The 69,399-nt window shown below is 50.5% G+C and overlaps 3 protein-coding genes and 1 non-coding gene across 13 annotated transcripts in view; 2 read left to right on the plus strand and 2 right to left on the minus strand.

Moving 5' to 3' along the window:
• Lsm12 (LSM12 homolog) overlaps positions 1-4,845 on the minus strand; it is a 22,039-nt gene extending 17,194 nt beyond the window's left edge. The window contains 2 exon segments of the mRNA NM_001105843.1: positions 2,286-2,419; positions 4,670-4,845. Coding sequence (NP_001099313.1) covers positions 2,286-2,419; positions 4,670-4,793 — 258 coding nt within the window. The 5' untranslated portion in view covers positions 4,794-4,845.
• A 6,592-nt stretch (positions 4,846-11,437) lies between these two features.
• On the plus strand, positions 11,438-15,674 carry G6pc3 (glucose 6 phosphatase catalytic subunit 3). 2 transcript variants are annotated; one of them, NM_176077.3, is made up of 6 exons: positions 11,438-11,827; positions 13,609-13,715; positions 14,101-14,191; positions 14,378-14,496; positions 14,706-14,847; positions 15,049-15,670. In NM_176077.3, the coding sequence occupies exons 1-6, from the start codon at positions 11,610-11,612 to the stop codon at positions 15,410-15,412; spliced, it is 1,041 nt and encodes a 346-aa protein (NP_788266.2). In that variant the 5' UTR covers positions 11,438-11,609; the 3' UTR covers positions 15,413-15,670. The 2 variants fall into 2 exon arrangements, with proteins under 2 accessions (NP_788266.2, XP_038942035.1); XM_039086107.2 differs by lacking the exon at positions 11,438-11,827 and adding an exon at positions 11,871-11,891 and having other exon boundaries at positions 15,049-15,674.
• A 1,753-nt stretch (positions 15,675-17,427) lies between these two features.
• Hdac5 (histone deacetylase 5) lies at positions 17,428-52,367 on the minus strand. Of its 9 annotated transcripts, XM_039086988.2 has the most exons (28): positions 52,208-52,367; positions 46,528-46,738; positions 40,171-40,242; positions 35,654-35,769; positions 28,605-28,864; positions 28,371-28,515; positions 28,172-28,286; positions 27,450-27,580; positions 27,139-27,285; positions 26,938-27,050; positions 26,478-26,609; positions 26,073-26,295; positions 24,400-24,611; positions 23,902-24,180; positions 23,090-23,261; positions 22,256-22,389; positions 21,817-21,937; positions 21,455-21,504; positions 21,179-21,286; positions 20,690-20,745; positions 20,479-20,566; positions 19,368-19,487; positions 19,021-19,118; positions 18,741-18,859; positions 18,198-18,331; positions 17,918-18,002; positions 17,643-17,808; positions 17,433-17,554 (listed from the first exon to the last, which is right to left on the minus strand). In XM_039086988.2, the coding sequence occupies exons 5-28, from the start codon at positions 28,833-28,835 to the stop codon at positions 17,515-17,517; spliced, it is 3,219 nt and encodes a 1,072-aa protein (XP_038942916.1). In that variant the 5' UTR covers positions 28,836-28,864; positions 35,654-35,769; positions 40,171-40,242; positions 46,528-46,738; positions 52,208-52,367; the 3' UTR covers positions 17,433-17,514.
• A 911-nt stretch (positions 52,368-53,278) lies between these two features.
• Snora33 (small nucleolar RNA, H/ACA box 33) lies at positions 53,279-53,410 on the plus strand. Its single transcript, XR_005490903.1, has one exon. It is a non-coding gene; the product is annotated as a small nucleolar RNA SNORA33 (small nucleolar RNA).
• The last annotated feature ends 15,989 nt before the right edge of the window (positions 53,411-69,399 follow it).

A 69,399-nucleotide genomic window follows, 5' to 3' on the forward strand; every position in this document is an offset into this window, starting at 1 on the left:
ACTTATATATAATAAATAAATCTTAAAACAAAACAAAGGTAATCCACAAACTAACCTAAGCAAGAGCTGCTCTGATTTGAGAATTCAAAAGAATTCTACTGCAATGGCACGTGTGTTTACGTGCTGCAACACTTGCTTCTTGGCACCCACATAGCAGCACACACACACACCATCCAACCATTCTACAAAGTGGTGCTTGGACACAGGACATGAATCTCTCTGGGTTTCTCAGTATCCTTTGAGAAAATCATCCTCCTTCTGATAATCATTGCTACTGAGTAAGGTCCAGGGGAGAGACTTTTCGTACAGAGGATAACGACCTACAGTTCTACACCCTGGGAATAAATCACTTCATTCGAATCTCTTAAAATTTCATGAACTGTAACAGAGGCCACCCAAAGAGCTCCAATATCTTAGTAGGAGACACCTGATTAAGCCAGGGCTTTAAACATCTATAAGCTTCAAAATCTGGGACAGACAGACTATAAGTACCCTTGAGATGAAACCTAAGACCCTTCCATCTATCCTTAGCTGTAACTTAAAAAAAAAAAAAAAGAAAGAAAGGAAGGAAGGAAGGAAGGGAGGAAGGGAGGGAGGGAGGGAAGTAAAGAACACCATGTGGCACTTCCCTGGAATCTAACAAGGGAACTCAAGATCTCTTGTAACTCCATTCCCTGGCCTCTATCTGCTGCTGCAGCTCCCTAAGTGTTTCCTTGCTTTGCTCAACTATAGCAAACACCACACTCCCTAGAGAGGCAAGAGAACATACATTATTACAAGACTCCTCTACAGGGTAAAACTTCATGCCAAGCTAATCCCAGACAGCTGCTACTAAACTCCAGGCCTAACACACATCCAACAAGTTGCCCATTAAACACCTACTCTGCAATATACTCAAAAGTGAACCAAAAAGTGCTTTTAATGCTAGAGTGCTTGCCTAACATACACAAGGCACCACTACTAAAATAAAAAACCAGCAGTATTGTATAAAACAAAATATGTGAACCTAACAAGTATGCTATGGATTAAGTTTGACAAGACATACAGGACAAACTCAGGCAAGGCTGGATAAGGGGATATCACTACTGATCAACATTTTGTTTGACTATTGAACTGAAGAGTCAAAGATGTGACTTGGAGTTCCCATAAATCAACTTGGACATGCAAGATTAAAAAGATTAAAATATCCCAAATATTTGATACAAAATTTCTCCATGCAGCCTTGGCTGCCCTGAATCTTACTGTATAAACCAAACTGACCTTGAACTCAAAAAGAGATCTACCTGACTGCCTCCTGAATGCTGGGACTAAAGGTATGAGCCACCACATCTAGGCTATGGCTTTCAAAGGATTTATGTCATGAATCTCCTAACCTATGAAACACTCTGAATTTTCACCCATTATATATAAATATCAACATCAAACAACTCTAGGTCAACAGGCAACACCCCTTACTAACCCCACCACCACCAAAAATTAATACTGAGTCTAGGTTTTAAAAGGGGTTGAAGGGGAAAGACACCTGGGAGGTGAATCAGTTGAAGTGCTTGCCACACAAACAGGAGGCCAAGATTTCGACTCCTAGGACCCATGTTAAAAAAGGCTGGGTGTAGGGGTTGGGGATTTAGCTCAGCGGTAGAGCGTTCGCCTAGCAAACGCAAGGCCCTGGGTTCGGTCCCCAGCTCCGAAAAAAAGAAAAAAGGAAAAAAAAAAAAAAGGTGTATACCACCACGACAGGTTCAAAGGTATTTAAGGTGCAACAAATATATTCAGAAACAAAGGGAGGGAAAGCTACACAAATATACTTGAGAATAGATACTAAACCAGTTATAACGACCCTCAGGTGTAGTCAGGGAGATCTGAGTTCAAAGTAATTATTATAAAGTTTACATAACAAAGTTCAAGGCCAGCCTAGGCTACTTAAGACCCTGTATCATGAAAACCGAAGGCTGGGAATAAGTTGGCAAAGTGCTTCCCTGGCACGCAGGATAAGGACCTGTGTTCGATCCTATCATCACAGAAACTGCATACATGCCTGTAATCCCAGCACTTGGATGGCAGAGTCAGGAAAATCTGAAGTTCAAGGTTACATAAAATACACAAGAATCTGTCTCAAAAAGGAAGAAGAGAGAGTAGTCCCCACCCCAAGAAATGAAACAGAACACCAGGGTCGTAAGTAGGTTTAAAAAAAAAAAAAGCACAGAACAATGCATACATCCTCAAAAGCTGGAGAGCATCCCTCCTTCCCAACATTTCAGACATCGAGAATGTCCTTGAGTTCTTACCTTACTAACATTGAGTGAAGCTAGGGGAGGAGGGGTTTCTGTTCGATCGTTAATTATTTCCACTTCTGAAACATACTGTAAGTTTATAAGCAAGATGTCTGCATGGTTGGGCTTTCCACTGGAAGAGGGACATTCTGGTGAGAAAATAAAGTTAAGGAAAATAGGACAAAGGCACACTGCACAAGTAGTATACACAACGATCCAGGCAGGAGGCCGGTGGTGTCCTGCACCTTTAATCCCAGCACTTGGGGGAGGCACAGGCAATCAGATGTCTGTGAGTTTGAGGCCAGCTGAACCACTGAGGGAGTTAAAGGACAACCAGGGCTACACAGAGAAACTCTATCTCCAAAAACTACATACATACACACACACACACACACACACACACACACACACACACACACACACACACATACACACACACACACATACACACACACACACCAACATACACACAAAGAAGAAAACTATACCAGTGTATAGGAAAGGCATCCCCGAGCGAGCCTCATAGGAATCTTAGCTCTCAATAAACCCCCATCAACTTGCTCCTGCTCAAAGCAAAGGATCTCAAAATTTTTAAAGCCATATACAGCCAGAAATTGAAACCTTCAAAAGGGTTCCTGTCACTTTCTAAATGGGTTTTAGGGGAAGAAATACAGTCTTGATGTCAGATGCACTGCTTGTCTTAAACTTAGGAACTATAAAGAGGCACCAGTGTTTTGAAGTTTGGGGTCATACTAGAATCTCCCTAAATCTAGACAGTGCTTCTCACTTATTCAGATTTCATGCTTTTCCTTTCTTTCTTTCCAATTTCTTTTTCACACTTGAAATTTCCCATTTTTCAGAGGCAAAAAGTACACCATTGGGAAGGAAACTACCTAAAATGAGACCTTATTCATTCATCCACCCATTCATTCATTTTCCAACCATTTACTAAGACCCTGCTGTATGTCAAATAAAAAGAGTGAGTCTTCCTTTTAAGATTCTTCCAGGGCTGGAGAGTTGGCTCAGCGGTTAAGAGAACTGACTGCTCTTCCAGAAGTCATGAGTTCAAATCCCAGCAACCACATGGTGGCTCACAACCATCTGTAACGAGATCCGATGCCCTCTTCTGGTGTGTCTGAAGACAGTGACAATGTACTCGTCATATATAAGATGAATAAATAAAATGTTTCAAAAAGGGGTTGGGGATTTAGCTCAGCGGTAGAGCGCTTGCCTAGCGAGCGCAAGGCCCTGGGTTCGGTCCCCAGCTCTAAAAAAAAAAAAAAAAAAAAGTTTCAAAAAAAAAAAAAAAAGACTCTTCCAACTAAGTCACCAAAGGAAGAGCCTTTAGGCCAAGTATGATCTCTTGTTTTTAAAATAACACATACAAAAAGAAATTGTTCTTATTGTATGGCATTCACCAAGAGATCTTTCTGAGCTGGAAACCAACAACTCACAATAAGAAACTCCGACAGAGGCTACCTTCTAAAAATAATTCGAGTAAACCCACCTGTAGCTCAAATAAAGGGGGAGGCAGAGGTTCATTTATTCCAACCAGGAAGTGTTTTGTTTTCCAACAGTGAGTTGGTGGAGTAATTCAGCAATCATTCCCACCCCAAAGGAACAGGGCCACCTCTTCCATGCAGTTTAACACTGGTACTTTCAAGGAGAAGGACGTTATTACGGAATGTGTTGAACTGAACAGAAGCCCACACACTATCATATATAAGCCCCTGCAAAACGTGGCAAGTCCTCTTTAGACCAGGCTTCCAACACCCCCTAAGCAGCGATTTTCAAATGACTGAGAACCTTAAAGTCAGCACAGTGACACCAAGCATACATGACTCCAGCAAAATTAGCCACCAGTTCAAATACAAACTCTGTCCTGCACTTCCCATCCCCAAACTGGCAAGGCCCATTAGACCACCATCCCACCACCGCCCTTTCTTGAATCAAATCTCATCAGCAATCTATACCCTTACCCTACTAGCAGTTCCTGACCCTACACACCCCTCCCCATAGCATGTTACCGCTCCCCACTCCATCCGGGCTCCAATCTCCAGCCCTCTCCTTACCACTATCCCCCTCCCTTAATCACGGAGTCCCCTTAACACATCGTCCCCTCCCGAAAAGCCAGGCGCGTGTCAAGCCCTGCTCCACCTACCAACCCTCAGTCGGGGCCTAGCTCCCACAAGGGGTGGGAGACAAGGGTCCCCAAAATGGACCGAAAGGCCCGCGGGAGGGGGAGGGGAGTTCAGAGCCGTGCGCATGCGCCCGGGGCACCGCGGTAGCCGGTCGCCCCTAGGCCGGGAGAGGGCCCTAGCTGCCGCCGCCGTCCCCCGCCCCCCCACCACCGCACCTACACGCCGGCCCGGCCTCGGGGTCCACGCAGAGAAGGATACTTAGAGCCAGCATTTTGGACTGGTAGTCGAAGGCTACCACCTCGCCCTGCAGCCGCTGCTCCTGGCACGTCCGGCACGACACCTGGCTCCCAACGCTGAAGTACTCGCCCGGAGGAGCCGCCATCTTGGGAGAGCAGCCGCGGCCGGCGGCGGCGGCGGCAGCAGCGGGCGAAAGCCGGGCCCCCAGCAAGCGCCGCGACGCGACGCACGAGGCGTACTGACGTCACGCGCAGGGGCGTGGTCTGGCGCTGGGTGGGGCGGGAGCCTAGGTGAAGAGGAAATAAAGGGGAATCTAGAGTACAGTAAAAATGTGCGGCCGCTGGTCTGCTTGGCTAAGTACTTGCACGGCTCTTTTGGAAGCTAAGGAAATAAATGCATGTAAAGAAGAAATGGACGAAATGGAGAAAGAGAAAGCACCTGGAGTCTCGCTTAAGCCCACACCTTACGCAAAAACGTTTAATGAATGAACTCTATAAAATATTATCCTCATTTGCATACGAACAACCAGAAGCTCACAGGACTTAGCAGGACTCACTCAAAATGATTATAACCAATTATAAAGTACTCGTACAAAAAGCTTTAGCTGTAAGGTTAGGCAAACTAGAACCTGAGGCTGTTTACCAAATAATATAACCTTAAGCAAATTATCAAACTTATGTTTCTTCAGTGGGATGTAAATACCACTTATTCAACATCTGGCAGCCCCTCAAGGAAGGAATCAATATCCTCATTTTACAGCTAAAGAAAACTCTTAAAATTGTCAGGATCTGGGGCTGGGGATTTAGCTCAGTGGTAGAGCACTTGCCTAGGAAGCACAAGGCCCTGGGTTCGGTCCCCAGCTCCGAAAAAAAGACCAAAAAAAAAAAAAAAATTGTCAGGATCTCACAACTGGCAAAGCCACGGTTTTGAGTCTAACAAAGGTGCTATTTACTGACCTATATCAGATAATAACATTTGCCTCCTAAGGCAGTAAGGAGGCTTAAATGAGATAATGCCTACATGCATGACCTAGAGTATCTAAATAAATAATAGTAACCCTGTGATCAGAAAGCCAAGTAAAAGTAAGAACAGCTCTGGGATGTAGCTCAGCTATAGAGTTCATATCCTCAAGGCCTGGGTTCAAGTCTCAGCACCAGGAGAAACATACATACATACATACATACATACAAACATACGAGAGAAGGGATGTCAAGAGCAGGGAATACTAATGATGACTAAGTCCCCCTCCCAATAATATCCATTTGATATTACAATATTTACTAACCTCATGGGGGGAACTGTGCAGATGCACTTTTAAACCCAGCACCAGCTGCCACCCTTTACCTGCCCCCTCCCACAATATAAAAATCAGAGAAACAGATTGACCTTTCTCTAGTTTAGAGAGAGGCAAAGGGCCAGCTCTGGCACTAAGTGAGCCTGAACAAAGTTCAAAAGTGTTTCCTTGTGCTCCAGCAGGCAAAAGCTTCCTTGTGTTGGAAGCGTTGGTACAACCATTATAATAGGAATAAACATTCTTCTCCATGCTTTTGTCTTTCTCGACGAATGCTGTGTCCTTCTGGACCCCATAACAAATCATATATATCTAATTGCACTCCTCCAGGGGAGAAGGAGGAAGTGCTGGGATTGAACCTGGGAACTTGGACCACTACTAACCTATATATTCTCATCCCTGAATCCACTTTTTTTTTTAGATTTATCCATTTATTATATATAAGTACACTGTAGCTGTCTTCAGATACACCAGATCTCATTACAGATGGTTGTGAGCCACCATGTGGGTGCTGGGATTTGAACTCAGGACCTCTGGAAGAGCGGTCAGTGCTCTTAACCACTAAGCCATCTCTCCACCCCCCTGACTCCACTTTTTATATGTAATTGTAATTTGTTTCCCCTTTTCCTCAAGTGCATGTCTGAAACTCTGAAAATATGAATCTCTACACAGAATGTTTTCTTCTATACATAGGCAGAGTTTGTGACGATAGGTCCAGTAAGAACTTAACACCTTTTTTTTTTTTTTAAATTTTATTTAATGTATGAGTGCTCTGTTGCATATACCTCCGCTTTCCTGAAGAGGGCATCAGATCTCATTGCAGATGGTTGTGAGCCACCATGTGGTTGCTGGGAATTGAACTCAGGACCTCTGGAAGAGCAGCCAGTGCTCTTAACCTCTGAGCCATCTCACCAGCCCAGAACTTAATACCTTCTAATTAAAATAGAATGATTTTGTTTTGCTTTGTTTTGTTTTTTGGAGACAGAGTTTCTCTGCGTGATCTCAGCTGTCCTGGAACTCACTCTGTAGACCATGCTGGCTTTAAACTCACAGAGATCCACCTGCCTTGGCTTCCCGAGCACTGGTACCAAAGTCCTGTGCCACCACAACCTAGCTAACATAGAATGATCTTAATGATATATCATAATAAAAGTTTCGTGAGAATGGTCTCCATTTCAAAGTGTCTTTCAGAACCTTTCACTCAAAGGAAGCTCCCTGATGACATCTCTGATTTACCACATCGCTCGTTGGGTTACATAAAATAAGAAATACTTGAACATAAGTACTACAATACTAAAGGAGCTGATCTCATCAAAGAATGTCTACTTGGGGGCTGGAGAGAAGGTTCAGCAGTTAAGAGCACTGACTGCATTTCCAGTGAGCCTGAGTTCAATTCCCAGCAACCACATGGTGGCTCAACCATCTGTAATGGGATCCAATGCCCTCTTCTGGTGCCGCAGAAGACAGCCACAGTGTGCTCACATAAATAATAAATAAATCTTAAAAAAAAATGTTTAATCAAGTTGGCAGCATTGTCGCACACTTTTAATCCCACCACTTGGAGGCAGAGGCAGGGGGATCTCCGTGAGTTCCAGGCTAGTCCGGTCAACAAAGTGAGTTCCCAACCAGGACTGGAACTCAGAGAAACTTAAAAAAAAAAATTAAATAAATAATAAGTAAATAAAAGTGTAAACAACTAATGGATTAAATAGCAAATGCAGCACAGATTTTAGACAAAGGGATGATCCTTAGTTCGGATATCATGACATTACTCAGAACTATACACATTTAAACTTTTTAAAAACGTTTATGAGTTTTATTTAATTTTTACAAGTTATCTTGCTTGCATAGATGTATGCGGGTCACATGTGAGCTCGGTGACTATGGAGGTCAAAAGATGGACTCAAACAATTGTAAATCAGGATGCTGATTATAGACTGGTGAAGTTGTGAAGGTAGAGACTGGAGCCAGAGCAGACCTGAGTTCTTAAGAAGTAGGCATTGTTTTGATTTGCATTTCCCTTATGACTAAAGATGTTGAACATTTCTTTAGGTGTTTCTCAGCCATTCGGCATTCCTCAGCTGTGAATTCTTTGTTTAGTTCTGAACCCCATTTTTAAATAGGGTTATTTGTCTCCCTGCGGTCTAACTTCTTGAGTTCTTTGTATATTTTGGATATAAGTCCTCTATCAGTTGTAGGATTGGTAAAGATCTTTTCCCAAGGTGTTGGTTGCTGTGTCCTTTGCCTTACAGAAGCTTTGCAGTTTTATGAGATCCCATTTGTCGATTCTTGATCTTAGAGCATAAGCCGTTGGTGTTTTGTTCAGGAATTTTTTTCCAGTGCCCATGTGTTCGAGATGCTGCCCTAATTTTTCTTCTATTAGTTTGAGTGTATCTGGTTTGATGTGGAGGTCCTTGATCCACTTGGACTTAAGCTTTGTACAGGGTGATAAGCATGGTGAGAATGGCTAAGATCAAAAACTCAGGTGACAACAAATGCTGGCGAGGATGTGGAGAAAGAGGAACACTCCTCCATTGTTGGTGGGATTGTAGACTGGTAAAACCATTCTGGAAATCAGTCTGGAGGTTCCTCAGAAAATTGGACATTGAACTGCCTGAGGATCCAGCTATACCTCTCTTGGGCATATACCCACAAGATGCCCCAACATATAAAAAAGACACGTGCTCCACTATGTTCATAGCAGCCTTATTTATAATAGCCAGAAGCTGGAAAGAACCAGATGCCCTTCAACAGAGGAATGGATACAGAAAATGTGGTACATCTACACAATGGAATATTACTCAGCTATCAAAAACAATGCCTTTATGAAATTCATAGACAAATGGTTGGAACTGGAAAATATCATCCTGAGTGAGGTAACCCAATCACAGAAAAACACACATGGTATGCACTCATTGATAAGTGGCTATTAGCCCAAATGCTTGAATTACCCTAGATGCCTAGAACACATGAAACTCAAGACGGATGATCAAAATGTGAATGCTTCACTCCTTCTTTAAAAGGGGGAACAAGAATACCCTTGGCAGGGAATAGAGAGGCAAAGATTAAAACAGAGACAGAAGGAACACCCATTCAGAGCCTGCCCCACATGTGGCCCATACATATACAGCCACCCAATTAGACAAGATGGATGAAGCAAAGAAGTGCAGGCGGACAGGAGCCGGATGTAGATCTCTCCTGAGAGACACAGCCAGAATACAGCAAACACAGAGGCGAATGCCAGCAGCAAACCACTGAACTGAGAATAGGACCCCCGTTGAAGGAATCAGAGAAAGGACTGGAAGAGCTTGAAGGGGCTCGAGACCCCTTATGAACAACAATGCCAAGCAACTAGAGCTTCCAGGGACTAAGCCACTACCTAAAGACTATACATGGACTGACCCTGGACTCTGACCTCATAGGTAGCAATGAATATCCTAGTAAGATCACCAGTGGAAAGGGAAGCCCTTGGTCCTGCTAAGACTGAACCCCCAGTGAACGTGATTGTTGGGGGGAGGGCGGCAATGGGGGGAGGGTTGGGAGAGGAACACCCATGAAGAAGGGGAGGGGGAGGGATTGGGGGATGTTTGCCCGGAAACCGGGAAAGGGAATAACATTCGAAATGTAAATAAGAAATACTCAAGTTAATAAAATAAAAATAAAAAAATAAAAAAAAAGAAGTAGGCATTGTGGCAGGGTGTGGTGTTACATACCTTTAATTCCAGCATGGAGGAGGGAGAGGCTGGCAGATCTTTTGAGCTCCAGGCCAGCCTGATCTACGAAGTTAAGTCCAAGACAGCCAGAGCTCTGTCTTACAGAAAAACCCTGTCTCAAAAAACAAGTAAAGGGGTTGGGGATTTAGCTCAGTGGTAGAGCGCTTGCCTAGGAAGCGCAAGGCCCTGGGTTCGGTCCCCAGCTCCGGAAAAAAAGAACAAAAAAAAAACAAAAAAAAAAAACCACAAAAAAAACAAACAAGTAAAACTAAACAACAATGACATATAAGTGGGTAGTGGTTGCCCATACTTCTCTGCACTCCTAAGGAATTGGGAGTTCAAGGCTAGCCTGGGCCAGATCTACTTCAAAAATAAACTCAAGCTTAATCCCAGCAGAGAGAGCAGGGCAGGTGGATCTCTGTGAACTTAAGGTCAGCCTGGTCTACATACACAGTGAGTTACAGGACAGCCAGGGATATGTCTCAAAAAAACAAACAAAAAATATTCGTATAAAATTTCAATTGAAAAACACTTTCTTAATTTTATATCTTCATTTTCATCCGCTCTTCAGATTTCAAGAACAAAGTTACTTGAGGTGCTAAGAAATCCAAGGGTGTGGTCTCATGCCCTTAGTCTCAGCCCGTGGGAGACAGAGGCAGGCTGATCTCTGGATATGAGAGTTGTCGTTCAGCCTGGTCTATAAAGCGAGTTCCGGGGCTGGGGATTTAGCTCAGTGGTAGAGCGCTTACCTAGGAAGCACAAGGCCCTGGGTTCGGTCCCCAGCTCCGGAAAAAAAAGAACCAAAAAAAAAAAAAAAAAAAAAAAAGCGAGTTCCAAGACCACCAGAGCCACACATAGAAACCCTGTCTTGAAAAACAAAACCAACCAACCAACCAACCAAACAAACAAACAAAAAGTCGGGACATGGTAGTACATGCTTTTTTAGCCTTAAATTCAGGAGGCAAAGGCTCTCTTGAGTTTGAGAGCAAATCCTGTCTGGAACACTCCTCCCCACTCCGACCCAGCAACGCGCACGCTAAATAAATAAATAAATAAATAAATAAATAAATAAATAATAAATAAATAAATAAATATCAAAGTGCTGTATCAACAAGCTCCTTCCTTTACTCTAAGCAGATCTCCCCTAGGACTGTGTCCCTCTGAATTATTTTGAAAACTGTAGGTGTGGTGTGTCATTCCTCTTCATGGAAACACTGTCTCTTGATTTATCTGCCCAGCAATGGTTTTGAATGGCAGGAGGTTGGCAGGGGTGAGAGCAGGGCAAGTTTCTCGCACATAACACACACATGTTAACCATTGGATTCTTGAAGGAAGAGGTAGATGAAGTAGGATGGGAGAATCCTGAACAAAACATAGGTAGATGTCGACTAAGAGTGTGTGCAACTCGAGGCTGGCTTTGACTCCCTTCTCTCCAAATGGTCTAGATTTGAGAGAAATTAGGTAGTGATGTTAGAAAACAGCGATCAGATCCAGAAAATACCCTGGCCCTGGAAATTAGATATGTCTTCGCAGCAGCAGAACAAGGAACCGGGCCACACAGTTCCTAGATTCATCGGTTCCCTGACCCGGAACAGCAGCAGGTTTCTGCACTACGCCGGCAGCCCACGTGCTAGCAACAGCGGCCACGTGGGGGCCCTGAGGAAACGCCTTCGCAAAGGTTTGTCCCCTCCGCTGTCCAGTAGAGAGGAAGGCCAAGAAAGCCGGAGGAAACAGTAAAAGCTACGGTCCCAGCTCGCGCGTGTCAAGGACTGCGGGGGCGGGGTGGGGCGGGGCAGGGCGGGGGTGGGACTTGGCTTAGACCCTTGGCGGGGAGGGCAGGGCTGGGGATTAGAAAGGGTGGGCTTTAGAAGACTAGCAGGTAGCCGCTTCATTTCTCCTAAGGTTCCTCGACTTGCTCCCTATAACCAGCTCCAGCCTGGAGGATTCCTGACTCGCCATGGAGTCCACTCTGAGCGCCGGCATCATGATGGCTGAAGCACTACAAAACCAGCTTCCCGGGCTAGAGAATATGTGGCTCTGGGTCACCTTTCTGGCCGATCCCAAGAACCTCTTTCAGTTCTACTTCCCCGCGGTCTACTACGCCTCCCGCCGCCTGGGCATCTCCCTGTTCTGGATCGCCTTCATTACTGAGTGGCTCAACCTCGTCTTCAAGTGGTGAGACAGAGAACCCTTCGGGCATCCTGGTCCCCTATCCCTTTGGGGCCCTAATCTCCCTCAAGTAGGTACCTCAAAGGCAATGCTACCTACTCTTAAACCTTTAGGCCTGAATCTTCACCTTGAGTTTCTTTGTATCTTGGCCACAGACCTCACACTTCAACTGTCCCAATCAGAGAAATGACTTAAGGGGCGTGTTCAACTGCAAATACAGTTTCCTACTTATTTCCTCAGACCTACTTATTTCATAACTCCAAATTTAGTTGTAGTTGGAAATCTGTATTTAAGCAATTATTGAGAAATTTAGATAGCCAAAAATCTTTCTTAGCTGAACATTTCATCCATCCACCCATCCATCCATCCATTTGTTTGACATTAAGCTAGGCACCAGTTTAATTAAGATGTGGTCCCTGGTTTGGACTCAGAAGCCTAGGCAATGCTTGAAGACTTACTAGAATACAGAATCTCAGGCTCCAGATCGGATATGCCTTTGAGCAAAGCCCCCTGGTTACAATGTGCCTAGTGAAGTCTAAAAGACACTAAAGGGAATCCTTGCCCTCCCTGCAAGGAACATTTCCCTTCTCTTCCCAGTAGTTAGTATAGCTTTCTCATTCTAAGAAGCCAGGGATCCCACATTACTGGGCCTCCTGCAGCCCTTGGTGTTTATCTGTGTCACAGTGTTTGTTTGTTTTTCTGTATGGAGGGGAGTTACTCCACATTGCCGTTGCCCAGACCCCAGCCTTGAAGTAGGAAGCAAGGTTCATAAAGTGACACAGAGTAGGCTAGAAGTCCCTCTCCCTCCCGCCCTTCTCAAGGGCTTGTAAACCTAAAGGCAGTTGTCTAATCATTTCCTCCAGGCCTAACGGCCCCTATCCTATGTGCTGTCTCCTCCCTCGGAGTCTGGATAAGCCCGTGCTTAATATCCAAGTAACAAAGCCTCAAATTGTTCTCTTCCTCCTTCACTAAGAGAAAGTCTCACACTCCAACCCAGAATGGTGGTCCTCCTGCCTGTCTTCCCAGCGCTGGGATGACAGGTGTACACTAGCATGCCTGAGCCCGTATTCACTTTATAGCTTTGTGGTCAGCACTTTGCTTCCTGCTCTCCCATCTTGACTCTTTCTGGTCACAGCAGCCTCTTTGTGGAGTTTTTCCAGAGGCTAGACAAGCACCTGCTAGGCCAGGGGAGTTGGATTTTTCCCCCCCTTATTCTTTCTCAGGCTCCTCTGTGCATGCCCTCCTCTCAGTTTCACACTCGAAACTCACCCTGTAGAATTCAGGAGTGGCTAATTCAGGCTGGGACCGGGAAACAGAACTGGGACAGGGATAGGTAGAGAAGTCAGGGAACCGGGGCCTGAAAACAGCCAGCTGGGTAATGGGAGGGATAAGAGTGGGACCCATGTCTCAAAGCACTTGTATACCTCTACCCAGTCAGTGTCGGTGACTGTCTGTCTGTCTAGGTCTCCCTCTCCAATCTTTGGCCTCCACATCACTTTAAAAGGAAAAACATGTGCTTCTTTGCATTCCAAAGTTTTAAAAAAAAATCACAGTAAAGTAATAGCTAGAATCAGAGTGCCCTTCTGAGGGCACCAAGCAGACCCCCCAGACTCGGTCCATCCCCTCTATATCCCCATATGTTTTTTTTTTCTTTTCTTTTCTTTTTTTTTTTTTCTTCTTTTTCAGAGCTGGGAACCAAACCCAGGGCCTTGTGCTTGCTAGGCAAGCGCTCTACCACTGAGCTAAATCCCTAAATGTTATATGGTCTTGTATCTTGTCTCTTCCAGGTTTCTGTTTGGAGACAGGCCCTTCTGGTGGGTGCATGAATCCGGGTACTCCGCCCAGACTCCAGTCCAGATTCACCAGTTCCCTTCTTCTTGTGAGACTGGTCCAGGTGGGAAAAGTTCCAACTTCCTCCCATCCCTGGTGTGGTTAAGGTCCAGGTAAACATTTCCATATACTCCCCCTAGGGTGGTCCAGACGGGCCCAGCCTCTCAGTGACTGGTCCACGAACAGACTCTGGGGAGGTCGGGTTGAGTGACATGCCTCTTGCCAGCTGTCCATCTCATAAAGCCAGAGACATGACAAGGCAGAAGCTCCAGAGCTGTGGCCTTTAGAGAAAGGTGTCGGGCAAGAGGGAATGAGTGATCAGCTAGCACTGAGGAAAGCTGCCTTTACATCTCAGATGTCTTGAGGGGATCACCACGGGCTCCTGGCTTTCCGCTCGCTCTCTCTCTCTTTTTTTTTTTCTCACCATGAACTTCTGGATCTCCCGGCAGGCAGCCCCTCTGGTCACTGCATGATCACAGGCGCAGCTTTGTGGCCCGTAATGATAGCCATTTCATCTCAGGTGGCCTCTCAGACCCGCAGGTAGGACCCGAATATTGCCCACTTGTAGGAGCATTCTGGATTCCAAGGTCTCCACAGCATGTTAATTTGGGAACTGGAGTTGTGACCCGGGGGTGTTGGCTCAGACTCTTAAGCGTTTGTGTGGATGCTGAAGAAAGCGAAGGCGTGTTGGACATCCCTTGAGCTGTTTGTCTCTCTTCTTTCTAGCCCCTGGGTGAGGGTGATTCCTGGCCTGGCCTACTGCACCTTCCTATTGGCAGTCGGCCTGTCTCGGGTCTTCCTCTTAGCACATTTCCCTCACCAAGTGTTGGCTGGCCTTCTAGCTGGTGAGCAACTGGGGCAAAAGGGTGACCCAAGAGGGTGTCTTTGGCAATGGGAGGATCAGTCTAGGAACCTCCCAGCATTCCAAGTTCCTGTAGAGCCAACCCCAGGTCCCCACCTCTGTCTTAGTATGTTCCCCCATGAGATGAATTGCAGCTGAGGGGGGGGTCATTTCCCCAAACATCTTGAAATTGTTTTTGCCCTGTTCCCTCAGGTGTTATCCTTGGCTGGCTGTTGAGTCCCCGGGTGCCCATGGAGCGGGAACTTAGCTTTTATGGGTTGACTGCTCTGACCCTCATGCTGGGTGCCAGCCTCATGTATTGGACGCTCTTTACACTGGGCCTAGATCTTTCCTGGTAAGTCCTGCTTTGGAATCTGGGCAGCCAGGCCCTGTCCTGTGTCACCTGTATCTAGATGGTGGATCTCTGTTTGACTATAAAAGGACACATTAACTGTTTCTAGACAGAGATTCGGGGTCGTGGTGCATAGGAGCAGGCCTCCTTGTGAGATGGCGACGAGCCAGGGCCTCTCCTGGCACAGACTTTTCTTCCCCACAGGTCCATCAACCTGGCTTCCAAGTGGTGTGATCGGCCCGAGTGGGTGCTCGTTGACAGTCGGCCCTTTGCCTCACTGAGCCGTGACTCAGGATCTGCCCTAGGTCTGGGCATCGCCCTCCACACTCCCTGTTATGCCCAGATTCGGCGAGTACACCTAGGAAATGGCCAGAAAATAGCTTGCTTTGTGCTAGCCATGGGGCTGCTGGTCTTCCTGGAATGGCTGGGCCATCCACCTCAGATAAGCCTCTTCTACATCTTCAACTTCCTCAAATTTACACTCTGGCCATGCCTGGTCGTGGCCCTCGTGCCCTGGATGGTGCATACATTGAGTGCCCAGGAAGCCCCACCCATTCGCTCTTCTTGATGAGTTTTGCCTCCCTCTCCCCAAAGACAACACTCCTTGACCACCACAGGAGCAGGCCCGCTCACCTTGAACTCCATTTCTGCCTCATGCTTTGCAGTCTTACCCCCCTTTTAAAAAAGGACCTCTGTTTCCAGGAGGCTAAGCCTTTCCCCAGGTCCCCACAAAGCAAGAACAACGGGAGGCCTGGTGGGATGGGGAGCTGGGTTCCTGACACTGACAAGCTGCTCAGGAAGGCCCCAATAAAGCCCTTGAAACCTCTGAATTCCTGTCTTGCCTGTGCTCACATCTCCACTGACCTTGTTCTCATAAGTACCAATGGAGCCTCCACCCCATTCCTGTCTCCACAAAGACAAAAATAAAAGGGGGCTGGAAACTCAGCTGGGACCTCCCCACTCCCTGCCAAGGCCATAGCAGACATCTCTTGAGATATGGTAGTGACAGTTCAGTAGAACCCAACTTCCCCAGTAGGATAGAGATCTGCCCTGGCCTCCAGCTTCTCTAGTCCAAGGCTGAAGAAAAGGCAGCATTTTGACTAGGAAAGGAGAACTTTTCCTCCCATTTGGAACCCCACAGAACAGACACTATTCCCAGAAGGCACTGCCACAAACAAGTTTATTTACACAAGGACAAAACAGTGTATTGGGATACAAAATACTTAACTGAAATCCAGGTCCAAGGAGACAAAGCAGGAGTGGGTTTACATACGATAAGACCAGCCCACAGGGAGAGTAGGAGGCCTGCAGCGGCTGGCTCAATGCAAGGATCTAGACAGCACACAAACACAGAGCAAACTAATAGTGATGGGAATCCCCAGCTCCCTCAACCCTGCTCAGGCCTCCATCCGGACAGTTTGTAAACAGATAGCTGAGCCCAGGGGATGTGGTACAGGGGAGGAAGAATTGGCCCCCTAGGAGCCATCTCCCATCTTTGGTTTCCTACAGGCTAGACCACATTCACTGGAAGTCTGTGTGCTCCAGCCTCTGGACACAAGGCTTCTGGAAAAGGTGGACAGCTCCTAACGACCTCCTGCTGAGAGCTGACAACCTCCACCTCTGGGGGACAGGGACAAGGGTGGCTTTTAGACAGGGTTCTGGCCCTGCCCACTCTAGAACTATGTCTACCCTGTCCATTCTCTTTCATGATCACCAGGTTTCAAAGCAAAAAGGCTCCAGAAGGGAACTGAATCTTGATCCTTCTGTTTGCAGCAGGCTGATGAACGGAGAAAATCTGGTCCAGAACATCAAAGGAGCTTACAGGAACCTGAAGCCCCTACGCAGGGTCCACATTCTCCCCTCCTTATGCTGGTCCAGCACAAGGCGGGGAGTTTAACACAATAAAATGGAGAACCTGCCTGCATATGCAGGTCCTCTTGGCCCCTCCTCACCCAGCTGTATACCACTCTGTACCCTCTGAGCTCCTGGGTACCCAGGAGTAAGAGACAAGAAACCAGGCCACAGGTCTAAGACCCACATCCTGGGCACAAGTCTTTAGTGCTTAGGCCAGAGAGGAGAGGGGCCTGCAGGATGGCAAGGGGGACAGAGAGGAAGGGGAAGTATGGGGTGGACACCTACCTTCCCTCTACTCTGCATCTTAAATAGTAGCAGATCATCCTGAGGGCGGAGAGGGGCAGAGTTCAAATTAAGGCATTCCCCCAAAAGCCAGCCGAAGCCCAGGCACCAACTTACTGTTCCCATCTCAGGCAGCTCCAGAGTTGGAAGCTCTACCTGGAGCGCTGTCCACAGCAGGAAGTAAAGAGTAAGGGAGGGTTGGGGATTTAGCTCAGTGGTAGAGCGCTTGCCTAGCAAGTGCAAGGCCCTGGGTTCGGTCCCCAGCTCCGAAAAAAAGAAAAAAAAAAAAGAGTACGGGGAACTGGGTATGGGATACGACGTGGGCAAAGTGGGAGCTGCACCCAACGCCCCGTAGAACTGGATTTCCAAAGCTGACCCTCAGCCCACGGAGTGGGAGGAGGCTGAAGCAGTTTGGAGACGGCAAGGCTGAGAGACCCACGCAGCACACGCTGTTGAATGTGTGACTTTTCGTTTTTAATAGAAAAAATAAACAAAATCACAATGATGAAGCCCAGAGGGAGGGGGGCCTGGGTGTCACAGGGCAGGCTCCTGCTCCATGGGCTCCTCGGCTGGCCTGTGGGGACAGGGAGAGCACAGGGAGAGCACTGAGTAGAGAGCATTCCCTTCAGCCAGGGGAGAGGGGTGGGAGGGGAGATGCTTACCGGGGGCTGTGCTCTTGAGTGGCAGCAGCCTGGGCCTGCTCAGCCCCCATGGAAAGCAGGGCCATGGCGCTCACAGTCTCGGCCTCCTCTTTCTCACCCGTCTGAGCCTCCCGCAGCGAGCAGCCCAGACCAGTGGCAAACCTCTGTACACAGCTCCAGTGTTTGCCTACGCAAGAGGGACAGGCGGGTTCAGGGAGAGCAGACATAGCCTGCTCCCATAAGCTCTGCCCCCTGGGCAGGTTGAGGTATGAGCCCCTCTGCCCCTCCCCACGCACTCTGGATCTCGATGACTTTCTCTAGTGTGGCAACTGCATTGATGCTGGGCTTTTGCTGCAAGACTGCTTCATCCAAGGGCTGCAGCTGGCAGAGAAAGAAGAGCAGGCTTAGAGTGGATGAGGAGCGATGCTTAGCTCTCCGACCAGCCCCACTCAGCCCAACATTCCTGTGTTGGCCAACTACTCTCAGACCTACGCAAACCCTTGATCCAGGGAAGTGGATGTCCCTGCTGACCCATCAGTCTCCACCCGTTGTCCCACCTCTCTGTCTCCCACTCACCTCCACGCTGAGCAGAGCCGAGACACAGGCCTCAGAAGCATCACAGATGGCGGTCAAGTCATGACCTCCCTCCAGGGCCAGCACCACCCGGCCCCCTGCCAGTGTCATGAGCTGCCTGGTCAAGTGGCCAAAACCTTTGCACAGGAGTAAAGAAAGAAGGATGAATAGTAAATTGTATCAAAGAGAAAGAAAGACGAAACAAGCAAACATCAAGAAATGAGACAAACAGCACAAAAGCTGACAGTATTGTTGAGCAACACGCCTACAATGGAGGTGATATGTCAGTGAGCTTAATGGAGAACAGGCTAATGTGGAATGTGTCTGGATCCTTTAAGAGTGTCTCAGGAAGGTCAAGGCCAGAGAGCTCCAGTGGAAGACACTTTGTTGCTGCTCCACTTCTGCCTGGGGCCCACACGCAGGGCTGGCAGAGGGGTGGGCAGACCTTGCAAGATGGCTCCAAGTCTTGCTCCCAGTAGTGCCAACTTTTTCCCTGTCCTGTGTACCTCAGTGTTCCACACCCTCCCAGATCCCCAGTAGGCTCACATCTGGCGGTGACAGAATAGCCACCCAGTGGAGACAGATGTCCTTCAACAGCATCAAACCCAGCGGAGACTAGAACGACGTCGGGTGAGAACTCGTGGGCAATGGGCATCACTACTGTCCTGTAAAAGGATGGCCCAAGCTGATGCCAGCAGAGGCTAGGCTGAGCCTCGCCACGCTCTGTTCTCCATGGAGGCCATACCCCTCCACCACCCCAACTGAGTGTCTGCTGCCCCTGCCAGCTCAGGGCCCCACCCGTCCTTTGGCCCTTCTCAGTCCCCACCTGAAGGCTGTCAGGTATTCCACATCTCCAATGGGGGGATCCACACCTCCTGTCCACGCCACATTTACGTTGTACCCCACACCTGGCCCTCCACCAACCTGGCGATAAGGTAGGAGAGGTTGCTATCACTGCCTGGCGACCCCAAACACTGCCCCCACCCTTGCCTCCAAGGTTTCACTCCCTTGACCTCTGCTTTGCCCAGTTGGCAGTCAAACCTGTGTGGCCCTCCCACTGGGAGCCCTCCGAGGCCACGGGGACCAGCACCACGAACAGATTTCTGTGGTTTCTTGCCAGGTCCTAGCCTGTTATGTCCCAGAAGGACTCGAAAGGAGGCCTAGGAACCGTACCTCTTCAGGAGCCCCGGAGCCTGGAAAGAAGTTCCCATTGTCGTAGCGATGCAAAGAGATGTAGAGCACGGAGGGGTCATCGTAAAATGCTTGCTGGGTGCCATTGCCGTGGTGAATGTCCTGTTGAGGGGAAAGAGGACGGTGCTTTGGGCAACAGTCTAAGCTCGAATCCAAAGCTTAGCATGCCAGCTGTTCCCCACCCACCCTACCATTAGGTCTGAAGACGAGCCCACCAGTGGCTCCGGGGCTGTGACACTGAGTCCAGGCCCTACAGCCATGGGATGGATATGGTTTATCTCCCTGGAGAACCCATTCCACTGAAGTGCAAGGGAAACTCAGGCTGGTAAGAAATTTAACACAGGCAAATAAATTCTAAAGCAGGATCCAACATTGACATGAATTTGCTTTATTCTGGAGACAGGCTCTCACTAGACAGTGCAGGCTAGCCTTGGACTCCTGAGTGACTCGGTTATAATGGTGCGTCACATCCGAATACATCGGTTTCTAATCCAAAAATTGAGTCTCAAAACTTCTACCCTCGCCGATCAACTGCGTAGTGATCCTTGGAGCCCACTAACCGGTGTGTGCACTTTCCCCACCATGATGGCAGAAGGTGGGGGAGCACCCACAGCCTCAGGGTGGAGGAAGTGTGATATCCCAGTCAAGTAACCCAGTGTCTTCACTAAGAGAAATGGATGACTACTTTGCAGTACTAGAGGTGGCTAGAAGCAGCTCAGTGTCAGGTTCCTGGCATACAGTGACCCCTACGGGAAGGGCAGGGAGGAAAATGGATTCTGGTAATACTGGCAGCATCTCCGTCCCCACAGCTCATGGTAAGAAATCGCCTGGCTGTTGGAGGCTGCTAGTGGGAATACAGGGTAAATAAGGCTAGAAACTGGGGTCTCACAGAGAGGAGCCACCCTACTGAAATAAAGGACCCTCCTGATGATAAAGCAGGAAGGATATAAGGTTATCAATCTATGAGGCCAAGGACTAGGTCCTAGTGCCACCCAGAAGTGCAGTGGGCTGCCCGGAGGCAAGGCACTTCTGAAGGCCATCACTGCCACAGCTCTGCCCTTCCCTGCCCAGGCATCCCAGCCCACTTTCCTACCCAGTCCACGATGAGGACCTTGCCCACGCTCAGCTTCTGCTGCAGGAGTTTAGCTGTGATGGCTACGGAGTTGAAGAAGCAGAATCCCCTGAGGGGTGTGGGGAGGAAAAGAGAGCAGGGAGTTCAACTTGAGTGATGTGAGGTTTGCTTCAAGTAATAGTCGGGAAGGGCCGATGGCAGAGGGCCAGGGTCAGGGCAGAGTGGTACTCACATGGCTGTGGACTCCTCAGCATGATGTCCTGGGGGTCGGATGATGGCAAATCCATTCTGAAGTACAAGCGGAAGGACAACAGTCAGGAAAGCCATGTGGCCAGGGACAGGATAGACAGACTCAGGGGAGAAGCACAAGCCAGTGATGGGAAAAGAAATACACTTCTATGAACACCAGCTGCGTACACACACGTACACACACACACACACACACACACACACACACACACACACACACACACACACCCGGTAAACAGCTGTCTCTTCCTGCAGATAAACACAGGAGTCTCTGGCATTAGTGCCTACTTGGTCTCCCGTGACCCTCACAACCATGGCTGACCCTGCAGTTTCTCCCCATCTTAGCACTCAAGACATAAAAGTTGCAAGGGACAGTGTCTCGCTGAAAGGAAGTCAATGCTGCCCCCAAACATCTGCTCCTGAAAACATCCGGACCCAGCCAAGGAGTCTGGAGGCCGTGGTGTATCCTTACCTTGAGCTCTCCTGCAGCCACCTTGAAGGCCAGCTCCACCAGGCAGCCCACTGCCATTCGCACGGCACTAGAGGAGTGCATCTCATTCCACACAGTGTCACTGTCCACCTGCAGGGGCAGGAGATCGGGCTTCAGTGTGCCCTCTGCGGGGGGGGGGGGGAGGGGAGGAATGGGAGTGGGCACCAGAGAGCAAGCCAGCAGCCACGGGGATGGGGGAGGAAGGGGCCAAGCCGGGAAAGCCACTTGCCCACTCCCATTCCCACATATCCAACTCACCCCAATGCCCCCACAAGGCAGCATGGCGTACATCTTCTGGCTGATGGGGCCTGCGAGGAAGAGAGAAAGAAATGCTCTGAAAGGTATCCCACTTGCCAGTTGGCATGGACTGCACGGTCTATGCCAGCTTAGAGCCTCTAGCTCCTGTTCTGGGGAGATGACCTACCTCTAGAAGCAAATTACAAACCAGCTACCACCGTCAGGTCCACCCTTATGCCTGATGCCCTACCGCATGGTGGTCAATCAGTATCTATGCTAACGGCACCCAGTAGGACCACTGCCTACTCTGGCTTGGTGGTCTTCAGGACAGCGCTATCACGCTGGGACTGAGGGCACATGTGGGACCATGTCCTGTAGCTTACCAAGCAGCTTCTTACTGTCCAGCTTCTGCCGGTTAAGGGGACTGGTCCCATAGAGCAGGGTGTGGTACTCAGAGTGCACGGTCTGGATTTCATCCAGTGTGGCTTTACGACCCCGGATCCGCTGCCAGAGGAGGTCAAGAGAGGCCAGAGAATGTTGACAAGGCTCAACTCTCTTGACAACTACAGTCCAATGCTCACAGAACCAACTTGCAGGAGAACTAAGGGATTTGGAGTAACTATGCCCTGGCCCTGGCAAGACCCTCTTCTCCTACTCCAGGACTCTTCCCCAGGTTAGCTGGGGACCAAGAGAAGCAGAAAACAAGGGATGGAACTGAGGAAGTCTCAGAAGTGATGGGAGGGCTGGGGTGTGGGAGGGGCTTTGCTGGGAGGGGACTGCTCAGATAGATGGAGGTAAGGCTGAAGGTAGGGGGTCCCTCACCTCACACTTGCTGAGCAGACCAGTTTCCTGCAGCCGGGACCAGATGCTCTGGATGCGGCCGGCGTGCTCTGGGTGCACATGTGTGTTTCCGCACATACACTGATGCTTCAGCATGAACGTGTCATAGACCACACCTGAGCCACAGACGCTTGTGTCAGCCAGGACTGTTCTGAACCCTAACCCACACCCTGGCTCTCCTAGCTACATACCCACCCTCTTTCCTCTCCTCAATTCCTCTCTTTAAACACAGCCTGGCTGCCACTGGTCCCAATCTCTGTCCTCTGCATCCCCTCTACCGTCCCTAGGGTATGTTCCCTCTTTCCCCAACATGCTGGCACGTGGACTGTTCCCTACTGGCGAGATAAAGTCATCCTTAGCAAGTCTGCCCGGTCAGAACCCAGCATGTGCAACTTTTTGGGCAAAAGCCTTCCACATTCTACTGAAACCTACTGTCAACCTTATGCGGGGAAAGGCGGGTAGGAGGCTGGAAGAGCAAAAACTGAAACAATGGATTCTACCCAAGGCTCCAGGACTTGTGGGAAGACGTGCAAAAGCAAATGTCCTAGGTGGGGAGTGGGGAGTACAGAGAAGGCAGTGCTGCCCCAGGGAGCAGGAACAGGCTGCCCACCCTCCGGCTGGGAGAGAATCTGCTGCTGCTCCCTCCCATGAATAGCTGAGGTACACAGGGAGAGATGAAGACCCCTCTTCCCTCCGTGCAGTGTTGGTAAGGATCTGGGAGAAGAAAGCACGCCGTCTGGGCGTGGGGGTGGCTGTGGTAACCGTTAGCCCAAGTAGGTGCACGGGGAACGATTGGATGAGCAGTGTTAGGCTTGCCTGTGGTGAAGAGGTGCTTCACCACAGTGGGGTGGTCTGTGGGGCTCTTCATGCTCCCAGGAGCAGCAGGTGAGGACTGGGTGCGGCCCAGGGCCTGATGAGGCACAGTGGCCAGGCTGAGGGGTGCCTGGTATACCTGGAGGGGCTGTAACTGCTGGGCATCTGCGAACAACTGCAAAGGAGTAGGAAGAGGCCTGTGTAAGGCTCAGTCTGAGTGGGGCTGAGTACAGGGCCCTTTCAGCCTCCAGAGGGCCCCCAAGTTTCCTCCTTCCACCACTTCCTCCCACCTGCTCCCTCCAGGGACAGGAGACGCTCCAGGCTTGCTATCTCCTACAGGGAAGATGGGGGATGTGATGAGTCACCCCAAATAGTAGCATTGAGGTAAGAGGCTTCGAGGGGCGGGGGTGGGTGGGGGCGGGATGAGTCAGGCCTGAGGGCTTGGGGCTGTGTCCGCAATGAATGGAGCGCACTAGGCTCAAGGCACACTGTAGTAACAGTGGGGGCGTGTGTGTACACATGCACGCAGAGACCAACGCACAACCAGCCACGCAGGCACAAACGCAGATACACACAGACCAAGTGCACCCAGGCACGCACAAGCACAGTCACTCGGTTAAAAGACCAGGGCAGTCACAAAGGGAGACTGACAGACAGGCCCAGCTCAGAGACCACACAGGAGCCCCTCCCTCTCCCTACTGGTCTCTCCGTCCCTCTTCTTTAGAAAGCTGCTCAAGGCCTGGCAACTACACCACTGGGAACCAACAATCAAGAGTGGAAATCAGAGAATGAGGAAGACGGTAGGTGGGAGGTACCTTTTTGTAACCAGCACTGGACTCCTCCAAGTCTGCGCCCTCATCAGGACCACTCTCGCCATCCTCATCCTTGACCTGAATGCAGTCCTCCTCGTCCTCCTCCTCATCCTCTTCCTCTTCTAGATCTTCCTGGGTGCTCTCGCTCTCTGTAGAACCTTCCCGGGGCATGGTCAGGGCCCCCTCCCCCAGCAAGGCCTCCTGCTGTTCCGTCAGCTCCTCCTCTGTCTCTTCAGGGTGGGTGGTGGGCTGCCTTGACAGCTCCCCAGTTTTGGTAAGGATCTGAGAGAAGAAAGCAGGCCGTCTGGGGATGGCATCTGGGGATGGCGTCGGCTGTGGCAACCTTTAGCCCAAGTAGGTCTACTCCCTTCTCCCCCTCTCCCAGCCAGGATTCTAGGTGAAGTGGGAACCGCGAAGCTCCCTGCTTCCCAGGCGCCCGCATGTGTCTTGCCAGCCTGGGTCACTCCTGGGTAGGCCAGGACGCAGCCTCTCTGGATGTACCTTGCCCAGCTGCATCTGCTGCTGCTTCTGTTTCTCTAGGAACTGCTGGTGCTGCTGCTGCATAACCAGCTGCTGCAGGGCCTGGGGACTCTGCGGCAGGGGCGAGGACTGAGTACGGCTCAGAGGTCGGTGCCTTGGGAGCTTGCCCACTGTCCTCATGCTGGTGGCCACACGTTCACCCGTCACCAGTGGGGACTGCCCATGGAGTGGCACTTTGGAAGCAGAGAAGGGGAGTAAGTACTATTTGGGGGGCGCCCTGTCCCCGAGGCTGAACCCCATTCTCTCTCCTCCTTATAACCTTAACAGTGAGCTCAGACCCACTGGCACCAGCAAGCCTCACCTTTCTATCTCTTTGGTTTACCAGACACAGGTGGTCCTGGGTCACCCACCGGGGACAATGACTAGTTCTCTCCCATTGCAACAAAATATCCCTGCCCATAGACTTTGCAGATCCTACCAGGCTGAGGAGTTCAAGGCCAAGGAAACCCTAAGCACGTTGGTCCTTAGCACGTTAGCCGGTACTAAGGGCCGACTGCCTCATGCTGTCCACCATCATTGACATGGACCGTATGTGGTGGAGCCCTGGAAGCACAACTTAAATTGGCATGTGCTACCAGCATGAAGCATACATGGAATTCCAAAGCGCAGACACAGAAATGACAATATTTTAGATAGACGTTAAATATTTATTATTAGATTAATTCCACCCATTTCTTTAAGAAAAAAAAATGTTGTGGGCTTGGTGGCATCTAGATTTAATCCCAGCGAACTACAGGTAGATCTCTGAGTTAGAGTCTAGCCTGGTCTATGCGCTGAGTTTGAGGTCTGCCAGGGCTATATAATGAGACTGTGTCTCAAAAGAAAAAAGAGAAAGAAAGTGTGTGTGACGTCTATGTGTGTACATATGTGTTCATGTATGTGGGTGCAGCAGGGCATGTGAAAGTCAGAGGACAGCCTAGGATGACAGTCCGTGCTTTCTACCTCGTTTAACCCAGCATTTCTTACTGTTTTCTGTCATGTGTACCAGGCCAGCGGGCCTGGGAGCTTCCAAGGATTCTCCTGTCTCTGCCTCCGCCTCACTGTGGGAGTCCTAGGAATACCAACTGGTGCAGCTGTGCCTGGCTTTATGTGAACACAGGGGATCTGAACTCAAGTCCCCACAACTGGTGTGGCAATCACTTGACCCAGTGAGCTGCCTTCTAAGCCCTCTATAAAAAATTTTAAATGTGGCTACTAGAAAGTTCTAGGTCACATGTATGGTTTGTAGCTGGGGTCTATTTTGTGTCTGTAATCCCAGCACTCTGGAGGCTGAGGAAAGGGAACAGACATGAGTCTGAGGCCAACCTGGGCTACACAGTGACACAATGAGTCAAAACAAAGCAAATCAAAAACCTTAGCTAAATAAACAAAATATGGCCTGCACGACTCTTTCTGGCCAGCTCTGCTCTGGGATGTGTATGAACTCGGTAATAGCGACAAGTTCTGTCAACTGCCTGGCACACCAAACATTGGTACCTGATGCTTTCAGAATGTGGAAGAAATCACTGATATGGCTGATGGTTGTGGCAGGGCTGGAGAGTATCCCTGGCTCCTTTTCCCTAAGAGATAGGCCTGACTTGAGACCCCCATGAGAGCCAAGCACCCCTTCCCAGGCGCACCATTCGCCTACTCACCCGCTATGAGCGTGCTCTGTTGCCGGGCCTGCTCCAGCAGCAAAACGTGCTGCAGCAGGGAAGCGTGCCCATGGGGGCTCGTGTCGCCCTCCAGGGCCACTCCCAGCAGGCAGCCAGGGATGGAGGATGTGCTCATGAACTTGCCGGTCAGTGTGCTGCCCTGCCGCAGGGACTGAAGGGCCTGCCTCTCAGCCTCCTGCTGTGTCGACAGCTTCGGGGAGGCCTGGTGAAGTTGGAGGGTGATTACAGATAAGGCACAGACTGATACTGCCCCTGTGCTGCCAACTCTGACCAGCATCCCTCAGGTGCTCTCTGCCCTCCCACCAGATCGGGTCACACAGTCTCAGCTCCCTTAGGGCCTTGGGAAAGTCAATGTCCTAGCTAGGATACATGGCCTGAACTTACGGTGAGGTGCGAGTTGGTAACAGTGACAGTGGCCTGCAGCCCTAGGGAGATGTTAGGCAGAGAAGGAGACGTGTAGAGGCTGAACTGGTTTGGGGAACTGTCCAGAGGGAGGGCCCGGTGCTGGGGGAGCATCTAGAGGAGCATTTGGGAGAGAATATGAAAATGGGCAAAGGAGAGTCAGTCAAGAAGGGCAACGTAGACCAAGGCCAAGGACTCTGATTGGTCTCTCACTCCCTGGACCTGAGCTCCAAGTGGGAGTGACAGAGATCAGAGCCCTTCAGAAGCTGTGGGACAAATCTCTTTTCAAGGCAACACATCCAGGCAAGAACCCTCCAAATGTACACAGAGGCATCTTGGCTGAGCACTTGGCTAGACCAGAAAGAGCCAAACTCCTCCTTACAAAAGAAAGCAAGCACTTCTGTGCCCCTACCCGACCCCCGGGCCTCAGTGAGTTCTGTACCTCAGTGGGGATGTTGGGGACTGAGCCAGTAAAGCCGTTCTCAGCGATGGTGCTGTGGGAACTGTTGGGAGAGCTGGGGCCAGAGCCAGGCGCACTGTTACACACGGACGACACTACAGGAGAAGTGGCTGTCACCTGGGCCTGCTTTGAGCCACCCCTCCTCCCAGACCTTCACCATTAGGACAGGACAGGAGATCTTACCCCCAGGCCCTGTGCCTGTGATCTCGACTGCTCTCTTCTTAAAAGTACTAATAACAGTGCCATCCTTTCGACGCAGGAGGGGACTGCTTCTTCTCTCAGCTACCTTCTGTTTTAGCCTTGAACGTACTTTTAAGTTGGGTTCCGAGGCTGGAGAGAGAGTAGCTGGGTTCAAGATTCATCTACAGAGAGACCTGAAGTCCAGCCCAGTCCGGTCCAGGGGAGCTTTGAGCAGCAGCAGCAGCAGCACTGTCTTCTGCATATGCCCACCTCTACCCTAGAAGCCACATTCCTGGGAGCCAGGACTCACGTACCCGTTTTACGGAGGGGAAAGTCATCACGGCTGTCATAGGGCCCAAGCAAAGGCAATTTGTAGGAGGGAGGCGTCCCAGGAGGGCCGCTCTGGGGAGGGGAACTCTGGTCCAAAGAAGCATGATGGGCTCCCCTGGGGGTGGGGTGGAAGCAGATCTAGGTTACTACCAACCCTCTGACCACTTACCCCCCTGACCTGCCCCCTGAAAACTAGTCGTTTGGCTTGGGAGATTTTTTTTTCTTTTTTCTTTTTTTCGGAGCTGGGGACCGAACCCAGGGCAAGCGCTCTACCACTGAGCTAAATCTCCAACCCCGGCTTGGGAGATTTTGTTTAATATATATTGAAACAGGGTCTCGTATAGCCCAGGCTGGCCTCAGACTTTCTATGTAACCCAGGCTAGCACTTGAACCCCTATCTATTCTGCCTCTATCCCCTGAGTCCTATAACTATAAATATATGCTACCACAGCCAGCATAGCAAAGTAGAGTTACGGAAAGGAGGGAACTACCTTCACCCCTACCCCTCATGGAGCTAAGGCTATACATTACAGAGAGAAAAAAAATGGACCCTGAGAAGGGGAGGAAGAGACATGGGATGGGGAGCTCCCCTTCTAGAATAGATACAGAACTGTGGTCGCAAGGCAGGGTTCCCCGAGCTGTTCCTATAACCAGGCAGCTCCTGAGCAGGACCCTTCTGTCCGCCCCTGTCCCCCAGAGCCATTACCAGCATTTGGGGTGCTGTGGGAGGGAATGGTTGAGGCCGCCTGGTGTGGGCTCCTTTGACTTGGACAACAGGAATTCCTGGAGCCTCAGCTTTACCTCGGTGCTGGCGATGGCACCTACGGGACAGGGCACAGCTGAGCTGGGTGCCTGGAGCTGGGGCCACGGTGTGGTGGGGTCGAGGAACCGCCCACTGGCCTTACTCTCTTTGCTCTTCTCCTTGTTTCGTAGAATAAGCAGCTGCTGCTCCAGCCGCTGTTTCTCTAGCTCCTCTTGCCGCTGCTGCTCGCGCTGCCGCTGCTGCTCCAGCTCCTGCTGCCTCTTAGCCGCCAGCATCTCCTGCTGCTGCTGCGGTGGTGCAGGAGGGCAGAGGCGGTGGTGAGCCAGGCCCAGGCAGGGTTGTGCCTCTGTGTGGGTCCTGAGCCCCCTTTGCTCACCTTGAGGTGCTTCTGCAGCTGGACTTCATGCTGCCGCGTCAGGTGGTCGTGCTGCTTCTGAAACTCGGCAAACAGGAGCTGCTTTTGCAGCTGCTGCTGCTGCTTGAGCACCAGGAGCTCTTGCTGCAGTTGCTGCTCCCGAAGCGCGGGGTCCATGGGGCCTGCCAGAGCCCCCCGAAGCTCCACAGGGCTGGGGCTACCTCCACCTCCACCTCCCATGGAGCTGGGCATGGCTGCTGGCAGCACCGGCTTCACCTCCACTGTGGGCGCAAAACACACAAGGGTCAGCAGGTCTAGCCCCAGACTGCTCTAGGCCATGACAGCCTCGCCCCAGGACCCAAGAGACTACCAGAGAGGTCAACTGGACCCTGAATGACATCAGCCTCTCCACTTATGGATTCTACCTTCTACTTTCTTTAGGCGAAGCTGAGGAAACTATGCAATGGGGCTGCAGGTAGGGCCAGCCTGGCATATCTATGCAAGAGTGTGAAGAGTGGTTGCTGACGAGTGTCAGGACTCAACACCGGATACTGTCCCTGACAGTTAACACTAGACATTTTTTTTTTTTTTGGTTCTTTTTTTCGGAGCTGGGGACCGAACCCAGGGCCTTGCGCTTCCTAGGTAAGCGCTCTACCACTGAGCTAAATCCCCAGCCCCCATTTTTTTTTTTAAGATTTATTTATTATATGTAAGTACACTGTAGCTGTCTTCAAGACACACCAGAAGAGGGCATCAGATCTCATTACAGATGGTTGTGAGCCACCATGTGGTTCCTGGGAATTGAACTCAGGACCTCAGGAAGAACAGTCAGTTCTCTTAACCTCTGAGCCATCTCTCCAGCCCAACACTAGACATTTTATATGTATGGCTCACTCATTAAACTGCACAGTGGCACACGAGTTCGAGTCAATTATTATTATTATTACCCATTTCACAGATAAGGAAATTGAGGCAGAGTTTTGAGTAACTTGACCAGACACAGCCAAGTGACTGGAGAATCGCGATATGAATCTAATACACTTTCACTCACTGACCCCTGCCTTGTCCCCACCTAAGAGAGAAACAGAGATTGGACCTGTGGGGACCTTCTGACAGCTTGTCCTCTGTGGCTCTCTCAATCTCATCCCAGCATGCTGGGAAGGGGGGGGGGGAGCGGGACAGGCATGAGGGGCTGAGGGGCGGGATGGGAACAGGAGGTTCGGGGAAAGGGGGTGCAGGGCTGCACCAAGCCAGAAACAAGATGGGACTGGGAGTCAGCCTCGCTTCCTCTGGTGGATTATCTCCTTTCAATAGTTTTATTGTAATTACCCTGAAAATGCCGCTATATATAGAGGAAGCCAAACAGCAGCTGTGCTGGGGGGAGGGGGAGAGAATGGGCGTACAGGGAGGAGGTGGGAGGAGGAGACAGGAAAGGAAAGGGAATCAGACAGGAAGAAGAGTAATGGGGGGTGGGGAGGACATAGGGAGGCCTGGAGCTGTGGCAAGGACCTCAGTCTCCAACCCCTGAAAAGAGAAACGTGGTAGAGGGTGGTTCTGAGGTCCGCATGGACACTGGGCCGCAGAATGGGAAAGGTTCCTACTGGCTTATGGGAAGGTTGGGTCTTGACCTGTTGATCTCTGTGCACTGTCCTCTGGCCACTGAATGTCATTCCACATCACTGCCCAATAGTTGCCAGGGCAACCAGGCAAACACTATACCAGGAGGGAGCCCCAAGCCCAACCCACACCCCACAAAGGCACCCGCAGCTAACAGGAAGGGAAAGCAGGATACCACTGCCTGGGAAGAGGGAAGTGAGAAAGGCAGTACCAACTCATCTTTCTTCTCCACTTCTCCAAAGAAAATCCTACGGTCCCTAACTCTAGCCGGGGGAAGCTACACAGGGATAGGAAGATGGTCCCCCAGCAAAGGGGCCCACTGCATCCCTGGCCAAGTGAGAAGACAGAACCCTAATATCCTGATGGTTGCCAGTGCTCAGGGTTCTTCCCACCCCAATCCCCTACACCTGACCCTACATCGAGAGTGGGAGGGGAAGGGAATGGTAGGGACAAGAAGAGACACAGATGGCCCCCTCCCCTTAAATGAGTTCTCAGAGAACACAGCACTGAAGGGTGTCACCAGGCCAGGGGCAAGTCATCCCACCTTTATGCCTGATGTGCCTGGGAGACCCCCTTGAGGCGTGTGTGGAGAGAGCCCGGAGCAAGATGTCTCTCGGTACCCACTCCTCCCCCAGCACAAGCTGAGCACATTCCTCTGTGGTTTCTCTGTCAGCCACACTGACGACTCTGTGGCCACCAGGCCACAGCCACATCTGCAGGAGTGGCCAGATGTGACCCAAAGGGTGGAGTCAAACACACAGACATACACAATGCCCCCACCCCCATTCCCAGGAGCACAGTCTCACTTTCCCTCTAGTCCACGCCCAGCCCCAGCACCACATGAAGGGTGCTCTACACCACGGGGAAAAGCAGGGTAGTAGTCCGGAGATGGTGGCCTGCCTCTAGCCTCCCCAGCCCCTCGAGCATTCAGCAAAGCCCAAAGCTGTCTGGAGGGCGAACGGTTCCCAGCCAGAGCTGGCTTCGTCCTGAAACTGATCACTCCAGCAAAAAGTGGGCTGGCTCCTACCTAGGGCTCTCCGCAGTACTATGGCTGCTGGAGCTACAGGCTAGCCCATTGCTCCCGGAAAGAGTCTCAAAGATCCTGGATCCCAGCAGACAACTCTGCCCCAAACTGGAAGGGTGATGGGCAAGGCTATCTTCTGAAAGGAGCCCTACAGAAAAACGAGGGGCTCTTGTGTGAGGAAGACCCTCCCACTGCTAGCACTGCTGTGATGCTGGCTATGGGTGCTGCTGTGGGCACCGCAGCCCTGTTGGCATGCAGGTGGCAGGAGAGCCTTGTTGCCATGCAGGCAGGAATCCGGAGAGTGTTAATTTGGGCCAGCATTCATCTTGCCAGGCTCTGCCAGGTAGCAACCTGGCTCCTTTCAGGATGGAAGCCAGGGGAGAAAGGAAATGGGGTCCCCAAAATGCAGTCTGCCTGGCACGAAACCTAGAGCCTGACTGGCCTGGCATCCCCTCTAGAATCTGTGCCCTCTGCCAGCTTGGCAGGAACAGAGCAGGTAACAGCAGCTGCCATCCAAAGGAAGCATTTGGAAAGGGAAATGGGTGTGTCAGGGCAGGAAGAGGCTCTTGGCTGCCTCCTGGTGGAGCTTGGGAAAGCGGAAAGGGTGGGCAGAAGGGCATATTCCATTCAATGAGATGACTGAGTCCCCGAAGGGACAAGACCACATAGGACAGCAAGGCCCTGGGTCCTTATTTCACCTGTTCCATCCCCACACAGGCCTCCTGCTGACCTGCATAGAACAGACAGAGCCAATGCCAGGGACTCTCTCCTCTGTGGAGAGAGTACCAAGGTTTAGGGTCAGGCACTGGCCACCTTCCCTCAGGACTCAGACCCTTGCTCCCTCCAGGGAGTGGCAGGCTTTGGAGCAAACTGACCCATGCTGCCTCCATGCAGAAGCCTCAGCCCAAGCATCCAGGTGGGCTGTGCTATATACCCAGCCATCAGCCTGGCCCTGCCCATACAAAGCTCTGACTCAGAAGGAACAGATCTGCCTATCTCGTGGGTATAACTGGGCAGAGCTGACACCTTCCTGGCACTCTCACCCAGTGGGCCTCTTTCTCCAGGAACCCATCAGCCCAGGAGATTCTATAACACAAGAGATACCCAGGCCCCTCAGAAGGAGGGACTAATGGAGAAACCATGCCCACTGCCAGTTTGGACTTAGCCTAAGAATAAGGGGGTGAACTGGAGGTTGTACACTATAATCCTAGATACTCAGGAGGCCGAGGCCAGAGGACTGTAAGTTAAAAAATCAGAATGAGTAGCTCAGTGAGATCCTGCCTCAAAAACAAAATGATACTTTAATCTCAGCACTCGGGAGGCAGAGGCAGGCAGATCTCTGTGAGATTAAGGCCAGCCTGGTCTACAGAGTGAGTTCTAGGATAGCCAGGGCTACATAGAGATGTCTCAAAAAGAAAGAAAGAAAGAAAGAAAGAAAGAAAGAAAGAAAGAAAGAAAGAAAGAAAGAAAGGAAGGAAGAAGAAAGAAAGAAAGAAAGAAAGAAAGAAAGAAAGAAAGAAAGAAAGAAAGAAAGAAAGAAAGAGAAAAGCAAGCAAGCTAGCTGAGGCAGGAAGACTACAGTAGGTTCTAGGCCAGCCTGGAGTACAGAGCAAAACCCCAGTAAGCTCCAGCCTAGCCTGGGCTACAGAATAAAAGCCTTTCAACAAACAACAAAAATCATAAAATTCAGTTAAAACAGCAGATTCCAGACAAAGGGATGTGGTCTCTAGGCAGATAAGGAGCTATGGGTGCACAAGGAACAGGTTTTGACAGTACCTTTGGGAACCAGTGTTCAAAGTAAACAGATCTAACTCTAGCTACCCTAGAACAGGGAGGGACAAGCCTTGCTCCTGTTCTGAATAGTCTGCAAGCCACACGCCTCCCTCTCTTGGAGACAATACAAGTCAGAAGTCAGGGAAAACCAACCCTGACCAGCAGCGAATGCCTTTTACTCTACCAGGGAACCCTGGAGCGGTTCAGGGTTTAAACCCACCTGGAAGACCCGAGTGCTTAGTGTCTATCTGTGAAAGATGCTTCTCCAGGAGCCACTAAGGTGGGAAGGAATCTAAGACAAGGGAGCATTAAATCACATAACACTCAGGACTAAAACAAGGCCTATGCTGACAATATGAGACTGTGTGGAGCTGTTTTGCCTGGAGGGACCACATGGTGAAAGGGTCCTTTGAGAATATCTGTTACAGCCCTCAGTGACCGGCTTTGGAAACCATGCTCACAGAGAGAGGGCTACACAGAGGACCCCACAGGCTAGGGAGCAGCAGAGCAGGGAGCTGAACCCAGGTGGCCTGGCTCCCGGCACGGGCAAAAGCATCTCAGCCTGGCTCCACTGTGGGATGGCATTCCAGACAGCACAGGTGGAGGAAAGCCCACCCAAGAAGACGGCGCACCGCACCAGTACCCCAGGTAGCCTAGACCTGCCTGGCCAGCAATCAGCAGCTTCTTTAAATGTCTAATTACCTTGTCTGTCCCTTAGGAGGATGGAAAAAAGGCTCTTGTCCCTGTCTTGGCTTTGAGAGAATTTGGAAGGAGGCGGGGAACACGCTTACTCCTCTACCCGTGACGCCGATGACCCCTCCCCACCGAGGACGGTTTCCCATGATCTATTTCTGTGCTCTTACGTGACTAGAGAGGCCGATTGAGGCTCAACAGGTTCTACTGCAATTCAGACGGCATTTCCACATGTGCAGGCTCGGCATGACTCTCACCTAGCAATTTGCACGACTCGTCGAGCAAGCGGACACAATCAGGTAATGGTTATGAGTGAGGGCTTTGGGAGGGATGGCACAGGCTCAAGGCAGCACCACTTGTTAGTCAAGGCTCCAGGCACCTCCCCATGCTTCATGCAAGCATCTGCAAAATGGAAGCAGAGCACCTACCTCCCAGGTTGCCAAGCCTGAGAGAATTCATGCTGGGAGCTTGGCACGGGGCCTGGGGAGACAGCAGAGGAGCTTGTCAGGGCTCCTATTAATGACTCCTGGAGAGTGAGTGTGTGTGTGTGTGTGTGTGTGTGTGTGTGTGTGTGTTCTGGTTTTGGCAACCTAACAAAATCTATAGACTACTACTCAGAATGTTTCCAAGGGCTCAGAATATACCACAGTGGCAAAATGCTTGCCTAATGGGTGAGGCTCTGTGTATGATCACCAGCACCATAACAACAACAACAATAGTAATAATAGTAACAATAACCATGTTTCTAAAGTTCACAAAATAGCCAGGTGTGGTGGTACATGCCTATAATCCTAGTTCTCAGAGTAGGACTGAGGTCAATCTGAGCTTACAGCCAGATCCTGTCTCAAAAGATCAAAAACACCTCTGCTGAGTTCAAAGCCAGCCTTGTCCACATAGCAAGTCCCAGGCTAGACAGAACTACATAGTCAGACCCTGTCTAGGAAATAAAGTGGTAAAACAAAACAGACAAACAAACAAACAAAAAACCAGCCAAATAGGATGGCATATGCTAACATCGGGAAAGCTGAGGCAAGATAATTCCCAAGTTTAAGTTTGGTAAATTCAAGGTCAGCTTGGACTACATACCTCTCTCTCTCTCTCTCTCTCTCTCTCTCTCTCTCTCTCACACACACACACACACACACACACACACACACACACACACACACACACACACCTGGGAGATCCAATGCTCTCCCCTGGCCTCCTGGGGCACCCAGGCACTACGCACATGGTACATGGTACACAGACATATAAAACAGGCAAACCGATCACAAAGATAAAGGAGTTAAAATAAATAAATAAAAATGTGCTTGTTGGGGCTGGGGATTTAGCTCAGTGGTAGAGTGCTTGCCTAGGAAGCGCAAGGCCCTGGGTTCGGTCCCCAGCTCCGAAAAAAAGAAAAAAGAAGCAAAAAAAAAAAAATGTGCTTGTTTGTTTAACCAAAAGTAAAAGCACACAAACTAAAATGTTTAGAATTATGTAAGGCCAACTTCACAGATCACTTAAGCTCTGTGGATGCTAGGCTCAGACTCCTGCCACAGTGAGGCCTTAACTGTCATTCATGTTGTCTGAAGGTCACTCTGTGAACCTGAACCATCAGAGCCTTTCCTACACACTGTACCATGACCAGCAGCTAGGTGCCACTGAAAGAGAAAAAGTTCTGGGAGCGGCGTCCTCTCGACTCTAGAGCTTGAAGGCCATCTCCCTGGCTTCACGGCCTGTGCTCAAATCTCAGCAGTGGGGTCCCTTCCATCCCCCCCAAATCACCTGAAACAAATAAGCACAAGCTTTGGTCCCTGCTTTCCAGGCCCCCAGCTCTAAGTAGTCTAATACTTTCCCATCCCTGACCTTACTGTCCCCCACTCTAGGTGACACCTCTGCCCTCTCTATCCTCCTGGGGCAAGGTGCTGGGCGACCCTCAGCCCTTCCTCCAGCAAGACAGAAGCAACATGAGACTGACCTCAGAGACCCTCAGAATGTCAGTAAGGAAAAGGCCCAGGAGCTCGGCAACTCAACGCCCCCAGCTGCAGGAGGAGAAAGTGAGGCCACAGAGGGAGTAGGCTTGTCCAAGGTCACCTGAAAAGGAGGCAGAGGAGCCAGTGCTTAATCTAGACTCTCCTGGCTCTCTCTGCCCCGCTCCCTACAAAGCAAAAGGGGAAAGCCTAGAGGCTGGCACCGAATAGAGAGAGAGATGCAACAAGGAGCCCTGAGGGTCAAACAACCTAAATAAGGCACCTGAGTGGTACCAGCATACCAGAGCCCAAAGGTAGAAGGGAGAGGGGGGCAAGTGGGGCAGGGGGGAAGAGCTGGAGGCAGGCTGAGACTCTGAAAGACCTTACAGGGATGCAGAATCCATGTAGGGGCCACAAGATGTCCCTGGAGTCAGCGCTGACCTTAGGTTGCTATCTAGAAGAGAAAATTCCCATCTCCCCACCATCCTGAGAATATCTGGGCTTGAAAGCTGCTGCAGACAATTAAAAGGCACAGTAACCATGCAAAACCTGCGGTGACTGCTCCTACCTGGGGGTGGGGGTTGGGTTGGGGGTGGGGGTGGGGGTTGGAGTGGGGGTGGCAAGGGCCCCAGGACAGATCTTGCTTGCATTCTCCATGCACAGCCCCGGCTTCTGTGTCCAGCAAGGCACCCTGTCCGCCTGGCTGCATGCCATTATCCCCCAGTGAGTTTAGACACCTGCTCCTGGCATCTCAAAACATCCTCTCTCCAGACTGCCAGGCTGCTGGGAATTGTATTTGCCTGTCTAGGATAACAGCCGCCCGCCTGCCCTCTGCATAGACCCTTCTCCCACCAGGGCCTTCCACGAAACCTGAGAGGCAGCCCAGACGCTAACACACTGTACATCTAACAGGCTGTACATCAGAACTGCCAGAGGAGGCGTTTAGACATTGCTTCCCGAGGTGTCCTGCACACTCAGAACCTGCCTCTGACCACATCTCCTTGGCAATTCTCTTGCAATTCAAAGCTGGAGAACCGCTGTCTCGCAAAGTCCCCGGACTGCCTGCACTCATTCCTGTTGACAGTCTGACAGCTGGTACAGCTGTGTGTGGACACGGTTAATCTGACTTCCTGTCTGGCAGCTGTACAGAGGGGAAGGGACAGCTGAGGGTCTCAAAAACAAGATGAGGTAGGAGGCCATGGGGGCAGAAGACGCTGTCTGCATGGGAGAGCAGTTTTACTCCGTTCTTGGGCGCTCGTCTTCCTTTGAGTCAAAGCAACGCAGGGAGAGTTAATTGGTCAAGAGGTTCCAAGTATTTGTAAGGGGGAGGGGCTACTCCTGGACACCCCAGGAGTGGAGCCAGAATGAGCCCTATTCTCTAGGAGCTCAGACTTTAGAAGGACATAAGGTTGTACATGTTGGATACTGCAGATGGGTCCCCAACTGAAGGGACAAACAGTTAAAATCTAGCCCATGCTCTGGTTACTAAGCCATAGACACTAGGTCCGAGGACACACCCACCCAGACAAAGGACTATTTTTTTTTTTAATCTAAGAGAAAGGTTTTGTATGGGTTAACAACGGCCCCACCCAGACAAACCTGAGTTCAAAGCTTAGCTGCTACTTAATCTGTGCTCTGGGTAAAGTCTTTCATGTCTCTAACCCTTCTCCACTATGGGATGTGGGTAACATCCTTCCTAAAAGGGACCAGTAAGGAAAGTCCCGAGTATCCTTGTCGCCTCGTGGATTACAATATTAGTTCCACTCAAGTCCTGCCCTTCCTACCTTCCTGGCATCCCCACACCTACACATTCCTGACACACAGCCATGCTTGGAATGGCCTCACGAACCTAAATAGGAACAGCCAGGGAAAGCCCCGGTTGCAAACCTGAACCTCATGGGACTTCCCAACATCCAGAGCATTCCTTCCTGGCACAAACCAGATCCGTACCTCCCTCAGCTGGTAGGGAAGCCTCTTCTGCCATTCCTTTTCACAGTTCACAGTATCCAAGGGCTCAGCTCAAGCAGAAATGGACAAGGGGAAGTCGGAGCCCCGCTCAGGGTCATCGGGAATCTCACAGTGGAATCAAAGGTCCCAGGAGCCTTAAGCTAGGACCGAGCCTAGTATACGAAGGTGCTCACTGCACACTGGGCAGTGACGGGGTAGCCAGACAGAGACACAGCCAGTCACACGCAATGGGAGGAAAATTGGTCCCTTTCCCCTTCCTTAATCAAGAAGAGCTAAGTGAGTGTTTCTGCCCCTCTTGAGCTCTCTTACCCTTAGGTGCCCACTGTAGCTGTCTCTATCCAGCCACCAGGTCAAGCCCCAAAATAGCACCCAGGCATCCTGCCAGAGGGCTGGGCCTCCACCCCCTCATCCAACACTCATTCATCTAAGTACCACCCACTGCGCTAGGTGTGTGTGTATGGGGGGGGGTAATGAGCACCCAACAACACAGCAGAGGAAACAAAAGCTGCCCCCAAATAAGAGTTCCCAGCACTTGCTGCTTTAAGGGACAGAGAGCTAGCATCTCAGAAGGCCCCTTCTCCAATCCCTTGGGTGGGGGACACCAGCAACGTCATCCGAGAACACACCCCTGGAAACGGGCTTTTTTGGCTGTAGGCTTCTGTGCCTTGTCCCGAGACTGCTCAAGAAATTGGAAGGAGAGGGTGCATGAGGGGAAAAGGGACTGAAGGGAAACACCAGGCTTCTGGGCCCTCACGGCCATGTTTATCTAGGGAGGATTTTTTTTTTAACCCAAAGGTTAAAGTGTTTCTATTTGAAACGACTATTTACATTCCAGAGTCCAAAAAAAAAAAAAAAAAAAAAAGCAGCCAAGCTCCAGGCCTATATCTGTCCCCAGCCGCGTCACAGACACAGCATCAGAACTGCTCAGGGGAACATTCTTAGCCCTCTCCCCGAGCTGCTGGGGTGACTCACACCTCCCTCCTGCCAGCAGGGACTGCACCACACTCTGAAGGCCAGGTTGGAGGGGGGGCTGGGGGGTGGAGATCTAGAGAGAGGGATTGGCTGGGGTATATATATCCAGGGATAGAAGAATGTGGTCCCAAACTTTCAGGGATTCTGGTGTCCAAAGCAAAGAAGACGAAATCAGCAGGAACTTGGGGCCAACTGGTAGCTCACTGCAGAATGGGTGACCAGCTAGAAGCCACCCTAGGTGATGCTCTACATCCCTTAACCTCCCAGGAGTTCCCATGAACATGCAGAGGCCCAGGTTTGGGGGTTGAGGACAGAGCTGTAGTTCCATTAGTCCTGAACAAGCACCAGCCTCTTGGGCTCCATCCCGGGGACTTGGTAGGCACACTGCAGAGCTGGTCTCCATGACTATGCCCTATACTAGGACACTGAATGGACGGGCATCCCTATCTATGTCCAAGCTGACAGCAAATCACATTCCAAGGATTTTCCAAACCTTCCCAAAACATCCTTCCGACACAGCCCAGTCTACTGAAGTCTTATCCCTGGACAGCTGAGAGCCAAATCACAGGTACCCACCAGAGAGAAACAGAGCTCCCACCTTCTAATTGAAACCTTCAGATCCACACATACACATATATATTCATTCTCATTCTCTCTCTCTCTCTCTCTCTCTCTCTCTCTCTCTCTCTCTCTCTCTCTCACCAAGCCAGCCACTGCCAGGAGGGGCCAAGCAGGCATGGGTCCAGCAAGTCCCTCCCTGGAGGAAGCATCTTGCCCGCCTGGTGGCAACAGGTTTCTGGGAGTGAGCGAAGGAGTGGCCAGCTTTGGGGGGACCCCACCCCCTACCAAGGATCAAAAAAGTTTCCCCAGAGAAGGTGGCAGGGCAAGGAATCCTCATGCTTAGGTTACAAGGGAGGTCCTCAAGCCCACCTGTGGTCAAAGAAACACTTCCTTATCCTCAGAAAGTGGGAAGAAGCCACAGCCCCGGGAAGGAAGAGATAGGAGGGAACTAGACTAGGAACTAAGCCAAAACCCTCAAACACCCCAGCTGCTAGCCTCTGCTCAACCCTATCCCAACAAGCCTCTTCCTAAGTGTCCATTCTTAAGAAGCCTCCAGACCAGAAACTTGCCAAAGTCACTACACTCTGACCAGGTCAAACCAAGCCACAGAAGCTTGGCTTCTGATTCCTGTAGGTACTCCAGGTACAACTTCTTCCTCTGCTCAATGGTGGGGAGAGCAAGGCAGCCTGGAGATCGGTCACTGACCCACTTCCTCCCCTCTGACCATGGTCCAACTAGGCCAGAATTCTCTAGGAAGCCCTAGCCCCTAGCAGCTGAGGCTGACCCTGCTGAAGGCAGAGGCACTGGAGAGACAGTGGCTAGGAGGCAGCGTGAGAGGATGGCCCTGGGCAAGGAGGGAAGGAAAACTGCTCTAGCCGCTCAGTTCTTCCAATCCATGGATGCTCAACAAAACCCTCAAAGGCTGAAGCAGAACCCCGAGGGAGCAACACTCACAGTGGGGTGCTCAAACCAGGTGCGAGGATGCCCAAGAGCTGAGGGCAGGTGGGGACACAGAGCCACTTACCTGCCACAGGGATGCTGTGCAGAGGAGTCCGTGGCAAGATTTCCAAGGATGGTTCCCGGCCTGACATGCCATCTGCTGAGAAACAGGACTCGGTCTCATAGATGGTCTGCAGCATCTCCACAAGCCCCTGTGCCTTGGGCACCAGCAGCATGCCAGGGAGGGGCCGCCCGAGGCGGAAGCCGGTGAGGGAAAGGTGGTCAGCAGGGCCAGCCGGCTGCTCAAGGACTCCCTCAGGCCACTGCCGCTGGGACCCACAAGGCAAGGAGGCACCTCATCCGGCCTGGGCGCTCCCGAGGCAGCAGGCGCAGGGAGGCTGAAGAGGCTGCAGGCCTGTTCTCCACTACGGGAGCATGGACCGAGGTCCGTCTAAAGGTTCCAGGAGTTGGGCTATGGCTGGGTGCTCAAGGGACAGGAAGGGGAGCTCAGTGGGCAGGCAGACTCTCTCAGTGTTCCCTCCCAGAGCCACCGGTGACAGCTCTGGGCTTGGCTCCCTGCTCCTCCTCCCCGAATGAGCCGCCGGCAGCTGGCAGGAGACTGAAATAGCAGTTGGGGGAGGGCCCTGTCTATAAATAGGTGGAGCATGCTCAGGGAGCCGCCGGCTGGCTGCCAGGAGCCCAGGCCTGGCGGAGGCCCCATGGGGGGAGGCGCGTTCCACCCCAGGAGGAAGCGCCAGTCAAGGGGGAGGGGGGCAAGGGAGGCCTGCACTCAGGGCCAAGGCCACAGACCTGGGTGGCCAGTGGCTGAACTAGAGAAAGGTGCAGGAGAGGACCCATGCTTCTGGGATCAGCTTTGGCCACTGCTGCTGGGGGCAAACAATGAACTGGACAGCAAGCAGCCAGCCTGGATCTTCTATCTTCCCCCTTTCTGTGCAGAGGAAAGGAATCAGAAAGACTAGGAAGAGGTGACAGACACCCAACCACCTGGTCTAACCTCACACCTCCTCCTTACAGCCTGTGGAGTTTGTGTAACTTCTGCCTTCCCACAGAGCCGGGAGATGCCTCCCTACAGTCTTACTATCAGGGAGACCCTAAATAGCAGTGGGGTGGCAGCTCTCCCACCCATTCTAGTACCACCTCTGGCACTCCGCCTCTTTTCAGGGAGCAGAGAGATTTTTCTGGGTAGGCTTTGCCCAGCCCAGGCAGGGGACTGGTCAGCACCAGCCCATTCTCAGCTCAATCAACGCTTTCCTGGCAATGTACCCAGCTGAGAGCACCACAAACCGCAAACATCATTGCCTTTATGCTAACAATGACCACCAGAAAGAGGCCAAGATGGGGAAGCTGAGTTACAGGAAGACGAAAGTTACTCTTGTCATAGAGCTGCTCACGGGATTGGTTGGGACTAGAAGTCTGAAGCACTGACCACCATAACTCATGGGCAGAATATACATCTGTCCCAGGGACAGGACCTCCAGTGCCCAAGTAGAAAGACTTGGGGTTGGAGGCCCTCCAGCTAGTCATGAAGCTGTTAGCACCCTGGCCTGGTGGAGTAGCCCCAGCTCTCCACCTTCCTGGGCCATGGGGCCACCGAACCATCAAAATTGATGCCACTGCCAGCACCACGCACTGTTGACCTCCCCCTTCTTCCCGAGTTGTGCCTCCCACTGATAAAGAGATCCCACTTGGCCCCCTGACCTCACTGGAGCCTTTTAATAGACTGGTTATTCCTGGGTCTATAGCCTCCTCCCCTCTCCTGACGTCACAGTTACTATTTTGGACCCCTCCTGCCCCCTCCTTGCCCCCCACTCCAGGCACGGAGCCAGGGACACCTGTCCTCTCTCTGGACTGGATGACCTCACCCTCCTGTCAGGAGCCTGGGAGAAGCAGTCCAACCAAGGACATGGAGGCTGTGACTCCAGAAACCCATCTTCCAAGCTTCTGCCTCCTCCCTCAGGTGGGAAAACACACACCAGGGTGGTGGTAGAAACAAGCTTTTCCAAGCCTAGTGAGATGCAGATGACCCTGGGGTTTGGGGTTTGTTTCCCAGTGGTAGACTAGGAACTGAAGTGGGAGGAGTCTAGAGCAAGGAGTCACGACAGATTCTAGAAGGAAAGGCAGGAGACCTGTGCAATCCGGGGGCTTGGTGCTGGAAAACATCACCTATCTACTGCCCCTCCCCCAGCTGCATCCAGATCAACGAGGTCTCTCAAGAGGAGAAGGAAAGACCAGAGGCTCTACCAAGGACAGTCAGAGGCAGACACAAGGGAGCCCAGAAAGCCGGGGGTAGCAGCCCCTCCCAGACGGAGCTCCACCCACCCACGCTGAGAACAACCAGAAGGGCTGGCTAGCCCTGTCCTGGCACACTCTTACCTGCCCCAGGCACAGGAGAGAGACAAGGGAGCCCTGCTCAGGGAAGGACAGCAGCTATGACAAATTGAAAGCAAAGCCCCTGGGACCCTAGATTAGCCTGATGTCAAAGGAGGTCTCCCTTTTGTTGTTGTTTGAGACAGGGTCCCACTCTGTAGCCAAGGCTAGCCTTGAACTCACAATGAGCCTCCTGATTCAACCTTTCCACTGCTGGGACTATAGGTTTAAACTATTAAGCTTGGTAAAGAGGATTCTTCACAACTCTTTGAGGACAGGGGCACTCAAAGGCTCAGTGAGAACAGCCAGCACTGGTATGACTTCTACACTTTAGCAAGAGGTCTCCCATCTTCAACGCAATTTCCAGAAACCTCTGAGGAAATGTGCGGGGACAGGTCTAGGGGGAGGAACGACAAGCATCCCTCCTCTTCAGAGATGCAGATGATGTAACGAGGTCTTCCTAATGTTTAACCTCAAGCTTTCCTGCTACAGCACCCCTCTCTCCTGCCTACTTTTCCATTCCTATCCATCCACCGCTCCCAAGACCCACCCCACAAATCTCCCAGAGTGCTCACGAAGCGTGTAGTCCACGAGACACATCCTAAGCCAGCATCAGCAAGTTCAAGCCCAGCTTGGGCTACATAACCAGCTCTGTTCTCCCAGCAGCACCTCTACTCCCTACCTCTAAGGCCACGCTCTGCCCTTCCAATCCTGGAGCAGAAGGGAGAGCCCATTGCTGCCTCCTTCAGCTCTGCCTGATCTTATTTCCTGGGCCCAAAGACTGGCCTGCGGCTCTGACCAAAAGGGAAGAGAAGTCTTCTGCCCAAAGCTGGTCCAGAGCCCCTGGGCTGGGAGATGCCTGGGAACCATCAACCCTGGTACCCTGTAGTTCTTCCTTTGAGCCCAGTCATGCTGGAACCCGCCAGTATGGCCCAGCCAGGTCCACAGTTAGGTACTGGCTGAATCTCCTCATTTAAAAGCAACTGTAGGAAGAATGTGGACACACACTTTGTCATCTTCTACTTCCCCTCTCCTCACCAGTCAGTCCTAAGCCTTCAATCCCTCTGGAAGCCGAGCAGAGGAAGAGAAAGGAGACTCCAATCTGCCAAGGCACCTATAGGGAGAGGAGACCAAGGGTCTTCTCCCCAGACCCCTGCCCATGCCAACCAGCACTGACCCACTTTCTCCTCCTTTGGCTGGCTGCCTGCCTTCCCAGGGGCTCAGCAGCAGAGCCTGAGGCAGGGAGACAGGACGCCAAGGTTCCTGGCTCCACCCCACACCCATGCCCCAGTTTCTCTGGTCACCCCAAAGGGAGGGGGCAGTTGCCCTCCCTCCTGGGAAAGGGAAGGAGAGAAAGTATAGAGGGCGCTAGGAGGTGCTGGGCAGACAGGTGTTATCATCCAGCTCATCTTCCTCCCACGCAGGGCATAAGGAACCTAGATGCCTCCCCCAGGGCCCCACCAACAAACATCTAGACAGAATCATGTGGCAAGCCACATTCTTGTCCCTCTCTAAGCAATGGCCCTGAGAACAGGGTACAACTAGGGCAGTTGAGGTCCTAGGTCCCAGGGAGGCTCTTCCAAGCCAGAGCTGCTACAAATTCTGTAAGTCTTCAGCCCCACAGAAGGGAATGTACAGACAGGACTGACTCCAGAAAAATAAAGAATGCCTTACCCTTTGCGTCCTCCTCTGCCTAAAGAAAAAGGTAAAAGGAAACAGACTGGCTTCTTCTGGGAAGCAGGGTTCCTCAAATGGCCAGAGAGGTAGACAGGGTCAAGTTCTGGCATGCGGCCCAGCCCGGAGCTATGTAAAGTGAGTGTCCACTGGCCAAGGTGGTGGGCCCGGAAGCTAATCACTCAGTCTTCACCTGCTGCCCCTCAGCAGGGACTTGCACGCTGACTTTCCGGCTGGAACAGTAGCGATGGACCATTTCCTGTCCTGCTCCTCCATGGGCCAGCCTCACTGGTGAAGCCAGGCAAGGATGTGTCAAATCAAAAAGTTCTTATGCTGGCAGGAACCAAGGGACAGAGAAAGTGCCCTGCTGAGCCTGCCCTGAGCCTGTATGCCCCAAGGAGAGAGGACCAGTGGGCCAGGATGTAGGGAGAGATCGGTGGCATCACCCGCTCCTGTCTGTTGCCTATCCTGGGGCCCCAAATCTTTCTCTCTTGGGGGCTTCTCTTGTCCACTTCGCTGTGGACACCTACGGTCTCTGAAAACAAAGTCACTTTATTTTTGTGGAATTCCAAGACATATAGTTCCCAGCTTCTTCCAGGCTCTGGGCATTGGAAGCCCCAACCCAGATGCCAGCTGAACTTGGAGAACAGATGCTGAGCCCCCTTCAAGAGCAAAAGCCGAATGCAGACAGGTTGTCTCTGTGCCACAGAGCAGCTGGACCCCACTAGAATAGCCAGCCCTGGAGCTGTTGGAAAAACCAAAGGACTAGCCCCAGCAGTTCACCTCTTGGCACAAGCAAAGAGCCCTGTTTTTAAGCCTCTCAACAGTCTTAAAATATAGTTCTTTATCCCGTGCCCCTCTTTCTCCCTCCCATACACAGAAAGACAGCATCTCCCCCTACTGGGGGCAGCTGGAAAGCCAGTCAGGAGGCAGGTCACCAAGAAGACCTATCCTACCAGAGCTCAGAAGCTGCCAAGCTGGTGGGGATCTCCAGCTATAGCACACTCCTGCCAGCTCTGACAGGATGGTTGTGAGGAGGACCTGGAGCATCAGTGACTAGAACACAGCCCTAATAACTCACCTTTCGCTGCAAGAGAATGAAACCCTACAGCCACCAACGGGTGTCCCCGGGTGGCCTCTGTGCCCTTGATCAAGGGTCAACTCCCAACCCCTATGTGAAGCAGGGACTAAAGATGGCTACAAGAAAGCAAGCAAATGCCACTGTCTACCCATCTGAGCAAGGAGCAGAACTGAGGGATGACGGACAGTCATCAAGCCTCTTCCTGTCCCTTTTATGACCTACGAGGATAAGACCGGAAGCCAGAGCTCTAGAGCCCACCTGGTGCAATCAACCCTTAGGGGTTTGAATGAAGGCAAGGGCGGGAAGATCCAGTGGGAAGGTAGCTGGGGAATAGGATTCCCCAGTAGGGAGGCTGAATTCCTCCCTGCTTCTTGCAGCTCAGTTTTTATCCAATGCCCTCATCTTCTCTCTCTCTCTAAAAGGGAAAATACCCATCTATCCATGCTTGCAGAAAAAGATACAGGGACAGGCTGTGCTGGGAAGGGTTAGAGTTGGATGGGACACCGCAGGACAGGCACCGACCATCTCAGACTGTCTGAAAGGTGACAGCTAGGGACAAGAGGCAGTTATTACTCCGAACATGCTGACCCGTGACCTTCTGGGGAACTCCTGAGGGTCCAGCTCAAGTCATTTGGACACATCCTCATAGGCACGTGTCAGGACACACCCAAACAGAGCTACCCTGAGTCCCACCCACAGACTATCTCTGGCAGCACAGAGCAGGGTCCCAGCAGAGAGGAACGGGAACTGAGAGTCAAAGACCCCAACAAAGGAATCCACCAAGAGAAAGAGGGTCATCTACTTACACTCAGCAAAAACATAACCCCACTCCTATCCCCACACCATAGAGCCTAAGGCCTAGGGCCCTTTAAACCTCCACCAGGAACAAGGTACATACAGAAACACAGTACTCCAGCAAGGAAAAAACCTTCACCATCGAAGAAGCATGAGCTGTATCTAGGAAAATGCTACCAATACTGCCCCGGGCTACCCAGGGAGATTCACAGCACCATCCCAGGTATCCAGTGCTCTCATGTCAAAGGCAGGCATGGGGCAGAGAGAGACCCAGGTCCTCCCAGAGCCATGGATTCCCAGGTCTGTCTCACGGTTGGCCTCTTGTTTTTGTTTGTTGGGTTTTGTATTGTTTTGTTTTTTGTAATGTGACTTTCTCCACTCCTGACCCCTCCATTCCCTGACGTCTCAGACACTGGCAATCAGCTGGCCTGGGCAGGAAACCCACACAGCCCACTGCATTCAAAACTGCCCCAAGAGGCTCCTCTCCAACCTCCCAGCTCTTACCCGACTCGTTGGGAGAGTTCATGCCGGCTCTGGGCCTGCAGGAAGCTGACGTTGGGGGCTGGGACAGGAGGGGGTGGAGCTGCTGTGATGTCAAGAGAGACAGACGATAACAGACAGACGGACGGGACAGGAGCCCGGGGCCGCAGGGCCTCTAATGCCCATCCAAGGCCATCCTTCGGGGCGAGGCAGTCAGGCACTCAAAACGGCATCCCTGGGGAGAGACGGAGCAGGGTTAGCGGTCCCTAACTCAGGACTCTGAGAGCCAGGGGAGACCTTGGAGCGACTATCTTGTACCAGGGAGGAGAGGGAGGGCCACCTGCCCAGGGCACATAGGAAACAGCATTGGACCAGACTCATTTTTTTCTCTTTCTAATTGGTGCCCAAGGGACAGGAAATGGCTATCGTGGTCTCTGCAGACGTCAGTGCCCAGTGCCAGGTGCACCTACAGGCTGGCCACATTTGTGGCAATGGGAAAGGCTGAGCTGACCTGGGGTCCCTGGCAGAAGTTCAGAGAAAGCTACCGAGTACCTTGCCTGCACGTGTATTTAATCACAGAACTTGGGAGGATCAGGGGTTCAAGGCTGACCGTGGCTATATAAGCTTAACGCTATCCATACACAAAATCACGCCTCCAAAAACCCACCAGGGCCAATGAGAGGGCTCAGCAGGTGCTTGCTGCCAAGCCTGATGACCAGAGTTAAATCCCACCCACATCATAGAAGGAAAGAAACGACTCACAAAAGTAGTCCTTTGGCCTCCACATATTCATTATGTTATATACACACTCATATACACTCATATACATACATGTACACACACACACACACACACACACACACACACACACAAGTAAATGTCATTAAAAAAATAATAAAATTATTAAAGTTCAGGGAGGAACTAATACTCAGCCCCATAACCCTGGGGCTCGCAGGCCCAGGATCTTCTCCCTAAGTTTCGAGCCTTCGCCACCCATCTCTGGAAACATGCTTTCTTGTCTCCCCAGCACCACAGTGAGTCAGGGCACAGGAGTGTGTTTCGTGGATTAGGAAAGTCAAACAGATCCAGCACTCTCTATAAGTGTGCTGGGGTTTCTGGGCCCTGGCCCAAGGCTTTGTGTGTTGTTCAGATTGTGCCCTGTGGAAAGAACGGTGAAACCCAGACTGTGCACTGCTGGTCAAGCAATGGCCTGATACATACTGAGTCTACCAAAATAAGGAACACCTTGTCCCCATTTACACAAAGGCACCAAAAGGCCCAACACTAAACAAAGTCAACGGAGTAACGGAGAATGGAGTAAAGGGCCGGGGCTTTGCCAGAGTCCCCACCCTAGCCCTACAGTTAGTCTTCAAGCCATAGATACTAGGCAGCACCCACCTGGACCCTAAACCGCCCTCGATCCACCCAGACATGATCTCATTCATTTGCTTCCAAAAGAAGCCAGGCTCTCCAGAGCCCTATGAGAGCAAGAGTCAGGGAGTGACCAGAACTGCCAGCATTAAAGGCCTAACTCTACTCCCCGGACTCAAGCAGCCCGTCATGTATCAGGTATTACCTAACACCCTTTACTCTGATACCAAACTTTCTCCCAGGGAGCCCTACCTCCTGGCAGTATTAAACTTTTGCAAACCCTCCATTCTTATCAAAGATTCCCAGGGGTGGGGTCCAGTTGGAGCCTAGAAGCCTCCCAAGTCTTCCTTGGGAGGGCCACGGGACGCACACAAAGACCCAGGAGTCCCGAGCCTGCTGCTCTCGACTCTGGGGCTATAGAAGGGTATATTTCAGATCAGGGTTCAGAACTGAAAGACCGAGACTAAAACCAAAAGAACCTGTACAGCTCTGGGACCAAGTTCAGGAATGCAGCAGGTGGGGCTGTTGGTGTCCTGGCAGAGCCCGCGTGGGCAGGCCAGCTCAGCCCATGCCCACACCAGAGCTGGCGCCCAGTCCCGCTCACACCCTTTCCCGTGGGTTGAGGAACACAGGTTCAGAAATTCCCACGACTGCCAGCAAGTCTAAGTAGCCCAACCCATCTACTTAATGAAGAAAACCTCCACAGTGGGCCACTCAAGACGACCAGATCCCAAGGGACCCAAAATTGATGAAGCTCACCCCTTAACCCCCATTTACCCTCACCTAGTATTTCTTTGGATCTCCTCCCCTGGGGAGAAGAAGAAACATCTCCTCAAACTCACACCGTGGGCTCAGGATGTAGTCATGCGCTATTGCTCCCCCACAGAGTGGGACCCAGAGACACCATCCACCTGCAAATAATGGCTTCTACCAAGCCCCAAGACCCAGTTCACAGATCTTCCAAGTGAACGAGACCCACCAGCAGGGCTTCCTGAAAAACAGTAGAGCCTCCCCAGCCTCATCAAAACAGACCTAACTTCTTGTCTAGGGCCAGGCAAGGAAAGAGCAGGCAGTCTGAGGCGTCTGCACGCCTCTTCAACAGAGAAGTGGCCTGCTATTGTTACATGGGTGGGTAGCTGGGGACCAGAGCTGTACAGCTGCTACGCTAGCCACCACGTGGGTGACAACTCAGTGTGCCAACTTCAGCACCCCCAAAGTCCTGTTCCCCTCCCCCCAATAGTCAACTCTATCCTTCCAGGGTCGGCTACTCCAGGGTCTGAACCTACTTTCTACCTCCATCCAAGGCATCCTGACAAGGAAGGGAGGAGGGAAGGGCAGAGCCCCCACCTACAAGCTCTATTAAAGAAGGCAAGGCAGAAACCCTAGGGCAGCAGCACAGTCCTTCACCACTCATCAGCAATAAAAACTCTAGCAGAAGGTGGGAGGAAAAGGAGACAGGAAAAGGTGACCAGAGCCATACCATGACCCGAGGGCCACATCACTATGCCTTCCTACAGAGATCTTGTCCCTCCAACAGCTCCCTCCAAATTCCCCTCCAGAATCACCAAGCCTCCCACTCCCGACATGCCAAGGGAGCCTGAGAGAGGCAGGCCCAAGTCTTGAGCCCCTAGTCCAGGGCCACTCTTAGGTCAAGGGCTACTCCCCAAATCAGAGAACAAGGCCTAGCAGTTTGTACCAAATCCTATGCACCCAAGATGGGCTTCGCTCGTCGCCTGGCAAAGCTCAAAGCCCAAAGCCCAGACATCCCATCGAAAGACACCAGCAGTTTCTCATCTCGACCCCTCCCGGCTTCAGCCACAGCAGACAACTGTTCCCAGCCTCTTCCCGGAGCCTCCACTGCCTTGTGCCTACCCTCCAGCTGAGCCAACAGAAGTCCAGGAGGATGGAAGCCACACAGGCCCCCAAACTAGGGAAAGGGGGAAGACAACAGGGGAGTGGGGGGGGAGGCACCAGGCTGACAAATTCATTTTTGCAACCAGCCCATTTCTGTTTGTCTGCTCAGACGCAGGTCCAGACATCTGTACAAACCAGATGGAGGAGGCTGCTATTTCTAGAAAAAAAAAAAAAAAGGAGGGGGGGAGGGGAGGAGGTGGAGACAGAGGGCATTAGACTGGGTCTGTTTGCCCTAAAACTTCAGACAGTGATGATCTCCCCTCAGCCCCCCGCCTCCCCAGCACTACCAGACAGGGCTCTCATTCAAGAAAGGGCTGAGGTTGGGGCTGGGGTGAGGTGGGTAGGGGAAAAGAAAGGGAGAGAAAGTTTAATTAGCCAAAGTCAGCTACAATAGGCCCCCTCACTGGCTGCACCGCGTTTTCATTCATGAGCAAGCGACAGTGCTCCAAAGTGCCAAGAACTGCCGCCCCCCCTCACTGAGTCTTTCTCTCACCCCCCCCCCAACAGGAGTGAGTCCTCTAGCAGGCTGGCTGAGCCCGATGCTGTGTTCCAGACACCCCTCCTCAGAGGGACGTGAGTAGGAAGAATTAATTATTGAAGAGCAGCTGGTACTTCAGCACCGACTGCCTTACCCCCCCAGTTCCTAAGGCTGTCCCCCCCTCCTCTCCCATACAAAACAACAATGACCCCCCTTCCCAAGCCCCGTGCCTAAGCGCACAGCTAAGATACCAGCCCCAAGAAATAGAAAGCAGAGCTTTTAGCTCTGCAGCTACTTGGGGGTAGGTGGTGCGTGTGACACGGTTACCCCTCCACCTCCAGATTCCACGATCCTTGGAGGATACACTGAGGAAGACGGGGAACATTTGCTACACGTGCACCCGGGACTTGTCTCTCCTGCCCCTAGTGTGTCAGGAGGTGCAGCCTGCTCCTTTAATTCAGGCTCTCTGTCTCTAACAAGATCTAGTCCAGATCCAAGTCTAAGAGGCAAGAGAGAAAAGGAAAGACTTAAGGAGGAGGAGGCAAAGCAAGTTCTCCTCGAGCTTTGTTTAGGGAGGGAAAGAAAAGGGAAGACTGGAACGAGCTGGCAGGAGCCCGTAACAGGGCTCACCCTTAGCGCATCGCATCTCCACAGCTAGCCTGGGCTCCTGGGTCCCACTGTGTAGGGTTTAAGAGACTGGGGATTCTCCCTGCCTGCAACCTTAGAACCCAAGTGGAGGGCCAACAGGTCCCAATGACAGGATTAGCCTGAGGTCTTCTGGCCCAAATCAATCTCCCATTCCCCGTCTCCTTTTGTTCCTAGGATCTGACTCTATCTTCCTTCCCATTGAACCCTAAACTCCTCTCCATTCCATCCCCAAGATCCAAAGCTAATTTCAGGACCCAGAAGCATAGTGGTCACTACCAGAGTGAGAATCCACGTACACACACACACACACACACACACACACACACACACACACACACCAAAAGCAACTGCAGTTGCTACCCTTCCTCTTCAGGGACAAAGCTCATCTCAGAAGGCCAAACGCAGGGACATCCAGTGGTCACCTTCTCCCCGAAATGAAACACACTCGACTCCCCGCCCCCAGCTCTTAGATTAATTACTTATCATCCAGCCAGTTCTCTTCTTCCTGAGGGCCCCAGGGATGAGTGGGGAGGGGGAAGCCGACTACCCCCAAGTTAACAAGGCACTATTAGAACCTCTGCCCCATGAGAAACAAACCCAAGATGAAAACTGGGCGCAGGGGTGGGGTGGGGAGATCTGCCCTAGCCAAGAAAGATCACCAATTCATCTCCCAGCTCTTTCGAGCTCCAGGGTGTCAGACAGAAGAGGGTGGTAATAAACGCAGTAACGCCTCACAGGCGAGGGGGTGAATAGCACAGACAAGTAAGGTGGGCCCCGCAGTCCTCTTCCACCTGCAGGGACGTCAAGGACATAAAATCAAGGGTATGTTCTTCGCCACTTGGAGAAGCACTGTGGGTGGGCTGTGCCCCTCACCTCAGAGTAACAAGAAAGGGTGTCTAGTGAAGAGAGAGAGGGTCTGCCCAGAATCCGGGTAGCAAGGCTCAAGTCGCGGTTGCAACGGATTAGGAGCCGCTGGGGAGGAGACAAATCAGACATCCCCGACTGGTCTGCGGGCCATTTGGGGGCGCGGGGTGCGGGAAGATCGGCCCCTCCCTTACCTGCAGAGAAGGAGCCCTGCAAGGGAGGGATGAGGAGGGGCGCGCGCGGCGAGCCAGAGGCAACACTCCCCGGGCCCCGCGACGCTCCCTGGGGGTGCAGGCTGGCTCGGCGCGCGCGCCGGGAGGAAGGACAGGGTCGTGGGGAGCCCGCGGGCAGCGACGGCGGGAGGACGAGACACTGCGGGGCGTCCCGGGGCTGCGGGAGGTGGGGTCCTGGCGGGTGCGGCGCGCTCACCCGCTGAGGCTCGAGCTCCGGCTTCGCGGGCGGCGGCGGCAGCAGCGGCGGCAACAGCAGCGGCAGCGCCTCCTCGACGGCTCCTCCATCTTTGCGGCGGCTCCTCCGGCTCCGCTCGCCGCCGCCACCAACAACAACATTCGGAGACGTCACTCCCGTCACGTGACCCGACCCCGAGCTAAAAATAGGCTCAGACCCCCCCTTTTTCGGGCTTCAGCCGAGAACCCTCCCCTCCCAATCGGCCCTCCCCTCAGATGGGCGGGACCAATAGCGCCACCGTGACAGCTTCTTAAAGGGCCAAAACCCAGCCCAAGGTTAGGCTGGGGTGGAAGTGGCAGGGAAGGGGTCTCGATCTCTTCGCCAAGTAATGAAATGAGTAGAAGCCGGATCCCGGCTGCTGCAGGGGCTGGATGTGTGGGATTTACGATTTTGTTCTCTGTGCTTTTTCGACTTCCTTTTCAAACGGTGGATGGTGCAATCTTTGCCCGCCTGAGCTGTTCCCTAACACGCCCTTCCCTTGTTAGGAGGAGGGCATGGGGTGGAGGTGGGGTGTGGAATCCTAGGGGCTGCCTCGGAAGTGGAAGCCTCTGCAGGAGCGTCGAAGCTGAAAGATTAGCTTGGACAATCTCTAACCCATCGTGCCTAATCAGGCAAAATGCTGCATCTTAATGAAGAAATTCCTTGGAGAAAGCCAGCGTAGGTTGTCACTGTCCCTGGCCTTCAAAGGAACCGACCAAGAACCTAAAAGACCGCTGGTCTCCAACTTTGATACCACACATACCACCATGTCAGTGGAACTGAACATAACTGTGTTATTAACCCTACATAGTTTTGTCAATGACCTAGCAATTCTCCTAGGGAAAATGTATTCTAAGAAAATATTGTGCTCCAAAATGAGCATAGAAGGAGATTGCTTATAATATGAGATGTTGGAAACAACCTAAATATCCATTGTGTAGGTATCTGCGAATAAACTAGGGGACCTCTATTCAGTAAGTTATCATGCAGACACAAAATTATATAGAAATATATAGAGAGAAAATTATACAGAAATGTGTGTATATTTATTTATAGCCAGCCAATTAATCTGCTTATCTGAATGTGTTTCTGCAATAATTTAGAAAATGTTGGTAATAGTGTTGTCATGTAGTGAGCCTTAAAGACAAGTGACTGTTTTTAAAATCCCTGAAAATGGCTACAATATTGTAAAAGTTATAATTATACGGGTCTACAGCCTGGAGCATAGCTTGGAAGTAGACCAGGTGGGTAGCATCTGAGGCCTGTGTTCGATACCTAGCATCCAAAACAAAACAACATAATGACATATTCACTTCACGCTCTTGTTTTAAAGCAGAAGATGATGGTGAACGCCTGTAGTCTCTGCACTTGGGAGGCAGAGGCAGGCAGATCTTTGTGAGTTCAAGGCCTGCATGAACTACTTAATAAGTTCCAGGAAAGCCAGAGCTACATAGAAAGAAATTGTCTCAGAGAGAGAGAGAGAGAGAGAGAGAGAGAGAGAGAGAGAGAGAGAGGAAGAAGAAGGAGGAGGAGAGAGAGAGAGAGAGAGAGAAGGAGGAGGAGGAGGAGGAGGAGGAGAGAGAGAGAGAGAGAGAGAGAGAGAGAGAGAGAGTGTGTGTGCAAGGTCATCCTCCACACCAGTGAGTTAGAGTCCAGTGTCAGCCTGAGTGTCATGAGCTCCTATTTCAAAAATAAAAAAAGCATATGAGAAAAAAAAAAAAAAAACCAAAGCCATACCCAACAGGGACATTGATTTACGCCAGGCGGTGGTGGTGCACACCTTTAATCCCACTTGGGAGGGAGGCAGAGGCAGGCAGATCTCTGACTTCAAGGCTAGCCTGAACTACAGAATGAGTTCCAGGACAGCCAGGGCTACACAAAGAAACCTGTCTCAAAACAAACAAAACAGAATATTGATTTGTTCCAGTACTAGATGCAAAAATTCATGTGCCTGACACTGTATGCATAAAAAAACCTAGGAGACATAAACCAAATGTTTTCTTTCTTTTTTCTTTTCTTCTTCTTCTCTTTGTTTGTTTGCTTTGTTGTTTTGTTTTGTTTTGTTTTGTTTTGTTTTGTTTTGTCTTTCAGGAGAGAGTTTCTCAGTGTAACCAGCCCTGGCTGTCCTGGACTTCAATTGTAGACCAGGTTGGCCTCCCAAGTGCTGGGATTAAAGGCATATACCACCATGCCCAGCAATGTTTACTTTCTTTATTGACTTCTTCTATGGCCCCTGAAATTTGAAACAGTCACATGTAAAAAAATAATTAAAAAATGAAAAAAAAGGACATGTGTAAATGGTGCTGAAATGAACAGTAAAGGTTTCTCCTATAAAGTACCTCATGACTCTGTCCATGCCGTCATCTGTATCCTCACACCTCCGTCCTAGCCAGATCACACCTTCCTTAAATACAGCAGCTGGATCCCGGCAGCTAATACCATCCCTGATTCCCTCTGGGTCTCCTCCAAAAGTCGGAATGATCGTTTAGAATGCAAGTCTACTGAAGAACAGTTTGGAAAACAATTCTGATTTTGTCACTAGCACCTGTCAGTGGTCCAGAAGTGTGTAGAGCAAGTCACCAGAGCAGCTTGTTCGGAATTGTTCACTCCTGGAGCCCACCCGCAACGCTTACTGTTCAGAGTGGGAAAGAATCCCAGAAACCATCATTTTTAATAGATTTTGCTGCAGCCAGTCCTCTCCTGGATCTTGGGAGAACACCAGCCCAGAGTTTGAGCATGACATGATCTAAGCTTCCCCTCCTAAGTTTAGCCTTTGGAAGTCCAGTCTTGTACCTTTCTCTCCTTTTCCTGTGCCCCATTTCCAGAATGCTCCATTCCCTTCTCTTTACTTCTAACTCATCTCCCAGAGTCCAATTTAATATTACTTCCTGAAAGAGGCCTTTCTTTGTCTTTTAATTAAACGAGACCCCTTGTTATATATACTTTCACTGACCCCAATAATAACTTGTAAACATTTCTCTCTCTCTTTTTAAGATCTATTTATTCTATATGAGTACACTGTAACTGTCTTCAGACACCCCAGAAGAGGGCATCGGATCCCATTGCAGATGGTTGTGAGCCACCATGTGGTTGCTGAGAATTGAACTCAGGACCTCTGGAAGACCAGTCAGTGGTCTTAACCGCTGAGCCATCTCTCCAGCCCAACATTTGTCCCTTTATAGCATTGTTGGTTCAGTATCTCTCTCCTGCCCTAATATCAGCTCTTTGTGGGGAGGGTGCTGGGTATTCCACTAGGGCCTTACACATACCAAGCATAAGTCCTAAGCACTGAGCTACACCCTCTAAGCCCTAAGGGTCTTGAACTCAGAATCTGCGCATCTCCTAGAATGTACTTGGAAAGCTTGATGAACTCTGTTAAGGAGATGATGGAGTGTTATAAGGACAAGCCAAGGTAGCATCCTCTGACTAGATAGTAGACTCTGGGCAGAAAGGACACAACACAGACATCCCACATCACTCTGAGTTAGGGGTCCTCCTGTCCTTCTTCCTGTAACACAAACCCATTGTGCTGGCTAGCATTGTGTCAACTTGACTCCTCTCCTCTCCTTGCCTCTCCTCTCCTCTCCTCTCCTCTCCTCTCCTCTCCTCTCCTCTTCTCTCTCTCTCTCTCTGTCTCTTCACTATGTATATCAGCTGGCCAAGACCTCATAATCCTCCTGCCTCAGCCTCCAAAGTGCTGGAATTACGAGTGTTTACTCTCATGACCATTCTGTTTTTACTGTTACACAATGTTTATTGTTTGGTTGGTTTGGTTTTTCTGAGACAGGGTTTCTCTGAGCAGCCCTGGTTGTCCTGGAACTCACTTTGTAGACCAGGTTGGACTCAAACTCAGAGATCCATCTGCTTCTGCCTGTCTAGTACTGATATTAAAGGGGTGGACCACCATCACCACCACCACCACCTGCCTCTATTACCTAATTTTAAGATACCTCTTTTTAAACTTTTTTTAGATTTATTTTATTGTATTTTCGTATGTGGGTGTTTTACTTGCAAGTAGGTGAGAGTACCGTGTGTGTGTCTGGTAACCCTTGGAGGTCTAGGTCCTCTTGGAACTAGAGCTTGGATGGCTGTGATCCACCATGTGGGAGCTGGGAGTTTAGCCTGGGTCCTCTGCAAGAGCCGGAATTGTTCTAAGTCACTGAGCCAGCGCTCTGGCTCCCTTAAGATACCATGCGGGAGGGTTGGGGATTTAGCTCAGTGGTAGAGCGCTTGCCTAGGAAGCTCAAGGCCCTGGGTTCGGTCCCCAGCTCAGAAAAATAGGAAAAAAAAAAAAAAAAGATACCATGCGGCAGTGGGCTTGGAATTTCCCAGATGCTTATGTTTTGCTTCCCTAAGTTGACCATGGGCTATTTGGAGAAAGGGGAGATGAAAGATGGCACATCCCTTTGCCTTTCGAGCATCTAGTCTCTCGCCTCACACAATCCTAGGTATTCAGGACAGGTTTTGGACATGGTATGACAGACGTCAGCTAATAACTCTCTCCAGGAGCACCTTAGTCAGTCACACCTCGTTCTACACGTGAAAGAACAAAGACCGAAAGAGGTTAAGTAGCTGGCAAAGGTTCATAAAAGCAATCCTGGGAGTCAAAGCCAGATCTCAATTCGCTACTCACAGGGAGGACTAGGAGGAAGGAGGATTCTCAAGGCCAAAACTCTCCTTTGGAGCTCTCTGAGATCATCACCTCTGGCTCCCATCTGGCCAAAGACCCCACAAGGATTTTCTGAATGGTAGGTCAAGGGGTCAACTCAGTGACAGTCCAAAAATGTCAGTCCAAAGCCCTAGGTTCAATCTTCGATGCCATGATTATATATATATACATATATATATATATATATATATATATATATATATATATATATATTTATAATATATATGTGTATATATGTGTGTGTGTTTCATGTATATATTATGTGAATTATCTCATGATGGTGCTAGCACTTGAGAGGTAATAACAGGAAGGTCAGAAGTTCAAAGTCAGTCTCTGTCTCTCGGACATGGTCAAGGCCGTCTGTGCTCTATGAAACTGTCTTTTTTTTTTTTTTTCTTTTTTTCGGGTCTTGTGCTTGCTAGGCAAGTGCTCTACCACTGAGCTAAATCCCCAACCCCCATGAAACTGTCTTAAAAGAAGACTGTAAACTAGTTATGGTTGCATGCAGCTTCAGTTCCAGCATTCTGGAGGCAGAGGCAAGTCGAGCTCTGTGAGTTAGAGGCCAGCTTGGTCTGAATGATCAGAGCCCGTCCAAAAGATAACAATAATAGTAACTTTAAAAAAAAAAAAGATTTACCATACTGAAGAGTAGTTTCCAGATCTCCCCTTCTCAAGTAGGTCAACACTGAGTAATTTGTCAACCCTTCTGCACATGCTCCTTTCTGGGGAGACAGAACGCTTCTCTCCCAGTTCTTATAGAGAATATGTCAGTCTGGTGTCACGAGTCCCCTAGGGTAGGCGGGACCTCCTGCTAGGACTGTTTACCATGGACACAGGAACTGAGCATCTCTGTTACCTGCTCAGTCAGTTGCTCCAGGTAGAGTTAACCTGCAAATGGATTCCAGCAGCTGGCTGGGGAACTTCCAGTCCTGTGATTTTAGCTTTTTGGTAGAAATATATGCCTCAGTGGAGAGCCACACACTTACCATAGGGCCTGACAGGTGGTGACACAAAAGGACTTTGGACCTGGGCTGGGAGAGGGGTGGGGAGCAGTTAAATGTCACAGCTGAGGATACTGCAGTTGCTACTCTCCTGTTTGGAATCATGAAGATGTTCTGGCCATGACTTGGGGCAGGAAATAAAGTCAGCTTATTCCCCGGTTAAGAGGCTAGCAGCACCCACCTCCTTCAAACCCTTCGGATATCCCAGGTCTGTGCCCTGGAAGTCAACAATACCTGGAAATAAACAGGGTACCCCAGCTTGATGTGCCCTCACCTTTAACCTCTCACCCAGTGGAAAATCTTTAGCTTCCTCAGCAGGATTCCAGAGGACAAAGAGCTCTAGCCTCTGCTTCTGGTCCTCAGAGGGGCCATCTTTAAGTGGCCCCTGTGCCTCTCCAAGGAATAATTGTATTCTGAGTGACTGCAGTCAATACAGCCATAGGCAGAAAGTAATACAGGCTGAGGAAGAACGGGGCTGCCTGGCCCAACCAATGGTCACGTATGAGACATTTATCAAAGACAACCCAAAGCTAAAAGCGGCTTGCACACAAAGGCGACTTGTACACATTCCGTCCAGCAAGACTTCACTGAGCACACTGAAAGTCCCAAGGCCCGCACGGTGCTAAACACTGTGGAAACTAGAGAGAAGATCAAAGGACAGGTCAGGAGGTAAGGGCGCCTAGATCCTTAGAATCACACAGAGATAAGATGTCAGAACTCACTTCCCCTCAGGGTCTTGGTCTCCTTAACCGGGAAACAGGACTTCTGTTTTCTGAGGTCTCTTTCAGTCCCAACACTCAGAGAGTACAAAATTAGATGTGTTGGCAGATACGACGGTGTCCAGCACAGTCCCAGGCTTTGAAATTTATGGCATACCTCCATCTCAGGTTGCTTAAGGCCAGTCTTGCCCCAGGACTATTTACAATAAACTCCAGCGCTGGAAGAAAGTTTAAGTCAGGGGCCAGGATGTGGCTCAGTTGGTGACGTGTTTGCCTGACATGCACAAAGCCCTAGGTTTGATCCTCAGCATGGGAGGTGGGAGCAGGGGGATTAGAAATTCTAGGTCATTCTCTTGCCTTCATATCGCCAGCGTGGCCTATACGAGACCCTATTCAAAGGGGAAAGACAGGAACGTTTAAAGAATAACACCGTATGTAGACTCCATGTTATTCATGACCGAGCGCTACACGAAAACTCTATAATGAAAATTGTCCCTAGGAAGCCAAGGTTTGGCATAGGTCTCCTGTGTGGCCTTCCGTAAGCCTACCCTCCCTCCCCCCTTCCAACCCTCCTTTCCTCCCTCTTTCCCTCCCTTCCTCCCTCCTCCTCTCCCCCTTGGTTTCTTTCTTGGGAAGGTCAGTATTGCGTAGCAGTTTCCTAGGAGATCAAAACATTCTATCTTACCTGGGAGCTTAAAAAACTCCCAGAAACTGACCAGACTCCATAGGTGCCTCCCTGTCAGAGAAAGCAAAGCCCCAGTTGCAGGGAAGACTCGGACAAGAAGAGCTGTCTGGGGCTCTGGGCTCTGGTGGTACAGCTCCTGTAAGAACCCCTCTATCCCTCACCCCTATCCCTGTAAGGAACCCCAATAAAGATCATTGGCTGGCCATGTTGGACTTTGGTGACATCTGTACTTTAACCTGTCCTAGGTTCCCTATTTGGGACAAGTCGATGAATATGTTGTCTCTCCTCAGAAAATGTTCTGTCCCAGGACAGTGAGGAAGTTTCCTTTCTCTCCCTTTTCTCTCACTTTTCATTTCTTCTCTTTTTGTGACAGCAATGGGATATGAGTGGGACTATCTGTTCATCTGGCTCTCTATTTGATTAAAAAAAAGTTAGACAGTATGGGCAGGAGTGGGGTTGGGGGGCCTGCCTATGCATGCATGTATGCATACCGGCAGGTACCTATGTGCCATCGTGCCTGTTTGGTGATCATTGGACAATTTCTGGGAGCTGGTTTTTGCTTTTCATCCTGTTTTTGCAGCAGGATCTTAATCCTTTCTGACATGGAGTCCCATACTCCAGGCTAGCTAGCCCACGGATATTCCAGGTGTTTCACCTGTCTCTTCCTCCCATTAGCTTGAGATATGTCTCATCTACCCCATGTGGCCCTTGAACGTGTTATATAGCCGGGAATGACCTTGAACTTCTGATCCTCCGGCTCCTACTCCCTAGTGCTGGGATTATAGAAATACAAGGTGTCAAGATGGAACTCAAGGCCTTTCCCTTCCTTTCCCCCCATCCTTTAGGGGCCTTACCTCTGGGTTGGAGGCAGAGAGAAGCTCAACATCCGACAGAAGTCATGCTCGACTCTCCAATGTTCGGAAGAATAGTAACAGACCAGAGCTGTTAACAACAGCCCGCTAGGCCTCGGTCTCTTCGTCTGTAAAAGGGCATGGTCCCCAGCTGAGGCAGGAGTATCATGAGTTTGAGTCCAGTCAGGACTAAAGATAAGACTCAGAGATGAAGCTGAGAGGAAGGGGAGTGCTGGTTGGATAGATGTTGATGGTGTCTAAGGTCCTAGCTCCTCCCACTAGCTCTTGTCTGGGAGCTGTAGATGAAAATAAACAACAGCAACAAATTGGGAAGGGCTGACTCAAGGTGTGTTCCTGAGTCACTCTGTGCTGACAGCATTAGCTGACTCTTGCACCTGTGAACTTCCCCAGGCCCGCTGCCTCCTACCTTCCTGTTCTGGAGGCTGGGGGCAGGCAGGTCACGGTTGCTACATTCGGTAGGTAGGTCCTACGACAAGCTGGGAGTATGTTTAAGAATCAAGATCATGGGGCTGGGGATTTAGCTCAGTGGTAGAGCGCTTACCTAGGAAGCACAAGGCCCTGGGTTCGGTCCCCAGCTCCGAAAAAAAGAACCAAAAAAAAAAAAAAGAATCAAGATCATGCCTGGCGCCGTGGCTGCCATTGGCCATGGTCTCGGGAACATAATGATGTGTTTTTTTAAACGTACAGACGGGAAAAAGGGAAAAGAACGGCTGACGACCCCCTCCTCTGCAGACATCACTGTGATGGAGATGCTTGGCTGCCAGCTACTAGATCGGGACTAAAGGAGAACAAGTGATCAGAGGCCTGATGCACACCCAGGACCCTAGGATGAGGCTTCAGTATACAGTGCTCTCTAGGGACCAGAGGAGCCCACGGGAGCCTTCTTACTCCTCCAGCAATGAGAAGATCGGAAGAGCAGCTGGCCTAGAAGAAAGCCTGTTTGCCCTCACCCCCCTGGCACCTCATATCTGGAGCTGGGACCAAGATGTTCCTGGAGTATCTGGGGTTTCTCCCTAACTGCTTGGGAGTCTGGGCTACATGGATTAGACACTGCAAGTATCAGCTCTTGTCAGATGTGTGCCACATGTCTGGAGTTCCTTCCAGACAACCTTCTCTGGGCCGAGCGTGCCCCAAGCCTTCTGGGAGAGGGCAGAGGATGTAAAAGGGCCTGCTCTAGAGAAACCTGCCATCTTGACGGAAACAAGATGGCACGTCCCCTGCGAGGTGACACAGCTCACCTCTGACTGTAGAAATTCAGGCAAATCTCTTTCCCTCTCTGAGCCTCAGTTTCCCCTGATTGAATAGAGCCAGACTCTGACATTTTGGAATTTTGACATCATAAAATAATGGGAAATTAGAGCCAGCGGACTGAACATCCTACATGGAGATGAATGCACTATTTTGTGTGTGTGAGGGGTGGCTGCGTGGTCTCTCTATGTGGTCCTGGCCCAAAGTCAGGTGTAGTGGCCCACAACTGTAATCTTAGAAGTTGGGGATCTGAGGCAGGAAAATGGTAGCATCAAGGCTACCTTGGGTTGTCATTAAGAATATTGTCTCAAGGGGTTGGGGATTTAGCTCAGTGGTAGAGCGCTTGCCTAGGAAGCGCAAGGCCCTGGGTTCGGTCCCCAGCTCCGAAAAAAAAAGAAAAAAAAAGAATATTGTCTCAAAACAATCAAAGAAAACACTTACTGAATGCTCTGTCCAAGAAGTAATCTTGACATACGTTTTGCAACCGCATTTCATAAATCTCTACTAAGGTTGAGCCCAGGGTCTCCTACCTGATAGTCAGTTGCTTTACCTCTGAGCTGTGTTCCCACACCTCTTCACTGAAGAAAGGGCATTGGTGAGCTGCCCAGGTTAGCCTTACACTGTAGTCCTCCGAGGCTGGAGAGGCTACCCAATGGTTAGAGCATTAAATGCTCTTCCAGAGGACATGGGTTTGATTCTCAGCACCCGTGTGGCAGCTCATAGCAACCTATAACTCTGATCCCAGAGGATCTGATGCCCAATTCCGGCAGCCCTGGCAAAACACCCATGCACATGAAATACAACAAAAATAATTTAAAGAGTTTATTTAAAATAAAAACAGAGAACCCATTCCCATGAAAGTTTTAAAAAGATGAAAACAAAGCCAGGCAAGAGTGGTCCTTAATCCCGGCACTTAGGGGTGGGGGTGGGGGTGCAGAGGCAGGTGGATCTCTGTGAGTTCAAGGCTAGCCTGGTCTACCCAGGAAGTTTCAGGATAGCCAGGACTATGTAGAGAGACCCTGTCTTTAAAAAACAAACAAACGGGGCTGGGGATTTAGCTCAGTGGTAGAGCGCTTACCTAGGAAGCGCAAGGCCCTGGGTTCGGTCCCCAGCTCCGAAAAAAAGAACCAAAAAAAAAAAAAAAATTGAATGATTTTAAAATAAAATAAAAACTAACAAACATCAAAATAAGCAAACAGAAGAGCTAGGCATGATGGCACATGCCTTTAATCCCAGCACTCGAGAGGCAGAAGCAGGTGGATCTCTGTAGGTTCTAGGTCAGCCTGGTCTACAAGTTCCAGGACAGTCTCCAAAAACAAAAGCAAAAAAAAAAAAAAAAAATGTTTAAACAGTTCAGGTGAGATCAGGAGTCAGAGGAAGCAAATATCCGAGTTGAAGGCCACCCTGGTGTCCAGAGTGAGTTACAGGATGGCTGGGGCTACACAGAGAAACCCTGTCTCGAAAAACAAAACAACCCAGTTCCAGTGAGATGGCCTATTGGGTAAAGGGACCCCCAACCACCACGTCTGATGACCTCAGGACCCACAGGTGGAAAGGAGAGAACTGAGGCCTGCCATCTGGCTGTCCACCTCTTCATGTGCCCGAGCATGCACGCACACATAGAAAGGATTTAAAATTTTAAAAATTCCTTGAGATAAACGTAAAACAAAAGCGATTTGCCAACTTTATTGCAACCCGAGCATTGCAGGGACTGAGGCAAGAGAGCTGAAAGCTGGAGGCCAGTCTATGACTCTGTCTTTTTTTTTTTTTTTTTCTTTCTTTCTTTTTTTTCGGAGCTGAGGACCGAACCCAGGGCCTTGCGCTTGCTAGGCCAGCGCTCTACCACTGAGCTAAATCCCCAACCCCAGAGATTCTGTCTTAAAAATGAAAGCAAACCCCCCAACCCCAAAAGACATTTGCCAGGCAGTCTGCCGTTGAGATCGGTGGTCTTCCAGCCTGATGTGCTGCTAGGTTCCCAAATCAAACCTAAGGTCTAAAGGTATCAAAATAAGTAAATTGATTAAATTAATGACTTGCTAATCCCAGCAAGCCCAGTGAGTCCGGGCTTGTCAGAGCCTCCTGGGTTCCCTGCAATGTTTCACCCCTCCTTAGGCAACCTGGTGGTCCCCCGCTCCCGGGAGGTCACCATATTGATGCCGAACTTAGTGCGGACACCCGATCGGCATAGCGCACTACAGCCCAGAACTCCCGGATTCAAGCGATCCTCCTGTCTCAGCCTCCCGAGTAGCTGGGACTACAGGCATGCGCCACCGGGGTCTGACAAGGGGGTGGGTGAAACATTGCAGGGGACCCAGGAGGCTCTGACATGGGGTCCTTATTCCTGCAGGATCCTCGGAACACGGAAAGAGACTTGCGGGCTGCTATCTGTCCTTCAACCTAACCTCTCCCCGAGGTTGATTCTACAAAGCAGGAAGCATGGATGGGGAACCCAGATGCTGTAGACATCTAGGAGGCAAAGATCACTTCCGGGATGGCAGGTAAACGCCGGGTCAGTGAACGATCAAGTGTGGCTAAAACCAGATCAGTGAGTGAGTGTGGCTGAAAGCCAGAAACAAGAAGGCCGGGAAAAGAGGGCTGTGGTTCACCTTTGACCTTGTCCAAAGCCAGCTCTCCGCACAGCCACTCCATGCCATTCTCAACAGCCCACCCAGGAAGGTATGGGGTCCACTTTCACAGATCAGGAAAGAGATGTTTAAAAGTCTAATATAAGTGCCCTCAAACACAGTATGTATCAGAGGCCGGCCTCGGGGTCTAATTCTCCTGCCTCCACCTTCCACGTGTGCTCGTGCCCAGTGCTAAGACCACTGTCTTTTTGTTTTCCACAGAGGGGATGGAGTCCACCAACTAAACCAGTGCTTAAGCCCGCTTCTGGATTCCAATAACTAGGAGTCCGATCTTTATTCCCTGGGTTTGGGGTTTCTGGAAAGTACCTGAGATCTCCATAGCTTTAAACCCATTCTAAAGGGAGTGAGCCTGAAGGTGCCGCTCAGTAGTAGAGCCTAGTCTTTGTAAAGGGCCTGGGTTCGATCCCTGGCATTATTTTAAAAGGGGGGGATACAGCTGGAGAGATGACTCAGGGGCTAAGAGCATTTGCTGTCCTTCCAGAGGAACTTGACTGTATTCCCAGCACAAACATTGCATCGCACCACGGTCCGTAATTCCAGTTCTAGGGGACTAGCGCCCTCTTCTGGTCTCCAGCAGCCCTGCATGTATATAGCGCACATACATACAAGCAGGCAAAATAAAACACATTTCATATAAAAATTTTAAATGGTTGTGGGGATGATTTTTTTTTTCCTGGTGAGACAGGGTTTCTCTGTGTAGCTATGGCTGTCCCGATGCTCTGTAGGCCAGGCTGGCCTCGAACTCATTGAGATTCCCCTGCCTCTGCCTCCTGAGTGCTGAGATTAAAGAAGTGTACTGACACCTCCAGGCGTTAAATGGTTTTAAAGTGGAAAACCAGGTGTGATAGCATATGCTTGAATCCCAAGACGTGGAGAGGAAGGAAAATCGAGAGTTTGAGGCGAGCTTGAGTTGCATGAGACCCCCGTCTCAAAAAAAAAAAAAATAGCTATAGTAACTCTACCCACCCTGAGGGCTTCTGGGAAGATTAAACACAAGGGTGCAGGTAAACTGGCTACGTGTGTTCATACATGTGCCAGGGTCCTGTTGCTTGAGGGTGAAGGAACATGTTCCAGATTCTATGAGTGAAGGACTTTTGTTTGGGGAGTCCGAAGTGCTTGCGAATTGCAGCGGAGCCTTTCAAAGGCAACTGGCTTTCCGCTGGGTTGTTACCAGTGCTCAACACTCACGTTCGGTGGCTCACAACCGCCTGCAGCTTCAGAGGGGCCAACGCCCCTATCCTCCAAGGAAACCCGTGCACACGCTCTCACACGCATGCACATACGTGCACATAGTTAAAGAAAAAAATTCAGGAGGTATTTATGAAAAATAGAGTAAAAATTAAAAATTAAACTTTATGCACAGTGCACATGCATTCACCAAACTTCAAGCACGTCACTTACCAGTTTTAAGTGTGCGATTGAAGAGCTTTCAGTAAGTTTACTGAACTGTCACAATCCAGTCTTAGAGCAGTCTCATCACCACAGAGAATGTCTTTTTACAGTTAATCCTCACTACCACCCCCACAGATGGCTTCCTAATGCTTAATTTTTTTTCTATTAAAAGTCATGAACTCTGGTTGTAGAAAACTCCTGGGGAAGGGGAGCCAAGAAAGAAACACAGGGAAACAAACCCCCTTTTAAAAAAAGTTTTAGTTATTTAATTTTTAAAAGTACAATGTAAACATTTTCTCCCTAAAACATTCCCTTTGGTTTTGCTTGTTCTCTCTCTCTCTCTCAAAAAGATTTATTTATTTATTATATAAGTACACTGTAGCTGTCTTCAGACACACCAGAAGAGGGCATCAGATCCCATTATAGATGGTTGTGAGCCACCATGTAGTTGCTGGGAACTGAACTCAGGACTTCTGGAAGAGCAGCCAGTGCTCTTAACCACTGAGCCATCTCTACAGCCCAATAAACATATTCTTAAACCCATAATGTAAAAGAATAATTGTTGGTTGGGGATTTAGCTCAGTGGTAGAGCACTTGCCTAGCAAGCTCAAGGCCCTGGGTTCAGTTCCCAGCTCTGAAAAAAAAAAAAAGAAAAAGAAAAAGAAAAGAATAATTGTTAATTAGGCAAGCACCTTTCTAGTCTTTCTCCTCTACTACTTTTTTTCCCAAATAAAATTGTATTGCACTGCACATAATATTACCCGCTCTATTTTGTTTTGTTTTTTTAGATATTTTTACTTTGTATGTGTGCTTCATGTGAGTGTATTGCACCATATGGAAGCCTGGTACCCACGGAGGTCAGAAAAGGATCCCAGTGAACAGTTATGAGCCATTATGTGGGTGCTCAGAACCGAACCCCAGTCCTCTGCGAGACCAGCAGGTGCTCTTAACCAATGAGCCATCACTCCAGCCCTTTCTCTCCTTCCCTCCTCCTCCTCCTCTTCTTCGTTTTTATACGACTGAGCCCACAGGCCCCTGCTCAATTCTGGTTTGGTTTGGTTTAGTAATGGGAATATATCCCTGGGCTTCCTATGTGTCAGAGAAGCATTCTCTCACTGAACTGCTCTTTTAAGGTTGGCTCAATAAGCCTCATGGGACCCAATAGTCCCAGAAACCTCAGGGACTGTCCAGTCCTAGAGAGGAAGGCTGAGAGAAGCTGGGAAAGGGATGTACAAAGGGAAGAAGCCATTAGGTCCTGCAGATGGCCAGGCAATGGGGAGACACTGTGTGGGACTTCCCAGGGGAATAGAGGAACACGCTAGTTCTGCCCCTGTGCCCTATTCCCAACCTGCCACAGATGCTCCAGAAAACACCCAGCAAACAACTCCTTCCAGCCATGTTGTCTATATGATCCTCCTCAGCAAACTAGATGTCAGTCCGTGGGACCAGCCAGCTGCAATCCACCCCAAGTCCTGTCTCACCCTGCACACCCCCTAACTGGGATGCCTTCACTGCTAAAAGGAGCCAAAAACCTGCCCCAGGCTTCCAACTTCCCTTCCTCTTCCACCCTCCCCCGCCCCCCTCCCCGCCCTGCCTTAGAAAACCCACTGAATTCGGTTTGGAGAGGTGGGTGTTGGATGGAGCTTAAAGGACTGAGCTGTATGCATCTGTCCTCGAGAGATCCTGTGATGACTCACATGCCACCCGAAGGGAGAGGGAAAGAGGGGCTAGGGGATGAATGGATTGCAAGTCAAAGGAAGGGGCGGAGGAGAGTCGCTCCGGTGCCTCGATTGGCCCGCGTCAATTTCTTCCCCACATCTGCAGTGCGTGGGGGGCTGAGTGATCCCACCGCAGGGTGGGGGTAGCGCTGCAAAGCTGGCTGACGTTCGCTTCCCGCCTGCTGGGCCGGCTGCGAGCAGTTCCTCAATGACTCACCGCATTGTCAGGCTGATTCACTGCTCCCCTGGGGCCTTGAAGGAGGGGGGGCACAGCCCTCTCTGTACGTCTTACACGCGCGCACTCACACGCGCGCACACACACGCATATGCGCGTAAGTGGGGGCTCCAGCAGGGCTTCTTATATGCTAGGGTCAGCATCCCATCAATAATTTCCCGTGGTAATGAGATGATCTTTATCACCTGGCGCATTGGAGAACACTTGGACTTTCTGTCTACTAATATCCCTGTCGCTATTTCCGTGAAAACATCGAAAATTAAACACCATTAAATCTTCAGGTCCTTAGTGAAACTAGCCGCGTTGCACGTGCTTAGTAACCAGGAGGGGCTAGTGGCTACTCCAGTCGACTGTGAGTTTCTACAGAGTACATTTCCATTGAACAGCTGGTTTACATATATGGAGCGCTCACCAACTGAATCGTTTAGCACACAGCCACCCAGACAGAGCAGCCCTTCCCCCGGCTCCCATATGTGGTCCACAACGCACATCGAATTCCACACACACACACTCAACATGCAACACCCACCCACCACACAACACAAAACCCTGTGTGTTTACACACTGTCTCTTTTGTCTGCCACTGTCCATAGCAAGGCATTTAAATACAGGAATCAAACTGGTGGGCACATGACTGTTCCTATGATAAAAACATGAATTAGGGGGAAACACGTTTGCAAACACGCCAAAATAGATACAAACCCAAGCCATGTGGTTCCCATAACAATTCCCCCACACAAGTTTGCAAACTAAAGTGGAGGGGGAGGGAATCCATATTTTCTGAGACCCTGCCAACATTGCCAGACATGGAGTTAGCCATTTCAATGCAACTCATTTCATCTCACAGAAACCCTATGGAGAGGCAAACTTCTGTTTTCATAGGTAGAGCAGTAAAGAAAGGTTCGGAGAGGGAAAGTAACTAACTTGTTCAAGATTACATGCCAGTTAGCGGGAGACTCAAATGTATTTTTTTCTAACTCCACAGCAAATGCAGCAAGCTGTTTCCAAACCCAACCCTCCCCCTCCCCCATATGTGTGCGTTTATGTGTTTCCTTCCTTCAGCCAATGGCAGCTTTGTGTAGAAGTGGGCCTAAAGTTGTCCAGCTCATCCACTCTATTTCTAGCAAAGGCACCAAGTCATTAAACAAATGCTTGCACAATGTCTTCTACGCACTAAGTGCTCAGTCACAAAAGCTGCAAGAGCCAGGCACCGTGCTCACACACAAATCCCAGCACCTGGGGAAGCTGAGGCAGGTGGATTGCTGCAAATTCAAGGTCAGGCTGTGACACATTTTGGGCCCCGTTTCAACTCTCCTCTCTTCCAAGTAGAAAGCCAAATGACTTGACCCCGAATAAAAGTAGACAGTTCATCAGGGAGTGCGGAGACCCCGAAGAGAATACAGGACACCCAGGAAGCAGCAGTTATGATGTAGGTAGGTCTTGAGTACAGGGACTAGAGGACAAAAAAAAAAAAAAAAAAAAAAAAAAAAATTTTTTTTTTTGAAAGCTGGCTGTGGTGGAGTATGCCCTTAATCCCAGAACTCTGGAGGCAGAAGCCCTGTCTCAAAAAAAGAAAGAAAGAAAGAAAAAAAAAAGAAAAAAGAAAAAGAAAGAAAAGAAAAGAAAGAGAAAAAAGAAAAAGAAAGAAAAGAAAAGAAAAAGAAAAAAGAAAGAAAAGAAAAGAAAAAAAAGAAAGAAAAGAAAAAGAAAAGAAAAGAAAAAGGAGGACTGAGAAATGGCTCAGCAGTTAAAACCACCGACTGCTCTTCCAGAGGCCCTGAGTTCAATTCCCAGCACCTACATGGGATCACAACCATCTGTAATGGGATCTGATGCCCTCTTCTGGCTTGTAGGTGTACATGCAGCAGAGCATTTATACATAAAATAAACAAAAACAATAAAGGGGAAAAAAAACATAAAAGAAAAAGGACACTGCTGAGCATGGAGTTGCACACATGAAAACCCAGCCAAGATCCCTGGAGTACTATGT

Source organism: Rattus norvegicus, chromosome 10, assembly GCF_036323735.1.
Source record: "Rattus norvegicus strain BN/NHsdMcwi chromosome 10, GRCr8, whole genome shotgun sequence".
NCBI classification, from domain to species: Eukaryota; Metazoa; Chordata; class Mammalia; order Rodentia; family Muridae; genus Rattus; species Rattus norvegicus.

Bases quoted from the DNA above. Each gene is read 5' to 3' on its own strand.
- G6pc3 (NM_176077.3), top strand. From the start codon at position 11,610: ATGGAGTCCACTCTGAGCGCCGGCATCATGATGGCTGAAGCACTACAA. The intron at 14,497-14,705 runs GTGAGCAACTGG...CTGTTCCCTCAG, and splicing joins GTTGGCTGGCCTTCTAGCTG to GTGTTATCCTTGGCTGGCTG. The intron at 14,848-15,048 runs GTAAGTCCTGCT...TCTTCCCCACAG, and splicing joins CTGGGCCTAGATCTTTCCTG to GTCCATCAACCTGGCTTCCA.
- Hdac5 (XM_063269997.1), bottom strand. From the start codon at position 40,321: ATGCTGCTGGTGCCCAAGGCACAGGGGCTTGTGGAGATGCTGCAGACC. The intron at 26,296-26,477 runs GTAAGTTCAGGC...CAACTTCACCAG, and splicing joins TTACCAACTCGCACCTCACC to GCCTCCCCGAAGCTGTCGAC. The intron at 21,505-21,816 runs GTAAGCTACAGG...TCTTCCTCGCAG, and splicing joins GGACAGTAAGAAGCTGCTTG to GCCCCATCAGCCAGAAGATG.